The following is a 72,089-nucleotide window of genomic DNA, read 5'->3' on the forward strand; positions in this document are numbered from 1 at the left end:
TCATACTTCTTACCATCTGTCATGTGTCTGGATAAGCATCAGTAGATTAAAGTCTGCAAATATTTTATATCAACAGAAGCATCTTAGTTGATTTCAAATATGTCAAGGCCAATCCTAGAGAAGACAGCATAATAAATATCAAATCCATGATGTCTGGTGTTCCAGTGGATTTCTGCATGTAGTTTCTAGTCACTTGAAAGGCAATTAGATGCATTGATAATGCCTTTCCATTTGGGGTTTCATGAATTACTGATAATGTCTGTTGTCCCTCTCTTTGTAAATCCAGCCATTTGCCCATAGCTGCCTGAGGAAGGTGGAGAAAGAAATGCATGTGTGTTAGTGCAAGCTATGAGGACTAGCTTCCAATGGAGCTACTCCAGATTTTCCCAAACCAGTGGAAGTGTGGCCTGGGCATTATGTGGGACAGGAAGCCCTGGGCACCAGTTTCAGGCTTCATATCTAATCTCTGCTCTTCATACCAAACTTTAGAGCCGGCACAGGCCAATCGCCAGTCTCTATTCCCAGTGTCTTCTGCCATCTTTCTTCACCTTTGCCTCTTAGAAACTCGAGAATTAAAGCTTCATCCTGAAAACAGACACAGAGTCACAGCCGAAGTGCTCTTCCTTGGGCAAAATACTTGAGTCACTTTCACTTTGTTTTTGCTAGTTAATTGGAGATAAGAGTCTGAGATTTATGGATCCTTAGATCTCAGTCTTCTGAGTAGCAAGGATTGTAAGCATGAGTCCCGGCAGAGATGAACTGTATGCATACTAATTTACTGAACTTCTATTTTCAAACAGTATGACACTGTGAGAATCTTCTCATGTTTCTACCTATTTGTCAAAACAGAAACTCTTAAAAATATCATCAAAGGCCAGCCACTGGTGGCTCAGGGCTATAGTTCTAGCTACTCAGGAGGCTGAGATCTGAGGATCCAGCTTTGAAGCCAGCCAGGGCAGGAAAGTCTGTGAGATTCTTATATCCAATTAACTACTAGAAAACTGGAAGTGGTGTTATGACTCAGAGTGGTGGAGTGCTAGCCTTGAGTGAGAAAGCTCAGGGACAGAGCCCAGGTCCTGAGTTCAAGCCCATGACTGACCAGAAAAACAAGAACAAACAAACAAAAAATGTGTATACGTATATACATATATACATGTGCATATATATATATATAGAGAGAGAGAGAGAGAGAGAAAGTCTTAGGCTCTGCATAATACGATACAGACAGTAAATCCTTTAATGGTGGATTTTCAAACTTAGACAAGGGTATTATTTTTTTATTACAGGTTTACTTTACTTTTTTAATTAGCTTTTATTGACAAGGTGTTGTGCAAAAGGGGTACAGTTACATAATACAGAAGTGAGTACATTTCTTGTGAAATCTGTTACACCTTAGATCAGGTAGGCATATATACAATATCCAGTGTACCAAAATCATATACAGTAACCACATAGGGTACGCCAAAGGAAATTTACCTAGAACATTAAATGTAATGTCAACAATAGAATCCTCCTGTTTACTTCTCTTGGAGTTGTTTTTGCTTATCCTTGTCTTATATGATCATATGTATGTAGCTGTTGAGCTATTGTGATCCACTGATAGGTCTATCCTAGACCTTTTTATGTTTGTTTAGTAGTTGTTTGGTTTTAGATACATAATGTAAAGTTGCTGACCCAAATATGTGGAAATACCATTTGAAGTTTGTTATTTTGCAGACCTGGTCTCTACTGTCCCCTTCCCCCCCCCCAACAGTCATATATCAAGGAGACCATGCCCCTTTGTTCTCTGTGTTCTAGGCTTGCCTCGCTCAATATTATTTGTTCAAGCTCTGACCATTTCCCTGTGAATACCAATATTTTATCATTTCTAATCACTATGTAGTATTCCATTGTGTACAGGTACCACGTTTTTTGGATCCATTCATCTGTAGTGGGGCATCTGGGTTGTTTCCATATTTTGGCTATTGTAAATTGTGCAGCGATAAATATGGATGTGCAGATGTCTTTGTGGTATCCTGAGACCTGTTGTTCAGGATAGATGCCTAGGAGTGGTATGGCTGGGTCATAGGGTAGGTCTATGCTGAGCTTTTTGAGGAACCTCCATACTGTTCTCCAAAGTGGTTGTACTAATTTGCACTCCCACCAACAATGGAGAAGGGTTCCTCTTTCCCCGCACCCCCTCCAGCATTTGTTGTTGCCTAAGTTCAGAGTATAGGCCATTCTAACTGGAGTGAGGTGGTATCTCAGGGTTGTTTTTATTTGCATTTCCTTTACTTCCAGGGATGTTGAACATTTCCTCATATGTTTCTTTGCCATTTTTATTTCTTCTCCTGTGAAGTCTCTCTTTAGCTCCTTTGCCCATTTAATAATTGGTTTACTGGGCTTGGAGGAGGTTAGGCCTTTGTCTGTTGCTGTGCTGGTAAAGATCCTTTCCTATATGGTTGACTGTCTTTCTAGTTTAGTGGCTATGTCTTTAGCTGTGCAGAAACTTTTTATTTTGTAGTAGTCCCATTTGTCGAGTCTCTCCCCTAACTGTTGTGCCCCTGGGACTCTGTTCAGGAAGTTCCTACCTGTGCCTATACGTTCTAGTGTCTTTCCTACTCTGTCCTTCAGTAGTTTCAAGGTTTCAGGTCTGATGTTGAGGTCCTTGATCAGACAAGGGAATTATTAAATTGCTGTAACAAATACACTACATATATGATATGAACACAACATTTAGATGTTTATACCTAGTGAAAGGCAAAAAAAAAAGAATTTGAATTTGAAAGAATTTTGCTTTCTTTGTTCACATTGCTATTCTTTGGAAACAATCGTAAGTTCCTTCAAAGACTTTCTAGAATGTTTTCACATTTCATGAACCATTTGTGACTAAGTTGCTCACTTGATTTCTCTCTCCTTCCAGAATACTTTAGTGTTTATTTCCTACAAGCAAAGATAGTCTAATTCCTTAAACTATCTAGTTCAGGAAATGAACATTGATACATTATTACTATCAAATCTTCAGGCCCCATCTAGTTTCTCCAGCTGTTCCCAACTCTTTATATAAAGGAATTTAAAGCAGACTTACATTTACCCATTTGCCAACCGTTGTCCTGTCACTTCAGTCTCCATAAAATCTAGCACAGTCTAGAACAATTTACTTATCCTTGCTTTTTTACAAGTGTGTGTGTGTGTGTGTGTGTGTGTGTGTGTGTGTGTGTGTGTGTGAGATTGGGTGCTGGGTGCTAGTACTGGGGCTTGAACTCACAGTACCTAAGTGCTGTCTCCTAGCTATTTTTGCTCAGGACTGATAGGATACCATTTGACTCCTCTTCTGGCTTTTTTTTTCTGATTAATTGGAGACAAGAGTCTAGTGGCGTTTCCTACCTGGGCTGGCTTCAAATGTTGATTCTAAGATGTTAGCCTCGTGAATATCTTGGATTACAGGTATAAGCTACCAACGTCTGGCAATTTTTTACTCTTGACATCTATGAAGATTATAGGTTAGTTATTTTATGTTTCTCATGATTTCGCTTGTTTTCCATCTTGATGATATTCAGGCTATGTGTCTTTGTCAGGAATATCACAGACTTCATATTACAGCCTGACAGTCAGAACACTGCTAAGATATGACTAGTGGTTTTCACATCAAGCATTTGATTCAAGTGGCATCTGTCTGATTTCTTTACGTAAAAGTGACTCTTCTTGCCAGGCACTGGTGGCTCATGCTTATAATCGTAGCTACTCAGGCATCTGAAATCTGAGGATCCTGGTTCAAAGCCAGCCAGAGCAGGAAAGTCTGCCAGACTCTTTATCTTCAACTAACCATCAAAAGGCCAGAAGTGGAGCTGTGGCTCAAGTGGTAGAGTGCTACTTGAGTAAAAAAGCTCACGGACAGCGTGCACACACCCACGGATAGAGTTATTCTTGTTTTTCTCATGAATGAGGGGGAAGAATTTGAACCTGTGTTAGCCCACTTTGCTTCACAATGTCAGTTTATCCATTATTAATTTATATCAAGAGAAACTCAAATTCCTGCTTTATCCAGTGAGTTATCATCTACTATTATCATTGATTTGGGGTTACAAATCACTGTATATTTGGCTTATGGGAGTTCTGTTGTCCTGTTGTCCTCTCCCCTATATTCCTTACGTACTTTCTTACTTTCAGGAACAATGTTGTAGCTTCATCTTTCCTACTTCAGTCCTGAAATCAGCCATTTCTCCAGAGACTTGGCTTTCAAATGAAACTAGTTGTTATTGTAGCTTTCCTGGTATCTGTCACAGATCCTCTCCATAAATAGAACCAAGGGGAAAATATCTACCTGTCTTCAGACTACATAAACCATCAGAATCTACATATATATTTGTATCTTGTACATATGCATGTATATATATGTGTGTGTATATTGTGTATGATCTGTGATCATTCAAAACTTCATATTCTCTTTTCCTTTCCCCACAAACTGATTATTTCACGTTTTCTTCTCATCTTCTAGAGGGCTTATTTATTGTGTTTATTCCATCACTTGGAATTTCTCTTGGGGTATGTTATTGTCTGAAACTCTTACTGGTTTATTTTTTCAAGTAGTGTCCAATATAATTTATGAAATAATACACCTCCTTCCCAATCTTCAAATAAATTCTAATGCTAGGGAATTCTAACAAATTTCTAAATAGATCTTCAGAGCGGTTTATATGTCTGTTCCTTCTTGTGCCACTGCAGATTAGTTTTTATTATGGTAGTATTTTATTACGTTTGAGGCTCTGCCAGGAGAAATTTCTGATACCTCAAGTCTTACACGTCAGTGGATTAGTATTTTTCTGTTCACAGAGCACGTGAGAATACAGCCAAATTACTGAAGAGATTATTTGGTTGTCAAGGACTTTATGTCCTTGCAGAGACTTTGTTACATGTGTAACTTTTCTCTCCTTACCCTGGGTCCTTGATGGCGGAGGGCCACAGCACACTGGCAAGATCAGACACAGCAGTGGCTCTTATTCACTGGAACATCCTTGGGGATGATATAATTAACTAAAACGGCAAATTTTGTCCTTCCAAAAAAACCCCTCAGATATGTAGTTGTAATGTTACTCAATGTATGTGGGTGGAGCACTGGCGTTTGAATTCATGGCGTTGCACTTGCTAGGGGGTGTTCTGTCACTTGAACCACTCCTCCAGTCTTTTTATGCCCCAGCTATTTTGAGATAGTGTCTCACCTAATGGCCTGACAGTTCAGACCATGCGCCTCTTATTTGTGCTTCTCTCTGGGGGTGACAGGCAAATGCCACCATGCCAGCTTTTTCTGTTGAGATGAGGGTCTAGTAAATTTTTACCTGTATTAGTCTTGAACCATGATCCTCCCAATGTCTGCCTTCAGAGTAGCTAAGGTGGAAAATCTGTATGTACCATGAGCACCTGGTTCAACAACTTTTATTATTTATTTTGGCCAGTCCTTGGGCTGGGCGCTGTCCCTGAGCTTCTTTTGCTCAAGGCTAGCACTCTACCACTTGAGCCACAGTGCCATTTCTGGCTTTTTCCACTTATGTGGTGCTGAGGAATCGAACCCCAGTGCTTTATGTATGCTTGCAAAGCACTCTACTGCTAAGCCACATTCCCAGCCCAACAACTTTTTTTTAACCTTCATTATCTCCTAATCATCAGAGGTCATTTGGGTAGACTAATTTACACTTTGTAGGAAGTGAACCACCATGGATAGTAGAAAGGTGAAGATCTAAGTTAACTTTAGAGCTAAAACATAAAAACAAACACTTAAAACAGACCTTTGGCCAGGCAGACATGGGTGGCTCCTACTTGTAATCCTTGCTTCTCAGGAGGCTGGGTTCTGAAGATTGTGGTTCAAAGCCAACCTAGGCAGGAAAGTCTGTGAGACTCTTACCTCCAACTAGTCACCAAAAAGTTGGAAATAGAGCTGTGGCTCAAGTGGTAGAGCACTAGCCTGGGTCATAAAGCTGAGGGACAGTGCTCAGGGTTTAAGCTCCAGTATTGTAGTGGCAGTGAAAGAAAGAAGGAAAGAAGGAAGGAAGGAAGGAAGGAAGGAAGGAAGGAAGGAAGGAAGGAAGGAAGGAAGGAAGGAAGGAAGGAAAGAAGGAAGGGAGGGAGGGAGGGAGGGAGATCTTCAAATCTCTCTGGTGCAGCCAGGAAAAAGAATTTAATATGGACATGGTAGAAAGAGCATCCTCTTAGCTAGGTCAGTGAGAAGCAGGAGATATGACAATGTTCAGAATAGTAGGGTCCTACAACATGCATTTAAAATATTTTGTATCCTGAGAAATGCTAAAATGCTAAATATTATCAGTTAGTTGCCCTTTGGAAGCATCATGGAATAAAGCTATGCCTTTTGTCTTTGCAAGTGAAAAATAAAGTATTTGATTCTTCCCTTTGCTCAAGATTTGGAGAAAAAAGAAAGGAAGGAAGGAAAGAAAAAGAGAAAGAGGAAAGGAAGCAAGCAAGCAAGAGGTGTTATTTTTGCATAATAAAATCTAGGAGATTTATTTCATGTATCCTAGTCTGGCTACTACCCTGTTCTTTTAATTTTCCTTTTGCTTATTTGTGTTGGAAACAGCCAAAAAGCAATGCTGCACCTTGATTGTTATTGGTACTCTACCGGCAGGGTGGCCCAGCACACCCTTAATTTCTTGCTCCACTGATTTGCAAATGGTAACTGTATAGTTGGAAGTAACACAGCTATAGACTGGGGGTGGAGGGGAAGGCCCCAATCTTTTAAATAGCTGGCAGGCAAGCGTCCAGAATGCCTCCATACCTGAAACAACAGAGTGACAATGGAAACATTGGTGTTGGAAGAGAACAGCTCTCCAAGCCACATGAGAATGCTGGACGATTGGTGCTTCAGTGTTCCATATTGTTTTCAAAGGTGCAACTTTCCCTGTGCACTCCTGCAATGGTGCCATTGCATAGGAGATGCTAAGAGGAGATGCTAAGATACTACTGCACTAAGCATGACTGGACCGAAATGGCCCCAGAGTTCAGGTCATATATAAATTAGGATGAAATCTCCGTAAGTACTATCATAGCCATAATGCATTGTCTTTATTTTCTTTTGTCTCCATCTAAAGAGTAGCTGTGCTGGGTGCTGGTGGCTGATGTCTGTAATCTTTACTACTTAGGAGGCTGAGATCTGAAGGTCACAGTTCAAAGCCAGCCTGGACAGGAAAGTCCATGAGGCTCTTACCTCCAATTCACCACCAAAAAGCCGAAATGGAGCTGTGGTTCAAATGATAGAGTTCTAGACTTAAGCAAAAAAGGTAAAGGACAGTGCCCAGGCCCTGAATTTAAGCCTCAGAATTGGCACATTCACACACACACACACACACACACACACACACACACACACAAAGTAGCCACATGTGCATTGTACTTAGGGCTTACAAAGTATACATACATATCTATGTTTATATATGTATATGTTACACACATATTTACATATGTGCACATACATAATCTCAACATGTGGCAAGGCTTTTTTAACACCAACTTTTGGGAATAGAGCATGATCTCACTGAAGAGTGCCTTTCAGGTCAACTCTATTACTTAGATGAGAGGACAGAAAATGCACTTCCCACCTCGTCCTTCCATTCCAGCACTTGCGAAGCAAAGAGGCAGCCTTTCATCTTCTGGTGTTGATCCTGGGAAAGCTTTCCATAAACTTCAGTGGGCAGTGAGGGAGTTGCTTGATAAGATGGTTTTTTCCAATATTAGATTTCCTCTGCTGTCTGTTTCTATCTCCTAACCTGTTCCTGTAGATCTTCAAATCTCTCTGGTGCAGCCAGGAAAAAGAATTTAATATGGACATGGTAGAAAGAGCATCCTCTTAGCTAGGTCAGTGAGAAGCAGGAGATATGACAATGTTCAGAATAGTAGGGTCCTACAACATGCATTTAAAATATTTTGTATCCTGAGAAATGCTAAAATGCTAAATATTATCAGTTAGTTGCCCTTTGGAAGCATCATGGAATAAAGCTATGCCTTTTGTCTTTGCAAGTGAAAAATAAAGTATTTGATTCTTCCCTTTGCTCAAGATTTGGAGAAAAAGAGTCTGTTTTGTGACATGCAGTCACTACTAGAACCCTGGCCTGGATTTGAATCTTGACAATGGCTGACCTAAAGAAATTACCCTCCCTCAGTCTCCAATGCCTTAGTGCTTACATTACTATTAGTGATTCCTTTCATGGGTCAGAAAGATTGAGCCAGATAGATCAGACATAGAATTAACATCAAAGGATGTCAATTGTTGTTGTTTATTATTAAAAATGAGGATTGGTGGCCACTTTGCTTTGTTTTGCTTTTCAGTAGTGAGTTACGAACTCAGGGCCTTGTGCTTGCCAGTCACTCTACCACTTGAACCATGCCCCAACACAACTGTGGCCTTTGAATGATCCCTGGATCCCTAGGCTCCTGGTGCTGCTGCCTGTGTTGTGTTTGGGAACCAGCCATGACCTCTCCTTTCCCTCCACAGGGTGCTTCAAGACATGGATACAGACCAAAGATCATGCCTGAGCTGTAAGCTTGCTTGCTTTCTGCACACTCGTGTGGAATGTGGCTTTCCAGGACTCATGACAGACACTTGACCTCTCTCGCCATTATTCTTGATTCTTTCCTTTTGTTATATATAGAAGTTAAGTCAGCAGAAGTGTTAGCCCCTGGCTTGGCACGTGGGTTGCTTGATGGTCTGTGAGAGAGAGAGAGAGAGAGAGAGAGAGAGAGAGAGAGAGAGAGAGAGAGAGAGAGAGAGAGAGATCTCCCTGCTTCTCCTTTCATTCTTAGGGGAGCTCTTTGGATGTGTCTAGAAACTTAATACAACAGTATTCTTTTTTTATTATTGTTATTATGTAGGTGATATGCAGAGAGTTTATAGTTACATAAGTCAGGTAATAAGTACATTTCTTGTTTTTAACAATGTCACCCCTTTCCTAGCTTTCTCCCAGTTTTTTCTTCCATCCCCACCTACAAGTGAACAAGAGTATATTAACAAGAGAAAAGCTGAAATGTTTTATACATTTTTTCCCTATACACAGGGATCTTTTGTTTTTAAAAGTGTCTTTAGGAGGTATCATCTAATGAAGCAGAATAGGAATAAGCATCTTAATGAATATTATCCCCTTCAATATTCTCACCTCCTCTTCGACCCACACATTCCTTACTTTTCTTAATTTTGTGGTATATACAATGAATTCTTTTTTTTTTTTTTTTTTTTTTTTTTTTTTTGGCCAGTCCTGGGCCTTGGACTCAGGGCCTGAGCACTGTCCCTGGCTTCTTCCCGCTCAAGGCTAGCACTCTGCCACTTGAGCCACAGCGCCGCTTCTGGCCGTTTTCTGTATATGTGGTGCTGGGGAATCGAACCTAGGGCCTCGTGTATCCGAGGCAGGCACTCTTGCCACTAGGCTATATCCCCAGCCCCTACAATGAATTCTTGACTGCATTCTCTCCCTACTTCTTGCCTTCATTCCTACACTCTTCTTCCCTTGCTCCATGCCTTGGATGATCTTATTTCCAGGTGTTGATTTTGTTACGCTATGACCTCATTTTTCTAAAAAAAGTATACTATTTGAGCTCTCCATAGAGTCCATTATACTTTAGTTAATTCATTTGTAACCACTTGCCTACCACCCAATGGTTTTACTTATGGATTTAAAGGTACGATCTATCTACTACAAATGGCCTACTTCACCTAATACAAAAATTTCCAAGTCTCCATATCCTTACAAATAGTACATCATTCTTCCTAATGGTGAGTCAAATTCCATTGTGTACATACACCATAATTTCTTGATCCATTCATCCATTGAGAGGCATCTGGCCTGACTTGCTATCTTGGCTATGGTGAATGGTGTTGCAATTAACATAGTTGTGCTGGTGGCTTTAGTGTCACTTTGTGTTCTAGTGGATAAATTCTAGTGAATTGCTGGGTCATGCTTGAAAAGAGAACTTTGGACCTATCTCCCTGATGAACACAGATGCTAAACTTCTCAACAAAATATCGTCCAACCGAATCCAAGAACCAATCAAAGAAATCATACACTATAATCAAATGGGATCTTTTATTTTGTTTGAGACAAAATCTCAGTATGTAACTCAGATTGACCTTCAATTCACAATCCATCTGTCTTACTCTTCCAAGTGTTGGGTTGAAAGGCAAACTCCTCCTAGGGATCTTCACAAGAATTTAAAGTTTGAACAAATGACTGAAATATAGCACTTGTATGCTTTTTAAACAAAGAATAACACATTTGTGGATTGATGGGACATGTGCATCTCTGACTCATGGTAGTATTTTCTAGAAATACCTCAGTGAGGGAGGTATAAAAGCTACTGGAAAATAAGGGTTATCTACAATTAGTCTATTCAGGTTCATTGTATTTCCAATTAGCAGTCTCTGGCTGGCCATCAAGGCTATCTTGCAGCCTTGGCATATGAAGAATATCGCTCCCAAAGGAATCTTTTCGGCTCATGCATGTAGGAAAAGACAGCCCAAATGGTCCTTTCTGAAGTTCAAATTCCTCAAGTGATTTCCGTGTGAAACGATTGGTATACAAATTGGTCTTATTTTGAGAAGGCGCGTATCTTAACTCCATCTAGTTTAATGACTGTATCCTTACCCGCCACAATCTCTAAGCAAATGGTACACAAGCATCATGGGTGACTATTGATCTGTTCTGCATGGTATCTCATTGTTCCCCACGCCTGTTTCCCCATTCCCAATGACTCCTGTTCTACAACAAACAGCACCATCTGTCACTTGGAGTTTAAGAAACCTTCCTGTAAGAATATTTTGCCAACTACAAATTCCTGAGATTTTTGAGCCTTGTTTTCTTCTATTTCCAAGATGGAGATGATAAAACATCTATTGGATTGGATAGCAGAGAAAATAATATATTCAAAATGCTTTGGAAGGGTCTGACCCACAGTGAATTCTGAATGTGTGCTTGCTAAAAAGGAAATACAAAATGAGGGTCATCAAAGACAAATTTCTCCCTGACTTGCAATGTGTAGAAGATTGCCTCTCTGGAATTCGGTTTTCTTCAATTCCCTTTTAAATATAAAGATCTGAAATCACTCCCTCAGGACCCTCCTCTCTCTGCTTGAGATTAATAGCTAATTTGATAAACGACACTAATGGCTTGTGTCTGGTGGGAGGGGGGTGTTAATGTGGATACTGTCTCACAACGTTTTTCATCCTACCAGATTCTCAAGAGGGCCAAACAATGATTCTAAAATGAGACGTTTAAGCCCAGAGCAGGTAGGGTGGTGATGAGATGATTTGGGAATCCGTAAGGATTCACGCCCACTGTACTCCTTTCCCTTCATATCTCTCTGCATAGCTTTATAAAAGCCGGCATGAGATGCAGGAGTCCTTGCCTGATGTTCTGAGATTCTGAATGGGTTTAATTTTTTTTTTCCTCATTGTCAATGACAAGTACAGAGGGGTTCCAGTTTCATATGTAAGGCAGTGAGTACATTTCTTATTCAACTTGTTCCCTCCTCCCTCATTCCCCCCCTTCCTCCCCAGTTCCTTCTGCAGCTCGAGGTGAGGGCTCTACCACTTCAAGCCACAGCGCCACTTCTGGTTTTCTGGTGGTTCATTGGAGAGCAGAGTCAAATGAACTTTCCTGTCTGGGCTGGCTTTGAACCACGACCCTCAGATCTCAGCCTCCTGGTGGCTCACGCCTGTAATCCTAGCTATTCAGGAAGCAAAGATCTAAGGATTGTGTTTGGAAGTCAATCGGCAGTAAAGTCCCTGGGAGTCTCTTATCTCCAATAAACAACTCAAAAAAGCAGGAAGTCGTGCTCACTTCAGCAGCACTTATACTAAAATTGCAACGACACAGAGAAGATTAGCATCACCTTGCCCAAGGATGACATGCAAATTCGTAAAGTGTCCCATAGTTTTACAGCTAACACCTAAAATAAAAAAGCAGGTGTGTTGTTTTGTTCTTGTTTTTTTTTTTCCAGTCCTAGGGCTTGGACTCCGGGCCTGAACACTGTCCTTGGCTTCTTTTTAGTCAAGGCTAGCTACTCTACCATGTGAGCCACAGCACCACTTCTGTGGTACTCAGGAATTGAACCCAGGGCTTCATGTATGCAAGGCAAGCACTCTACCACTAGGCCATATTCCCAGGCCTATTATCTAAATTATATATTTATCTAAATTTCTTTTTGTAAGATTTTAGTGTTTTAAACACTTCCTTAAAGACATAGCTTCTATTTTAAGACAGTCTTTAGTTCAATGAAAGACCATTTTGTTCGATTTCCATCTTCAAATTAAATATTTTCTGGACATAAAAAGGTTGCAAAGTGGACTGAAAAATTGAATAAGTCTCTTCTCTTACTTCAGTTAAATTTCAAAAGGTAGCTTTTTCGATGGGAGAGGGAAATAATCAACCATCAATTTTCATAACAACCCATTGATTTAATAATCAATTTTTATCAGTTTCGGAAGGTAACAGTGTCGATCGTTTACATTTTACTATGGTTTTCTTTTAAGTACAAAGTATCATTTTTATGGAAAAACATGTAATAAAAAAGTGTGTCTTGGGGCTGGGGATATAGCCTAGTGGCAAGAGTGCCTGCCTCGGATACACGAGGCCCTAGGTTCGATTCCCCAGCACCACATATACAGAAAACGGCCAGAAGCGGCGCTGTGGCTCAAGTGGCAGAGTGCTAGCCTTGAGCAAAAAGAAGCCAGGGACAGTGCTCAGGCCCTGAGTCCAAGGCCCAGGACTGGCAAAAAAAAAAAAAAAAAAAAAAAAGTGTGTCTTACTAAAATTGACAATGTTGGCTTCTTTCATATCCAATAAACAAACACAATCCAAACTGAAACAAATATGTATCCCAAGGGAAAAGTCCTATTATTAAAGAGTGTCCAAATGTCAAAACCATGCAGAATTTGTCGTTTTGGGAAATGTGCTCCAAAACCCAAATGTCATAAAACCTTCAAGTGACCTTTGTGTTCCCAACAGTAACCAAAAGGCTAGATCTGGCTTTGTTGTCATGGAGACACACTGTGACGGAAAGGCGGCTGATGAGGTTGGGCACCGTGAATGATTGGGAGGCGTGTTGTGATAAATAAGAACGTGTGTTAGTGTAGCTCTCTCTGCAAGAGATTAAGCGAGTGTGCGTGATGTCGATAGCATTGTTAACACCATCTGATTGGGTTGGTGCCTAGAAGTGATAGACAGGCCAGAATTTTGTGCAATATTTTCTGTGGGGATCCTAATAGAAAAAAAAAAGCAGGACATCCATTTAAGGGTAAATGTTAATCACAAGCATAATTTATTTATTATAGTTTTCAACAAATAATTGGTGCTCTAAAGAAAAAAGTCTACCACACAAAGAAGTGATGAAAAATGATCATGGTATTGTCAGCACAAGTTCATCTGTTACTTTACGGATGAATTTTCTCTTACTGATAGGGACTTGCCACACATTCAGATTAATTCAATTTCAGTCAAACACATGTTTGTGTCTTCTCTATGGGAGGCATGGTAGATACAACAGGAATGCAAAGATAAGGAAGAGAGAATGTTTCGTTCTAATTTCTGCTACTACCTACTGGTAATAGAGATTGATTCGAATTCAAGGCCTTAGTGATTCACAGGTATAACATGTTTATATTTGAATATAATCAGAAGGGTAATTCTTCATGGAACAGAAATCTTTCATGATGGGCAAAGAAATCATAAAAAAAATAAATAGAAGGCAAGAGTGCCACTAGAATAGGCAAGGCTTGAAGGAAGAAAGGGTAAGTCATGCGTGTGTCTGTGTAATGACAATCCACCAAAATGGACAGTAGCAATACCTTCCTTCCAGCACAATAATAATCCTAACAAAAACATGGTGCTAATTAAAAAATACATAGTAACATGGGAAAACCAAAGGAGTCTAGTAAGGATGCTAAAGAATGTAAAGAATGAAATTGGTCTGGATCAGAGGCCTGAAGAAATGTAACTTGGGGAGACCACAGATAGGTGAACATGCCATCCAGTAGGAAGGATTTAGGGGGCTACAGCCTGATACAAAGAGTCTGAGGAATGACAGGCAAATGTAATGGCATTTATTTAGTTATTTATGCTGGTCCTGGGGCTTGAATTCAGGGCTTGGACACTGTCCTTGAGTTTTTTAATTCTATTTTTGTTTTTGCTCAAGATTAGGACTGTACCATTTGAGCCATAGCCCCACTTCTGTTTAGGTTTTGTTTGTTTTTTGGGGGGGGAATGGTGGTTAGTTGGAGATAAGAGTCTCTCAGACTGTCCTGCTTTGGCAGCTTTGAACTGTGATCCTCAGGTACCAGCCTCCTGAGTAGCTAGGATTACAGGTGTGAACAACTAGCAAATGGCTTGTTGAATCTTCAAGGCAGCTGAATCTTGAACAAGAACCTAAGACTCTTCCCTCTTCCCACTAAAACATGGATGACAGAGACATTTTCCTACAACCTTGTGCTTTAGGAGAGGGCTGAGCTTGAGGTACAGGGAAAGGTCTCAGAGAAGCTACAACTCTGGGAGAAGCAGCTAGAGTCTTGAGCTCAGAAAATGAGCTACAGCTGGAGGGAGGTAAAAATGGGCAGATGTTCTTGCCTTGCACCTGGAGATTTACTGCAACCTTAGAAAACAGGATACAGGTTAGAAAAATGCATTTGTTAGAAATGTAAAGGATCCAGGAAGAATGACTTCTCAGTAAAATGGGAAAAAAATAGAATAACTGTTGACCCATCAATCTAGCAATAGACAAACCCAAGAAACAACCAAGGACAGGAGGGATAAACTGGAAGAGAGCTAGGGAAAAGGTGACATCCAAAAAGAAATGTACTCGTTTCCTGACTTAAGAAACTATAACCACTCAGTACGCCTTTACAATAACAATTTAAAATCTTAATAATCAAAAAGAAAAAGGAACAACCAGAAGAGATGGACAAAGAAAACATGCAAATATGACATTGATAAGACTAAGCCAATCATTAATGGCAACAGTATTGATTAGGTTTCCTTAATAAAACACAGGCATGTGATTAGAATGTAGTTATTGATTGTTTTCAAAAGATGGACCTGCAGACATGACCAAAAAGATATAGTCGAAAAGGCTGGATAAAAAGCTGAGGGACAATGCCCAGGATGAGAGAGAGAGAGAGAGAGAGAGAGAGAGACAGAGACAGAGACAGAGACAGAGACAGAGACAGAGACAGAGAGACAGAGAGAGATTGTTCAAGATTGTGGACATACTCTTCCTTACTTCCAATTTTCTCTGGATAGTCAGGAAGGATTGGTCACTCAGGCAGCAAATAGCAGCTCCCTTGTTTGCCTGTTGACTCAGAAGCATGAAGATGCTAAAGTGGCAGGTGACAATCTGAACTTTCAGTTCAATAGAATCACTGCTGTGTCTTCTGATGGAAATGTTCTTTGCTCTCACTCAAGTGCCTCTAGTTGAGCAGAGTATAATGTGGGAGCAGGAAGCAAAGCTCTTCCAGTGTGTCATGATTGATCATTGAAACCGTGTCCCTTCCTTTCCACCTCTGCGTTCCTAGAACTGGAAATGAGAGTATGAAAGAAATGACATCATATTTGGGCACTCAGGCAGAAATGACACAGTCTTGTACCCTTGTCAATGATTGCTCCTTAGCTGGCATTGTTGCTGAGTGTTTAAAAGGCTATTCTACAGCTTTAGAAAAGCAGCTGTTGGGAGATGATGGGAAATAGAAAAAGCAGTGAATTCCATCACCTGTGCCTTTGCTTCACAAATTCCTTGTTGGGAGGGAGTTCTTCCAGCAGAAGCAGATGGATTGATCTTGCAAAGCAGCTGAAGGGAAGGAGTTAAACAATGCTTATAGAAAGGACAGATGTGGTCAGAGACAACTCCCACAGCAATGAGAATGGGTGACAACTGCTACGGTGAACATGGATGAACTTCCTAGACATAATGTGGAACAGAAAGGTCCAACATGAGTGGCTTCCTTCATGATTCCATTTTGTGAAGTTCAAAAGACAGGGAACTTTCACTGAGCCTCCTTTTCTGACTTCGACACTGAATGCAATGGGATGCAAAAGTCGCCCTAGCAAGAGGTGCAAGATGTATACTTTTGCACTCATTCATTCATTCAGCCAGTCATTTCCTCATTCGTCCATCTGTACTCTGTTCAACTAACACTTTGGGGAAAATTGTTCCTGGTGTTGGAACACTAATGATGGACATGAAATATCTCCTGTCCTTGAAGGGTTTACGGTTTAAGGAAGAAAGCAAGAGTAAATAATTGTAAGCTAAAGAGACAGTTGCTCCGTGAATGTTAGTAGTGAATCCAGTAGCAATAATAATAATAAATCAGTTGTATGTGTAGTTATTCTACTTCAATAGTATGCTAGCTTAGAATTCTTGGGAAGAAAGGCCTATGAAATAAGGTGATACTGTAAATCCATTATGTTATCAGAAATTTCCAGTAAGAACTCTTTGGTAATGGAGGCAAGAGTGTTTCAACTCTTGGGATGCAGTTTATTTTCATGCCATATCTACTCATTTCCCAAGGTCAAAAGCACAAAAGAATAAGACATCTAGAGAAGGAATGAAAATGGAGGAGGAGAAAGAGCACTCAGCATGAGGGTCAGCAAATTCATTATTAGAATTCAGCTGAGCTATGTTTCTGGCCTCTTGATGAAATTAAGGATAGCAAGCTTGAAAAAAATAGAGTGGATTCACCCTCTGAAACAGCTTCATTTAATCTTCCCTATTCAAAATGATACAAATGAACAAAGAAAGGCTCAAAATTTAGCTATAAAAATTAACTAACTGTATTTGAAGTGCACAAAATTATATCTTACAGCAAAACTCCAGAGAGCATGCAGTGATTGGTCTATTTTAATCAATTTTGACCACTATCCCTGGATCAAACAGCATGTCCTAATCAGACAGTTATGGAAATTAATCGTTTGACTAGAGAACTTGTCCCTTGTAAAACACTGTGATGAAAAGCATTCTTCTCTCAGAATGATTTGGAGACCTAGGATAGCGTAATGTATTGCTTATTGAAAAGACAGATTCAAAAGATAAGCCTTAGGGCTGGGGATGTAGCTCAGTTTTAGAGGCCTGAGCATGAGGCTCTGGGAGGTTCTCAGCACCAAAACAGACAAACAAACAACACCCATTTTAGATTATGTCATAGCAACAAAGGAGCATCAGTGCATTACCATAGCCTAATGTTTCATTTCCTATTCTTCTGGAATTAGGTAGGTTATAAGGTAGAGTTGGGACAACAATGAAGGCTTATGTGTTCTGCTAAAGTGTTCTCTCTGGACCCATTCCTTACCAGGATCTTACGCAGGGCCAGTGGCCAAAAGTTTTGATTCTTCACTAGGTTTAACATCAAATCCAGATCAGCTCCACCACTCTTGCGCATCTTATTATTAGTAACGGCTTTGGTTTATTAATGTTAATTAGAAGTGCCATTTCAAGTCTCTGAGATCAGAAATGCAATTTAAAGAAATTAACTCAGGGGAATGTGATCGCTTGGATCAAAATCCAGATTAATTTGACTCCTATATTCTTTCATTGATCTCATAGTCTGTCTCCTCCCTTTCAAAAAGAGAGAAGGTAAAACGATTAAATGAAAGATTTTTTGGAGGTTACTACAGGCACTTCAACACTGCACTCAATTTTTTCCAGTTTCCATTACCAACGATACAAACAACCAATAAAAGTAGCTTATAACACATCTCAATTCCAAAGGCATTATCTTCAAATTGAGAACATGAGTAACAATAATTATCCATAGTATATCTAATGATGTATTACTTGTTACATGAATGCTAATTCTATGAGGAGAGCTTCTGTGTGGGGTGATGGATTAATCAGCATATTTACTTATGGCTTCAGATGGGAAATAGCTTTTGGGTCCCTTACCTGGGACCCTAAAATGGCTCTCAAGCTTGCCCTATTGTCCCCTTTGATGTTGAAATTACATGTCAGTTAATAACATAATCTCATCGGTAGAGGTTAGTATGGTAGACAATTAAAATATCAGCCAAGACCATTTCATTTCACATTAGGTCATCCATGTAACAACCTGGCCAATTAACAGACCCCTCCCAGGAAATGGAGATCAATAATGATTGATTTTGAGGGAAGAACTCATATTCATTGAAGAACTTGAGAAACTTTGGTAGGATTCTGGATTGAAAGAAAGTTCTAGGCTTGAAGGTTGGAGCTAAATGATAGAACATTTGGTGAGTATGTTCTTCTAGGCCCTGGGTTTGTTCCCCAGCACCTAAAATAGGTAAGTAACTTACATTTAAAAATCAGTTTTGTGAGGGTCCGCTTTGCACAAAAGGACTGTCAATTGAACTGAATTGCTAAATTGTGAAATATGTAAGCAGGCAAATTAAAAATTCCCACCCAAATTCCTTTTCTGCACTGCTCCTGCCTAAGGTTATCATTGTATCTAAACTCCTCGCGCCCTCTAGCGTATCCTTTTAGAACTGCACCTGCCGCCCCCTGCTTATGTAAGCTTTCTTCTCAGAAGAGAATTTCAAGAGCAACTTTGTTTACAATCTGTTTATCCTGCACATGCAATCTTCAGTGATGTGTTTTACAGGACTCATACAAATCTTTTTTACTTCAAAATACTTATTTTTCATCTAGTCTCAAAAGTGCCTTACACAACTGTACCTTAATGAAAACAATAAAATTGTATTTGGAAAAAAAAAAAAAAGTCTTACAAAAATGCACAAAATACGACCGGATTGGATACATTAGTCTATGGTGAATAATAAAAGCAAAACAAGAGTGAGACAAAGTGATCAAGAAATTAAGCCAAAGTACATTAAATAGCCACCTTTCCGCTGATGAGCTGTATTTTAGTCGAGATAGATCGAGTTAGGCTACGAGGAAAAAAAGATTCCAAAATCTCAGAAGCTTATGACTAGAGTGCTTTAATTTCTCTTCAGAGCTTAAAGATTTCTCTCTGCTTCCTATGCTAATGGGGCTCAAGCCACCACTCAGGCTGCCTGTCATTGACTAAGAGACGGAGCTTTGAAGGGTCTTGCATTAGCAATTAAATTCTGGGGCGCTTGGATTCTCTACTCCTTCTCATTGGCCAGAACCATTCTCATGGCTCCACCCACAAGGCAAGTCCCCCCTATGAGAACAGAGGAGACAGACAATGGTGGGCAGACCGTGTCCAGGACTGCGTTTTCAGACAGGGTGGAAGGGAAAATGAAGCCAGCTCTGGTGCACAGTGTTCTCAGATTCAACACCTGAACGCTCAGGAAAATTACTAGTTTTGATTCTTGCTTCCAAGAGAGATGTCTCCGAGATTCCTCATGGAAAGGACATTGTATAACTTGACCGTTCTGGTTACAAAGCGTCCACAGGCTTCCTGTGGGTTCATGAGATCATAACAGTTCACAACTTGTTTGCACAAACTCCAGACGAATCTAATTACTGTGGTTAGGTATCTACTTCTTTGTCAAATGTTTGGGTCCTTCTAGAGATCGTTGCTTGTGACATAACAGTTAAACATCCCACTTTGCATGTGATGTTGAATCATCTGAAGCACAATGAGCATTAGATTCACTAGCAACCTTCTGGGGGGGGAAAAAAAAAACTTGTCCTTACCATGAGGTGAGCAATAACTTACTTCAATTAGCAACTATCAAACATGGGTGGTTAATATTCAGGTACTGCAAATGAAGAGCCAAAAATGGTTTTACCTAACCACAAGTCTGTTGTCCTGTTCTGTTAAGTTGGAGAAAAACCTAATAGCTGGGCTAAAAATGCTCCTTAGGTAGTTCTAAATTTTCCTCATTGTAAAGATCAATAATTCATTGAGGAATTTCCTGAAGTTGTGTTTTATTGCTAAGAGAAAAATAGTTTTAGCCTAAAATGTGTAAGAGAAATGTAAGGAGACCTAGACTTCTAGCTCCTCAGAGGGATGAGATCTAAAAAGTACAGTTCAGAGCCATCAAACTCAATCTCCAATTAACCAGACAAAAGCTGGAGTACATACATGAATGAAGGGATAGAGTACCAGCCAGGAGCAAAAAAAATTGAGCTAGGGTTCAAAGCCCCAGGTTCAAGCTGCAGTACTAACTTAAAAGAAAATATTGATAAATTAAACAACATATTTGATCAACAAAAGGTTAGGCCTAAAACAAAGGCCAAAGGTAAAAAGGAAATTATTTTACCTAAAAAGGAAGGAGGTAAGGGTAAAACATAAATTAACTTGGGCCCATGCTGTAACATTTTCATGCAAATACTTCATGTTCTCTGGGGGAATGAAGCAGGATTTTAATCAGACATCCCCTAAACTGAAAATTAAAAAAATAAAATTTTAAATGACACCTATCCTACTATTTCTACAATCTGCTTTTTCATTTTACTGCCTTCTTGGTGTGTTGCACTACTTTTAAGCATTGTTTGATGCTTTCTCCTTGGATCACGAAGGCTAAATTTCCTATCACTTCCACCCAAACGTTCACCCACTGACCACGTACTGTCAATGCTGTCATTATTTTCTGAATTACAGAATCTTCCTCTTGAGTCATCATTGACTCATTCTTTACATTTTCTGATTTTAGTCACCACTTAATTCTATATATTTATTTGGCAAAATAACTCTGGATTCCATCCGCCTATGATTTCTCATCCTCACCACCCTTGTCCTTGAGTAGCCCAGAGATGGATTATTTCCTGGATCCTTTGCACAATGTCCTCACTGAAAAGCAAGACCAATGGCAGCGCAGGCTTTTCTTTGCTTATTCCCTTACAAACTTTGCAGTGCAAAAGGAAAGGTCGGGCCAGGTACTGGCACCTCACACCTGCAATCCTAACTACTCAGAAGGCTGAGAACTGGAGATCGAGGCTAAAAGCCAGCGAAAAGCTGGAAGTGGAGCTGAGCAAAAAAGCTCAGGGACAGCTCTCAGGCCCTGAGTTCAGGCCTCAGGACTGGCAGAAAAACAAAAAACAAAAAATGAAAGGTTGGGAATCAGGCTGCATGAATTGAAATTGGTTCTGATGATTTCTAATAGTACCTCACTTCATCTGATATAAGAATAATGATACCTTTCAGGAAAATGTGGTACATATACACAATGGAATTTTATGCCTCTGTCAGAAAGAATGACATTGCCCCATTTATAAGGAAATGGAAGGACTTGGAAAACATTATACTAAGTGAAGTGAGCCAGACCCAAAGAAACATGGACTCTATGGTCTCCCTTATTGGGAATAATTAGCACAGGTTTAGGCAAGTCACAGCAGAGGATCACAAGAGCCCAATAGCTATACCCTTATGAACACATAAGATGATGCTAAGTGAAATGAACTCCATGTTATGGAAACAATTGTTATATCACAGTTGTAACTACTTTCAACGTCCCATGTGTATCTGTAGCTTCTACTATTGATGATGTTCTTGTATCATGTTCCTGTGGTTGTATCTACACTATCTCTGTAATCTTATCTGAGTATATTGGAAACCGTCTATACTGGTATTAGAACTAGGAAATTGAAAGGGAATACCAAAATTGAGAGACACAGGATGAAAAAAGACAAACAACTACAAAAGCAATACTTGCAAAACTGTTTGGTGTAAATGAACTGAACACCTCATGGGGGGAAAGGGAAAGGGGGAGGAGGGAGTGGGGAATGAGGGACGAGGTAACAAACAGTACAAGAAATGTATCCTAACGTATGAAACTGTAACCTCACTGTACATCAGTTTGATAATAAAAATTTGAAAAAAATAAAAAAGAATAATGATACCTTCATCACAAGATCATTACAAGAATAAATATCTTATGTAAAGCATTACATCAATGTCTGGTACATGAATGGTTATTATTTTTATTATGGTTAAAGGTCCTTATTAGTCGCTGTCACTATCAAATGACATAGGAATTGTTTTTGCCTATACTCATTCACTTAATTCAGCTTTCTAAACACTTGTTTTCTGGGACAAATAACAGGGGACAGACACACTAATCTATAGAGAATTTTGAAAAAACATAATCTAACAGACGAAATGTCAATCATCTTGTTTCAGTGATTTTCAACCTACGGAATATATGTCAAGAAAATAATGAGTATTACTGATCATTGAATTATTATTATCTAGGACTCTGTCCTATAGAACAGAGGCTGCTAAAAATTATTTCTTTCAAACATCCTCTCAGTTCAGTGACCAATGTGTCACAGAGCACTGTGCCAGCTCAACACCCTTTATGGAACTAAACTTGGGAAATCTGGGGAAAGCCATATGCATTTAAACACTCCTGTCTTGCTTTCGTGGATTCGTGCATCAGCCCCTTAGATAACCTTCCTGCACTGCAGTTGGATGCTTGGAGAAGTCTTTCAATCTTTCAGCTCCTTTGCTTAAGTCCCAGCTTGGCGATGACCTCTAAACCTCTCTGCCTGGCTCTCAAGGCCACAGTTTCGTTGTGGCTACCTCCTATTTCACTTAGAAAGAAACAGAGACTGTGTTACCGTATTACACACGTGCTGCATGCTAAAAGCATGCCAACAACATTGGTATGAATTCTATCAAATTGTTATGGAACATCATGACGGTCAACTTATCAGCTGTTGCTACTAACTCATTGAAGAACCATGGTTTATGAATTGCAATATTGAATCCACAGACAAGGACAAAGTGTCACTGGAAGTTTCTCTTTTTATTTCCCACAGGGATGCAAAATTCCATTCGACCTTCCTCTGTTCTCCATACAAAGCTTTATCTATGGACTGTCTCCAAAACTTAAATTTCCCCAGTGTTTCTGTTCGTCTATTATTCGGAAGGAAATGAGAAACACATTATCTCACCTTTAAAGAAGAAATGTGTGTCAAGGGAGAATACACCATGTATTCAGATCAAGTGCACATTAATTTTAACTTTGGATTCTAACTCAGTCCTGAGATGCATATTTTCCTGCACTCTAATTTGGATCATCTCTTTCTTTTTCAACCTCCCCTCTCCCCTTACATTTCTACTTTCCTTTTCCTTATGGTGCTCACATATTATCATTAACTTTTCCATTCTCCTAATTATGAGATCAATTTTATTGAAAGCCACTTTCTCCTTGCAAATATTATTTCTTATAGATTTCTGCGTATATTCTCTGGTACCTGTGGCTCTCTGGTCTTCTGATACTCATTATTGTGGGATTGTATTTGTTAATTTAGAAAAGTCATTTAGACCATTTTGCTAATGTAAGAAATGACCTAATTTCAGGAGGAGATAACGTTGTTAAAATAGTATCCTCTTTCATTTGTCTCAATACTGTGTTGCTCTCCAGAAAGGACTTTTTTCTTTCAAATGAATTCTAAGTGCACCTTGACTGTTATCTCAGCATTTTAATTTTTTCTTAATACGCCCATGTTAGTATCTTCTTCCTTGGTAGAAAAATGTTGTAATCGTAATCAGGGCTAGACATCCTTCATTCCTTGCAGTTGATTCTCTGGACTCAGAAACTTAGAGCCTATACTTAGTAAAACTTTCTTCAATTATTTCCTCTTATTTTAAAGTTTACTTGATTAAATTGTTTATTTATCTATGGTGCTAGCAATGGAACCTAGGACTTACACTTGCTGGGCAAGTGCTATACCACTGAGCTATAACCCAAGTGTTTTTTTTCTCTTCTTTTCTTTCTTTCTGGAATACATATTAGAGAGATGTTGGACATCTTTATCCTTTTCTCTCGTTGACATTATCCATCTTTTGTCTTATAGGATTATTTCCTTGACTTTATCTCCTTTTCTTTAGAAAACATATATTATTCTGATCTGAAATGTCAAATGGGATCTCCGAAGTTCTAAACCTTCTCTCTGTTTCCTCACTTGCACTTTCTTCTCTCACTCTCCGACTTCTTTAATAATGGTCTTTTTTCCCTTTGTGTTGAAAAGTCACGTCCAACATTTGCTGATAGGAAGGCGACGTGTGGGAAGCAGACTGGGCATCTGTGGCTATCACGGGAGCTGCGGCGTTCTGTGCGCTGTGATTTCACTGGGGTGACCTCCTGAGGGAAGGGGTGCAGAAGCCCTATTGGTCTGCAGACATGTGCTAGTCACAAAGACAGTATGGGGGTGTAAGCCCTCCTACTCACAGACTTTCCATTGTTGCCTGTTTCTGGCCATGCATTTCATCTTCTTCTGGCTGCTACTTGGGACGTTCCACGCGTGCGTGCCTTCGCCTCTTCAAGCAGGGTAAGGGTAAGTGCTTTGGCACAATTACTTTTCATGTCTCTCAGGAGGCAATGCCTGTGTTGTCATTTCTTCTGCCCTGCTACACCTGTTTTCCTGCGTCCATCCATTTTATCCTTCCGGAAGTATTTTCAATCTATAGTCCCCTGATGACCTCTTTCTTCCTCTTCTCATCCTGGTTGATTTGTTCATTTTAAATTTCTGGGCTTTCATCCCATTGATCTCGACAGGGAGAAGTACGCAATAGTGTTTCTTTACCCACCATTCTAGAATAGCTTTTCCTTGCTCCTGGGTGCATTGGGGAGCAATGAGTTCGACCCCTGGGTGTCAGAGCAGGTGTCTGTTTGCCCCTCTCTCTGGATGTGACTCACCGGGGCCTCCTCTCAGAATCGCAGGCATCCTCCACCATCCGCAGCTCAGTTCTTGCTGATGAGCAAGGACGGTATCAGAACAGACCTTGTTTATTGGCTAGGATTTCTGTATTCTCTTCTGGAACTTTCACTGAAGGTTTTCTTTTCCTTTTCATCTCTTTTTATTGTTGTTGTTTTCAAGTTAGGGGCTCACTACACAGCCCAGGTTGAACTCTGATGTTCTCTACAGCCCAGCTGGCCTAGAATTCCTGATCTTCTTACCTTAGCCTTCCTCGTGCTCAGATTCCAAGTGTGAACCACCGTGTCTGGCTCCTTTTTTTTTTTTAATTTATTTTATTTTTTATCCAAGATGCATCCTGGTATAGTTATTATTTAGAAAAATCAAGGCATGCTCCAATGATAGAATGTCAGCCATGAGCAAGCAATCAGAGTGAGAGCCAAATTTCTGATTTCAAGCCATAGTACTGAAAAATAGTAATAGAATCCACATAACGTAAAATTTATTATCTTATGGTTTTCAAATGTGTATTATAGTGTTAAGTATTCCTGGCATAAAAGGGTCATTAAAAATATGAGAAGCTATCAGTGTAATATCCATAAAATAAAGAATAAAAATCAATGATATAGAAAAAGGATTTGACAGAAGCCAACACTGTATCATGATAAAAACACTCTATGATGGAGATTAAATGAAACTTACTTTATCATAATAAAGGCTATGTATAAAACGCTCACATCTAACATTATACTCAACTCTGAAGCACTTGGTTAGGAACAGCACAAAAAGGGACATCTACTTTGCTATTTCTGTTTGACATACTTGAAGTCTTCATCAAAGCAATTGGATAAGAAAAAGAAACCAAAGCACTAACTTTGAACCTTGATCCTCTTGAGTAACTAGGATTACAGACATGAGCCCCTCACCTCCCAGCTATTTTTAGCTGAATATCATATATCGAGTTTATTAGTTAACATCTATTTATTTAGTAATCTTTCTTTCTACAGATAAGCTAGACAAGTGTTAGTGAGTAAAACAAAGCCCCTACAATCAGAGAGATAAGCCAAAAATAGCTTTTACCCCTTCATTTAGATACATCTTCTTTTCGTTATTTTGATTAAAATGCTACTTTTTTTTTTTTTTTTTGGCCAGTCCTGGGCCTTGGACTCAGGGCCTGAGCACTGTCCCTGGCTTCTTCCCGCTCAAGGCTAGCACTCTGCCACTTGAGCCACAGCGCCGCTTCTGGCCGTTTTCTGTATATGTGGTGCTGGGGAATCGAACCTAGGGCCTCGTGTATCCGAGGCAGGCATTCTTGCCACTAGGCTATGTCCCCAGCCCGCTACCATTTTTTTTTAATCTTGATTTGCTCCTTTAGTGTTTTTCATTGTGTTTCTACAGTGGTTTAAGAATATCTACCTTTTTTTGGAGTGATCTCCCTTGCAATTTCTGCCTTCAGAGTTACTACCAAAGCATGAATTTATTCAACAACTCTCAGTATGCTGTAACTCCAACCACAGCCGTATTACATTCAGGGCTGCTCTGTATTTCATCTCTATCTTGTTTTAATTATTCTTCACTCCACAGATAAGATTATGATGTTTGTTTTTTCTAGCTTTCCCCCTTGCAATATATCCTATTGAATTTCTTCTGTGGACACATGGTTTGAGTGCTCTGCATTTGTCTTAAAACATTTTCACTTCCACCTTGTTTTGGAAAGGCATTTTTATGGAGAACACAATTCTTGAATCAGTGTGTGTGTGTGTGTGTGTGTGTGTGTGTGTGTGTGTGTGTATGTGTGTTGCTTTGTTTTGCTTGGTCAGCACTTTGAGGTTATATTTTTCTCTACTGATGTTTGTTAGCCATTGCTATTTTGGAGCCCTTGGCTGTCAGTTCAGTTTTTGTGTCATTTTTGCTGTTGATGTTTTTACCCTCTGCCACCCTCCTGATCTTTTGTCAGATGTTCAGCAATTTAATTATAATAGTTCTTTCTGATGTGTGGATTGGTGTTTTCCCTCAGTTCAGGAACATTTATACAGATGACAGATGTTATTAGGTTCAACCTGTATCTTTAATGTTACCTAGATATTGCATTCTTTCTCCTCAATTTAACCTTCGTCACATTCCTGTGCGTTATAAACAAACTTTCAGTTTGCACATATTATCATTTCAAATGTCTTGCTTAAACATTCTATTTTAAAATTTAAATGTAGAATTGTTTTTTGCCAGACACTGAATTTTAATTTTAGCATAAGAAGGTTGTACTTTCCTCATGTTTTTAACTTTACCCTGGTCATGGGTTTTTCTGGTGGTTAATTGGCGATAAGAGACTCACAGATTTTCCTGCCTGGGCTGGCTTTGAGCCATGTTCCTCAAATTTCAGCCTCCTTGGTAGCTAGGATTATAGACATGAGCCACCAGTGCCCAGTTTATTGCTTTTTTTTTCTATGACAACAACAATATATGGTGTTGTGTGTATATATATGCATATATATACACACATACATACACATATATGTATGTGTGTATGTATATACATACATACATACATACATACATACATACATACATACATACGTACGTACATACGTACGTACATACATATCCAGTATGTTTCCTAGGAAGTACTGGGGATTGAACTCAGGGCCTCATACTTCCTACGTGAGTACCCTACCACTTGAGTTACATGTCCCAATTAGTCTATTTTTTCTTGTTCCAGCATCCATTGTTAGGGCCCCTCTGTCTCTACACTTGCTTGCATTCCTTCTTGGTTACCCACCATGAACTTCAAAGCAGTGTTCTCCAGGAGAAGTTAACAAAAGATAACGATGAAGTTGTTGGTACAAGAAGAAGGCGAAAACCCCCAAGATTGCTATGCCAGCCACACATTCTTCCCTTCTTATTTGGAAGCTGGCAGGGAAATAACTTAAGACTTCTCTCCTTCTTTATTGTTTTCTGTCATGTTCCATTTCTGAAGATAAAGTTCATGATGTTGAGCAGTGTATTTCTTTTATCCTCTAACAATATGCCTTCAATAATAAGTCTCTAAGTCAGTTGCTATTTTTCCTTTTAAGTGTTGTGATGGGTTTTTGTCATGAATTAGTTCCTCATAGGATGCTTTGCATGGAAAACTGGATGAAGTCTCTGCTACTATTTCACACTGATAGCCTGAATAGCCATATTTTCATATTTCCTATATCAACTTCCCCTTTGATTTTAAAGACCTTCATGTCCTTTATGTAGCCTAGACTATTTCTCTTTGGATTGCTAATTATCTGTATTTCATAAAATTTATTGACTAAATAAGAAAGAAAAACGACTCTGATTTCTACTTTCGTTTTCCTTGTAAGAGTCTGGTCATTTCACAGAAGTCCATAGGCTATATTCTAGAAGAATCATTTAATTGCTCAGATGTTGAACATAGAACAGCCGCATTCTTCACCCTGTGACTTCCTCAGTAATCATGTCCATTTTTCACTTGGACCTCTGGCTTCATAATTTTCTCTTTTTATTTTCAATCCTCTGGGGATGGAATCCAGAATCTTGTGCATGGTATACAAATATTCTACTATTGAGCTACATTCTAAGCCCTGGCTTTATAAAAACAATTGTAAAATTGCACATTTCCCAGGTGTTTAGTTTTAAAATGTAGTAACCTATAGAAAAAACATCCATATGTCCATAACACAGATTCATCAATGATTAATAATTTGCCATATGTGTGTATGTGTGTGTGTCTGATTTTGCTGGACCATTTTCAAAAGCACATAAGTTTACAAACATTTTACTCTCCAGAGTCATTCTTTGATTTAACCATAATAGTGTTACACTAAGATTATCTGATAAGATTATTTGATATAAGATTAGCTGATAAATATATATAGTCTATTGTTTCAAGATATATTTGTCCCTGTTTCACTCTAGGATCCAATCAAGATCAGCTCTTGCATTTAGTTATAATTTTCCTTATGTCTCCATTAATCTAAATCAGCGACTGCCCCCCCCGCAATACAAACACCAATGCAGCTGTAGATAGAGTTATATTTCAGCTTAATGTAACACATATACTTTTCTAAACTGTAAGATTAATACAATTATTTATCTTTGAGTGGATTATATTCCAATAAAAATTAATTGTACATTTATAAATCTATGAAGTATCTCAAAGGCTAATGTCATGTCTTACTTTATTAGATTAACATAAATTGCACAAATTATACTCATTATAAACATTTATTGCTTGCAAATTATTGTTTAAATTACAAGTGCTGTAATCCATAAGGTTCATTTCCCCCATCACTAAGATGTATAAATGTAATGTCTTTAACCACCAACCATTTCCTCTTTCTGTCCATGTTTGACATTCATTTAATTACTTCTCCTCACTGTTTCTTCTCTAATTGTATCACCTCTTTCTTCCTCATTTTCTGTAGAAGCAATGAACAATATATCCCTATAAACATCAAACAGTTATAGGAACTAAAACTGACTCTTGGCTTTACTAAATGTTGCCTGACTTTCAAGGCTAATAGAGGTGAGCTGCATCAAGGAATAAAATGAAGCACAAGCAACCTGAGAAAGGGAATGCCATATGAGGCACAGAGAAGTTACATTTCTTAACCAAGTTTCCGCAGTTGGTAAACAATGGAACTGGGAGCTCTCAATACTAATCACTCTTTTGTTGCCTTCCCAAGACCAAGCACCTAAGAGTATTGGGTTTGTGATCCCAACTTGTGTTCCTCAGGTGCCCTTGCAGAAATTTAACTTATCTCTTATTTGGTAAAGAGCTTCCCAATGGTTTTCTTTTTCCTTGGCACCTTTTGCTCTTCCCTCTTTCTTTCCTTCTTTCCTTCCTTTCTTCTTTCTCTCTATCTTCTCTCACTTTCCCCTATCCTCCTTCCTTCCATCTTTCTTACCCTTCCTTCCTTCCTTCCTTCCTTCCTTCCTTCCTTCCTTCCTTCCTTCTTTCCCTCCCTCCTTCCCTCCCTCCTTCCCTCCCTCCCTCCCTCCTTCCCTCCCTCCCTCCCTCCCTCCCTCCCTCCTTCCCTCCCTTCCTCCCTTCCTTCCTTTCCTTCTTCCTTCTTTTCTACCAGTATCATGGCTTTAATTGAGGGGAAAGAAACTCTCCCTTATCTTTTTCTCTCAAAACTGGTGCTCTACCACTGGAGCTACACTTCCACGTTCAGCTTTTCACTGATTGATTGGAGACAATAGTCTCATGAACTTTTCTATCCAGTCTGGCTTCAAACCCAGATCCTCAAATCTCAGCCTCCGGAGTAGTTAGGACTATAGGTATTAGCCATCAGCACACAACTTCTCTCCTTCTTCTGGATGGTATTTTGGCTCCTTGGAGTCTTTATCTGTCCCTTGGGACTTATCTCTCTTTCTCCTCTGCAGTAAGCAGAATATCATGGTGTGGATTGTAGTCGTTTTTTCCCCCATTTATTTCTGCACCTGCTTGTGACCATGGAAGTGCCTCTCATTCCTCAGGCTCAAGATGGTTAAGAAAATAGCCTCTCAATTGTGATTATTTGTAGCCAGCTCGTGCAGAAAAGTTTGATGAGAGCTTATTTCCACAATAACCAGTAAATAATCAATGCTTGGGTGTAGCTTTTATTTTTTGAGGAAAATGTTTCTTACTTCTAGCCTTAATTTTCTTATATATTTCTAGACATGCTAATTTTTCTCTTGGCGGTGATTTTTTTGCAATCTCATTTTACTTTGTTTCTAAATAATCATAAAACTATTTATAAAATGGAAATATTAATGATGTTAATGTTAAATAATTTAATTTTATTATTTTCTTTTTCTTTCCATGCTTTTGTGACTTATATACTAAAAGGTTAAAAGGCTATAAAATAAATTAAATTAAAAATTAAAAAAAAAGAAAAGAAAATAGCCTCTCAGTGTGTGAGAATATCCATCTTTTTGTTAAGGTAAATTTGTTTCTCTGCTTTGAGCTCCTTTTTCCAAAGTGTCCTTCTGTTATTTCTGAGTTAGTGCCCGTCAGAGCCCTCAATAGGATGAAGGCGGAATAGGGCACATGCACAATACATCGGGAAACACTTTTTTAGTTGAGTTTCTTTACTAGCCTAGGTCTGAAGCAACATATCCTCCAAATAAAGAAGCAAATGCCTCCAAGTAAATATCACATAAACTAAATCACACAGATCTCTGAGGAAAGAAAATTGTACAGAAATAAAAGTTTAGGAAGTGGCAGCTATTCTTTTTTTTGCCAGCCTGGAGCTTGAACTCAGGGCCTGAGCACTGTCCCTGGCTTCTTTTTGCTTAAGGCTAGCACTCTACCACTTGAGCCACAGAGCCACTTCTGACCTTTTCTGTATAAGTGGTGTTGAGGAATCAAACCCAGGGCTTTATGTATAGAAGGCAAGCACTCTACCACTAGGCTATCTTCCCAGCCCACAGTGGTAGCTATTCTTATTTATCGTGACAAAGAATCTTATGTAAACTGAAATAATTTTCTTTGAGATTGACAATATTTCTGCATGGTGATTAGTATTCCCAGGATCCTAAAATGCATGCATTTCACTGAAACTTGATATGTATCCAAGATTATCAGAAATAGTCCAGAATATATGAATATCATCATTTTGATGTACTTTGTTGGGTTTCTTTTTTGTTATGTCCCATTGAAAGGGATTGAAGCTAACTACAGGACACATCATCATGGTTTTATTTAAATACAATTGAAAAGTTTATTAGAAAAGAACATGAGACAAACACCAACATACTCTAAGGTACTGAATATATTTCTCATAATTTTGCAAGAAATTGATATCACAGATGTTGATTAGCTACATTTAAGTCTCTGATTTGGACTTAGAAGTTACTAGAAATACCATGCATGTGAACAGTTGAAAAGAACCAGAACCAAAACCAGGCACTGATGGCTCATACCTATAATCCTAGCTACTCAGGAGGCTGGGATCTGAGGATTGTGGTTCAAAGCCAGCCAGCCAGGGGAGTCTGTGAGACTCTTCTCTCCAATTAATCACCAAAAAGTTAGAAGTGGAGCCGTGGTTCAGTGGGACAGTGCCCAGACCATTTGTTCAAGTCCCAGAATGACGCAAAAACAGAACAGAAAAGAACACCAGAACCAGAGCTGACCTTAAACCAGGGCCCTCAACCTCAGCGTCACCAACATATAGGATTTTACGATTGCTTGTCCAGTGGAATTAGGAGGCCTGTCCTGTGCACTGTGGGTTGCTTAGCAGCATCTTGACCTCTATTTTCTAGATGCTTCTAGCACTCTCCCAAATGTGACAACCAAAAATGTCTCTGAACATTGCAAGTGTGAAGTCCAGGAAAGGGTGGGTACAGTAACACCCTGGTTGAAAAATCACCGCCCTCCCACACAGTGCTCAATCTACCTGAAGCACAAAGAATTGAGTCAACAATTCCTAGCAGTAAGAAAAAAACAGTTGGGGACAATCCATTCCTATTGATTTTGCATTCAGGATGTTCTGGTCAAGATATTTTCCCTCAAAGGGAAGAGAATCCACCCACCAAGCCCACAATTGTCGCTGCCTCCCTCCCTGTATGACAACTCTTTCTCAGGCAGAGCAAAGAGCTGCTGATGGCTGCAATTTATTTCAGAGTCCAATACACCAGTTTCCTCCTCACATCTCGAGCTATTGTTCCTCCAGCTTCATGTGACCACATTTACCTCCCACCACTTCACTGTGACTGTTTCTCCCAGCCTCTAGAATGTAAAGGACTCAGTATTATGCAATTAAATAGTCCTTTTAAAGACTTCGCAAAGCTGCATGGGATCACTTAGTGACTCATCACATTATCCTTCTCATCCCCATCTACTGATTTCCTGCCTAGTATACCTGAAGTTTAAAATCCAAGAAGTCTAGACTGGTAAAACAGAGATTTCATCTATCTTTAAACGCAAAAGGGTGAATTTCAGGGGTTGGAAAGACTTTAGAACTGGCAATAGGTCACTGATGAAGGCAAATTTGTGTATCAAGCAAATTCTTGACTTTACTTGAAGCCTAGAACCATGCATCAAATAATCTAAACATCAGAGAACCAGCTCCATTTGGAGAAAGTCCTTGGTTAGTTAATAAAGCAGAGTTTGGAGTCATAAGGAGTGGTAGGTGTGATCTTATAACATAAGGCTGTGGTATTGAGGTGGGTTGCTCAGATTTGTCTCTCTAACTTGGCCTTTGATGTCTCCTCACAGACCAGCCAGATGGAAAAATGAGAGAGCATAGAGGGAAAAACTGGAGCAACTTTGGTTCTCTGTTTATGCCTAACTCTAGCCTTCATCTAGATAGGAGGGAAGGAAGGTCAGTCTGACCATCTATACCTCTAGAAGGTTCATTGTGTAACATCTCAACTCTACATCCTGTTATCTTTCTAGCTCTGGCCCAATACCTACTTTTCAAGCAACTCCCATGTTCTATCCTTTAATCAACCAAAGTCCACAGCCCTTTATATAGGAGCCTCTGAGGGCTCTGCTTTCCTGCATTGTAGTCACACAAATGAACCTGAGATCTCTCATTAGACTGTGGGACTTCTCTGAGTAGGGTCTGTATGGATGTCTGACTGCAGGTATCCATCCCTGGGCTGAAGAATTTGTCCTCCCTGAACAAAAGAAGAAGAGACTTGTGCTTGAGGTCACTCAGCCTGGCGTCTGTTTCAGATTAACTTCTCCCTATCCTTAGCCATAAAATGAAACTTATTTATCACTGTTGTGATAAATGTGACTTCTTCATTCCCTTTATATACAGTGATGGCTTCTGCATGTGTTAGTTGAACAATTGTTATTATATTGGTCAGTCTAGGAAATCCAAATTAACTCTAGACCTCTCCATTTTCCTCTCTCCTTATCTTCCCTCCCTCCCTCCCTCCCTCCCTCCCTCCCTCCCTCCCTCCCTCCCTCCCTTCCTTCCTTGCTTCTTTACCATTGCCATCTGAAACTCAGTAGCAGGTCCACTTTATCTTGGACTGGAACCTTCAAGCCCAAGCATTTCATCACCATAATAGAAAGCTGACAAACAAGCTGACCCTCTCACCTGCTTGAGTGTTCAGAGTCCTGAGTGAGTTCTTTCCAAAGTCCCATTTGCTGCTTAGTCTAGAAACTTTTGTTTCTCATTGCTCGAGGGACCAGGGAACCAGAACACATCCTCTCACCCCAAAAAGCCACCTGGAAAAGCTCCCTTGATTTCACAACATGGTTTCTTTCCTCTTTATATGATTGCAGTAACCCTAAAAACTGTCCACCAATTCCAACCTTATCTGGACAAAGTTCCTGGCAATCTGATGAGTAAGCAAAACACATAGTTTTTCAAGTCATAAGGAAAGAATAGAACTGATCCAAATGTATGTGTGTGTGTGTGTATACATATATATATATATATATATATTCCTTATTGTTTTAAGGATAAATGTTCATGGGGTTGAAGATGTGGCTCAGTGATGACATTTTCATGCACCAGGTCCCTGGTCACATCCTTAGCATTACACAGAAAAAAAGAAGCAGAAAGAAAGGGAAAAAGGAGAATGAGAGGAGAGAAAATGAATGGAGGAGAGAATATGGTATTGTAGTTTGCTCTATATCCAAAATGAATGGAAAATGAATGGAGGAGAGAGGGAGAGGGAGCGGGAGAAAGTGAAAGACAAGAGAGTGAGTAAAGGAGACTGGGAGGCAGGGAGCAGAAGAAGAGAAAGAAAAGATGATCAGGACAACTAGGTATATCTTTTATTGAAAGAAGACATATTGGCACATGTCAGTTGAAAGACATGGAGGGTGTGTTTAAAAATAATTTCCTATGTAAATGATCACATGTGCCATGTCTTTCCTTTGGACTTTCCACTTGTGTTTCTGTGAGCAGACAAAACAATAGGCATTTTAAAACTAGTGTCTTGGAAACCTGTGTAAGAGTAAATTAGCCAAAAGTGGACAAAAGGCTTACATGGCAAGGTAAGACAGCAAGGGGGTTCCTGCAAAGACACATTTGGTTTTCTGGGTGAGAAACAAATCCTTCCAAAGAAGCAAGAATATTTTGGAGAAATATGTTTCCATGGGACTCCATTTTCCTTGTGGGTGACCGCTGTGTGATACAGCTTTGGTGAGGGAATGGTTTTTGGGGTCCCCTTAGGAACAAAATGTATTTGGCACACATAGGAGCCCCTTGGGTGAATCAAGGCTCGGAGCATGCTCGTGTTACTCCTTATATTGTCTTAATGTTTTCCAGGCTACTGGTGCTACCTCCTTTCTGGGAAAAGTATTTGGTCTCTGTTTGTTGTACATTGAGTTTTTATCTAAGTGTTTCCCAGGCCACCAGATCATGAGAAAGTTACTCCCGTGCCCAGGATTATGTCCCCTCATTTGAACCTGCTATTTGTTACTTGAACCTGCTGTTACAATGGTGCTCAACCCTTCTCTTCCCACCATAAGGATCTCAGCTGCTCAGAGTCATTTTGGTATCAGATTTGGAAACATCTGGCCACAGCCTCAACTGGGGAAACCCATTTAGATGCTTTATAGAGTTAGCATAAGCATGACAATATTTTAATTGAAATGATGTTACACAGTGCATGTAGGGGCTTTCTCCCCAGTGGAAGGTAAATGGAATATTTATGAGTGACAAAGCTTCCTCAGCTATCTAGGTTACCCCCTTTTGTCTTCTCAAAGATAGTTCAACTTTTTTTCTCTTTTCTCTTAAACCAGAAGCTCTTTTGTGGAACACTGGCCTATTTATTCTCTCACTACCCAAGTCCCTAGGACCAGGAACAGGGTTGTATACAACACCTTGTTCCATGGCAGTTGTATCCCTTATTACACTCAAATCACACATTCCTTTGGAAAAGCCAGCCTTGGTATTGTAGTCTGCTCTATATCCAAAAAAAACCTTTCACGAGTACAGACTTTTCCTGCTCCTGTCTGGTAGTGAGGGAGCTAAGATCTTGGGATCACAGTCTGAAGCCAGCCCAGGCAGGAAATTCCACAAGACTCATCTCCTATTAATGGCTCAGAAACCAGAAGTGGAGTTGGGGGTCAAAGTGGTAGGGTACTAGCCATGAGAAAAAGAGCTCAGGGACAGCACTCAGGCCCTGAGTTCAAGCCCCATGACCAACAAGATACCCCCCCCCCCAAAAAAGAAACAACCTCAAAGTAGAATTTTCATATGATCCAGCTGGCTGTTCTAGTGCTGACTATACATCCAAAGGAAATGAAGTCAGTATACTGAGAAGGTACCTGCATACCTATGTTTATTTTGTTGCTATTCACAATAGCCAAGTTATTGAATCAATCTAGGTGTCCACCAATAAAAAAATGGCTAAAGAAAATATTATGTATATATACATAATATAATATGTATGTGTGTAATAATATACATGTAATGGAATATCATTCAGCAATAGAGAAAAATGAATTCATGTCATTTACAGAAAAATGGATGGAACCAGAGGGTATCACATTAAATGAAATGAGCCAGACACAGAAGGCCATGTTTTCTCTCCATGTAGAAAAAAGATAACTAGAAAGTAGAAGAAATATGACTATGAGGGACTGGGAAGAGATAGAAATGGGGATAAAGGAAGGAAGGCAGACATGATCAAAGCATAATATATGAATATATAGAAATGATACAGTGAAAGTCATTAATTTGTCTAACATGTAGTTGTAATTATAGTAGTAGTACAAAACAAAGTAGCAGGAAAGACATGAAACTCAGGGGAGTCAATGTAGTGGTCTCTGAGGGCTGAGAACTGATTAGTAGAAATAATACTAATGCAACAGTCTTAATAGAACCTGCACCAGGGCAATAGCAAACAAATAAACGAACAACAACAAAAGCTCCACTGATGAATGATTCAGGAATCTATAGTTTTACCACGTGGCTTTTGCCTTGCCTGGGTATTATATTCATAGGTCTATCTCTGTTTGTACTTTCTTGTAGCACAATATAGTAGGCCTGAGATAAATTCATGAGTTTGGTCCATTGTAGTTCCATCTGGTCTTCAAATTTCTGGGAAGAGTTGTTACATTGCATCACTCCTAGGATATTACCCAAGCTTTTAAAGCATTTAGCATCTCTGCCAGGAAGTATTACAATAAATGGGCACAGCTATGCAGAGTTTGTTGTACTGTACAGATAGTAATGCAAGCATTCATGTGGTCCTTAAACAGGAAACCTTGAGATGATCAACAGTAGCTAAACTCATCTTCAGTCAGGAGAAGCAAATGCTGGGGTGGGAGAACATGGAATCGAGGAGTATTTGTTAGAAGGAGAGCATAAGGTACATTTAGGAGTAAACAAAAAGGCAGCAGGAAATATGAAAACTTTATAAATGACCAGAAGATTAATAGGCAATCATTCTTCCTAGGATAGGTCTTTATTACTTAAGGCTTTGTATATTGTAAAATATGAGGAATTGAAGGGAATAGAGAGCAATGAGAGAAAAACTCATGTGGATCATTAATCATTGATAAGGAAGAAAGACAATAAGGCTCAGATCAATAACTTTGAGGATTTCATAAAAACCTGGATAGATTGTAACTATGAGACAGAAAGAGAGCATGAAAGTACTGGGATGGGCTTGAGAAAAACGGAACGCTATACGGTTAACTGTAACTCCATTGTCTGTGAGCTTGAGAATCGGATTGAGGAAGAAAAATTCAATAACAGCATAGACATTTGTTCCTATAGCAAGTCTGGAATGAGCTGAGTAATTCAAGATGATCAGAATGCTGAGGGTTCAGCCAATCATGGTTATAGATACATAGGCTTTTCCTGTAACTTTTTTCCTTTGTGGTGAGAATATAACTTTTATATTATATAACTTGGAGTTAAAATGTTCTTCTTCCACATTAATTTGTGTGTGTGTGTGTGTGTGTGTGTGTGTGTGTGTGCCAGTCCTGAGACTTGAACTCACAGCCTGGGCACTGTCCCCGAGCTTTTTTGCTCAAGGTTAGCACACTACTACTTGAGCCACTGCTCTACTTCTGTCTTTTTAGTGGTTATTTGGAAATAAATATCTCAAGGTCTTTGTGGTCTGGGCTGGCTTCGATCCAGCCTCCTCAGAATTCAACCCCCCACCCCCTCCCCTCACCTCCTGTAGGTAGAAGTACGAGCGTGAGTTACCAGTACTTGGCTCACATCAATTTCTTTTTTTTATTGAGTTTAAGTTGATATATATATTTCATAGTACACAGTGTAACCTTCACAATGATGAAAATTATCATTCTACCCTACAAAGCTTAAGAACTTTATGAACTTTAACAATAAAATCATTTCCTCCATTTCGGGTGGTAAGTGCATTACTTTCCTTTTGTTTAGTAATATCTGTTCCTTCTTTCACTCCTTCCCTCCTTCCCATCCCATGTCTGATGTAGCTGATGGTCCCCTCTGCTGTATTATTATTATTTTTCACCCGCTTTCCACTCATTCTGTGCCTTCCTCCCAGCTTCCCTAGGGTGTTCTTGTGTATATCCCATACATGAGGGAGGGGATCACATCAAATATTTCTTAATAAAAATGGACTAGACTCAAGCAACCAATCTGGTAGTTGAGTCTTTCTTTATCATTTATAGTGTAGTGTTTTCCAGTCAGTGTCCTGTGAGTCAGGGCAGAAAACTGACTCAGGCCATAGGGGTTTTAGTGCTTTAGGCATACTTGTGTGTGTGTGTGTGTGTGTGTGTGTGTGTGTGTGAGAGAGAGAGAGAGAGAGAGAGAGAGAGAGAGAGACAGAAAGAGACAGAGACAGAGAGAGACAGGAAGGATTGACTTCAGATTGTAGAATCCAGAACTCCAGGATTGTTCCTTGCAACTGTTTTAATCTTTTCCAACTCAGGTTGACACTCCAGGGAGCTACAAGAAAAAGCCCAGTCAAGTGGGGTCCGAATCTCTGGGCCTAGGCTGCTGGCTAGCAACCAGTCTCACTTTTCCAAGGCCTATGTACATGTGAATATCCACAGCCAGTTGGCTACTTAGGAGCAGCTGCTAATCCCAGACTGCTTTAATTGTCTGTGCTCTCTGCCCATCAACATGCTTTTCTTTGTCCTGAGCTCTCCATGAATTTGGCATGCAAATTAGCACAATTTATTTATTATATCAGGGATCCTGTAATAGTGTTTGGTACATTTGAGTAACAAGGATCTCTGGTGGTAGCAGTGTCTTTGTTTTACCAGGAACTAGCCTCTAGGGAGCATTTCTCATTTCCTAGCAATACATTTAGTCTGATTTAAATGAATTTCAATATTTAAAGGAAGATTAAGCACCAAGTATCTGGATTGATAGTAGTTTCAGGTTTTTAAAAAAGGGTACATTTTAGGGGCTGGGAATATGGCCTAGTGGCAAGAGTGCTTGCCTCCTACACATGAAGCTCTTGGTTCGATTCCCCAGCACCACATATATGAAAAACGGCCAGAAGGGGTGCTGTGGCTCAGGTGGCAGAGTGCTGACCTTGAGCGGGAAGAAGCCAGGGACAGTGCTCAGGCCCTGAGTCCAAGGCCCAGGACTGGCCCAAAAAAAAAAAAAAGGTACATTTTAAACTTCACTATGGAGTCTCAGCATTATAGTAGGAGGTCGGGAGATTTCCAATGAGCCTTATCTCTGGACACTCAAGGTAGGGTGCTGAGGATTGGAGCCTTCCTGTACTTCTATCTGAAAGCAAGATGGTTTGATGGTTTCAGAGAGGGGAAGGTTCCTGAAGAAAGTGGAAGCAAAACATATTATGCCAATAGCACTTTTGTTCACTTTAATGGTTCCTATAATCATAATAAATATAGATATCTAGTAGGCAAATAGATAGAACTGGAGATCATCATGTTAAGTGAAATTAAGCAAACAGAAATGTTGTAATATATTCTCCATTAAATTATGGTGGGGTTGTTTGTTTTTGTTTGCTTGTGTTTTGTTTGTTTCCCCAGTTCTAGGCATAGTAGTGTATGCCTCTTATCACAGCAATGGAGAGGCTGAGGATCTCAAATCAAAACAAGCTTGAGCTACGTAGCAACAGTGTACCCCATCAATCAATAGATCACAAAGAAACCCAATGAAAGCTATTGATCAATAGTGGGGTGGATATGGGGAAAGATACTAATAGACTTGGTGTGTGGTAGGTTTCCAGTGAGACAGCATTGGGTAACAAGGATGAGGGAGGTTGAATACAGTTGAAATAGATTATTTGCGATATGAAACTAGAACAATGGATCTGTTGTAATTGTTTGGGAAGGGAGGGCAGAGGGAATGATAGAGGGGATAAGACTGGGAATACGTTGTCAGTGTATGGAAATGCAACACATCCCCCGCCCCTCATATAACTAAGGTAAGCTAATAAAAATGAGCCAAAGAACAATAATAATAATTAATAATGACAATTTTTCCCTGGGGAACTTTTTCCATCTGTGAATATGAAGATAGTAGAGAGACTCTTAAACTCCAATTAGATACTTAATATAGCATATATCACCATAATCAGAAACTATATAAATTGAAAATTACAGCCCAAAACAAGGCTGTCCTCTGAGGTAGAGGAATTCAGAGTGTTGAGCCATGGGGAAGCAAGGTTGTGTTTTGTTTTTGTTTTTGCTTGACCTCAGGGCTGGCTCTGAACCTCAGTCCTCAGATCCCAGCCTCCTGACGAGCTGGGATTACAGGCATGAGCCACCAACACCCTGGCCAGCTTCTTTCTTATTTTGTCATTCCTCAGCCATGTGATTAACAGTTAAGGAACTGTCCTCCTTTCCAGTCTTTAATACACTCAACCAATCTGAAAAAGTCCTTCCTCTCTAAAAGACTACGTCAAGGTCAAGGCACTTACATCTTGCTGTTTATTGTCTGGTGTCTGTCCTGTTGCTGGGGTGGTATAGCTAGTTTCTCATTACATAACGACTTTATCATGCTTAACTTCCTCTTCTTCATCCAGAGACTTCCCAAAGCTTCCAGACTCAGCCTGTAGGAATTTCATTATCTCCTCTTCATTCCTCCTAGGGCAACCCTTTGTTGCATACATAATTTCCTTTCGGGCACTAGACCATCTTTGGAAAGCCAGATTATATTTTAGTACTTCTATTTCCCCCAGGATGTAGGATGTTATTAGTCATGGCAGCCCTTCAGAATGTTTCTTAAGTCATTTTATATTTACAACATAAACAAAGTCCTGCAAAACACACAAAAAAGTCATCTCTCCCTTAAATTCCAGCCTCCTTATGTGCCCTTCAAACTAGCCATTTAAAAATCCCCTAATTTCTTTATTTTTGGGGGTAGGATACTGGAAAATACATACCCATTACAAATGTCTTCCCTAAGAGTTATTTGAATATACATTTATTAACTACCAGCATTTGCAATACATATGCTCTAATACTAACATGACTAGCATTTTAGCAAAACCAGGACTGTTATTTTAGACTAGTGAAATAGAGCGGCACATTTTGGTCATGGTTAATAATGTCCCTAAATTTATTCTTCAGCTGCTCATATGCCACAAGCTAGCACCAGTCAAGCATAACAGTGACAGATGCATGTGTTCTGCAATCTGAAATGAGGGCATAAACGATTTGCACAGGCCTTGTGGCTAGCTGAGTGGCCTGTCTGTGGGGTGGGTAGCCCCAAATTCATGGGTGACCATGCTCCTTTGGTGTGTCAACTGGGTAGTCAGAGCTGACCAGGGGCTGTAGGGGCCACTCCTTCCCTGAGATCATATTATAGGTTGTGTGTGTGTGTGTGTGTGTGTGTGTGTGTGTGTGTGCGTGCGTGCGTGCGTGCGTGCGTGTGTGTGTGTGTGTGTGTGTCCTGGGGCTTGAATTCAGAGCTTGGGTGGGTGCTACACTTGAAAACTCTCTCTCTCGGCTAGCACTCTACTACTTGAGCCACAGTCTCATTTCTAGCTTTTTAGTAGTTTATTGGAGATAAGAGTCTCATGGACTTTTTTGCCCAGGCTGACTTTGAACAGTGATCCTTGGAGCTCAGCCTCCTGAGTAGCTAGGAGCCAGAAGTGGGCAGCCTGAGGTCATATGATCTTTGGAAATTTCCAACTTATTGACTGAGTCTGTTTTAATCTTTGTACTCATTTATTCTGTTCCTCTAAGTGAAATAATAGCACTCTCTGATATTGATACACTAGCTGTTTCTTGGCAAGAAGAATTTTAATGGAAATGGAAGACAAATTTCATATCATAGGAACAGGTAATATTAAAAATTAGAGGAAACTAAAGCAAAATGATCTACATTTCACCTATTTTGCTAAGGAGATTCTTTACATAAGGATGAATGTTTCATTTGCATTTGATTTTGTACACATAAATGCATTCACACACATGCGCGCGCGCGCACACACACACACACACAGAACCTTCAGGTACATATTTTAATGAGATAAGCAAAGTGTATTGAAGGGGCTCCAAAGCAAATAGCCGTAAGATGATTTCTCCTGCATGGTGAATGGTATTATAATAAGAACTAGGAGTGGGGTGTTGAGTAATAGTCATTAATATGCTACTTTCTGAAAAAATTTCCAAGGCACTGTTTGATTTTAACTGTTCAATAAAATGAGAAGAAAAATCCTTGTATTTTTGTATGTGTCACTCTGCAAGTGAGAGTGGTTAAGTTTATGAAGACTCTTAGAAAATATTTTGCTCAAATGAAGATTGCATTCATGTTGTCTACTGTATCTATGAGATTGAGAATACTAGCTCTGCTCGTGGCGTTCACTTCATGTTTTACAGAAATTTGCCATTAAGCAAATTGTTGTTACCAGTACTGATGATTCTGTGGGTGAATGAGGCTGGCTCTGATGGCCAGAAATCTAAGAGCCTCTTTGTGGACTGTTTGCTCTTCCTACTTTGTATTTGATCACTTTTCTTGAGAGCACCAACAGAAATTGTTGGGACATTCTTGACAGTTAGGTGCACTCTTAGGAGAGTTGTCCAATAGATAAGATTTTAATGCCCTTAGAAACTACCAAATTTTTAGATGGCCGTGATGAAATTGAAGGTAGTAATACAAAGGGCACCCTTGGAGTGGCCTTTGGGAGAACTAGTGTGTCCCACTGAATATTTTGTTGGTAATCTGACAATTGGTGTGTGTGTGTGTGTGTGTGTGTGTGTGTGTGTGTTTCTGTGTCTGTGTGTATGAGAGACAAAAGCTTAAATACAAAAGAGTGTGGTGGTCAATTCCTAAAATTCCAGCATTCAAGAGAGAGACAAGAGGACTGAGAGTTCAAGGCCAAATTCATCTTTGAGATCCTGCCTCAAAAAATAACTTGGATAGGCACTTGGCAACTCACATCTATCATCCTAGCCACTCAGGAGGCTGAGACCTGGACGATCATGGCTAGAGTCTTTAAGACTCCATCTATGGAAAGACCTGGAAAAAATTATATTAGGTGAAGCAAGCCAGGCCCAAAGAAGTATAGGTTGCATGGTTTCCCTCGTTTGTAATAACTCAAATGTGTGTGTGATATTCTTCACAGGGGATCACAATAGCCCAGTCACTAAGTGCATAGCACCATATATAATGAAGCATATAAAAATGAACTCCAAGACTTGGAAACTTTGAGGTTCCTTTTATTTCCTGTAGGCAGTCATTTCTATATTTTTTCTTTCTGTTTTAGTTTCTGTGCTGTTTGTCTTGTATATACGCTTATCTAATCTGTGGAAGAGAAAGGGAATAATAGGAACAGCAAGACAAAAGATGAACTCATGCAACAATGATACTCACTAGACACTATGTGGGAAATGAACTTTACAATCTGGGAGGGAAGGGAGTAGGGAGTGGTAAGCTGGAGAACATGAAGGAGAGGGTAACTGTTTTAAAAGGAACGTACTAATTACCTTACTTATGTAACTGTAAATCCCTGCTCATCACCTTTACAATAGATTTAAAAAAGACCCCATCTCCAAGATAGCCAGCAAAAAGCAGGGCAGTAGACAGAGCTCAGGGAGAGCATCAGCTGAGCAAGTAAGCCAAGCAATCTCAGTCCAAATGCCAGAAGTCTTCCTTCCCCCCAAACAGAAAAAAAATCAAAAAGAGAAAAGAAAAAGGGAAAAGAACGTTTAAATACTTTTATTTGGTGACTACTATTATCATGGAATTTAATACATTTTTGCAGGGAAAGATTAAAGAAAAATGATTACCCCATACCCTCCAAACAACTAAAGAAATAAAACATTTCTAATACCTTTGAAATTCTGTGAGCTCTTTCTGTATCCTTTTTTTCCCCTCTTTTCATCAGAAAAATTTCTGAGTATTTAGTTCATAATTCTTTATTTCTCTACAGTTTTACCATATATGTACGCAAGCTGAAAAATACAGATTTATTTCGCTGCATTGAATTAAAATGTGTTGTTGCTTTTTGGCTCAGAAATTTTATGTTTTTGAATTTCATATTTGCCAGTCCATCATTCCTTTCTAAACTTGGGTAACATTTATGTGTTATTGTTTTCATTTATATTAAGTGGCATTTTATTTGTTTCTCCATTATCAGCCATTGCAAACAATCATTGTAATCATTACACATCCACAAGGTTCTCCTTGGTGCAAGTTAGATAATGCCAGATGGTTCTGCAAAACAGTTGTACTAATTTACTTTCCCACCAGCAGTATATTAACATTACTTGTTCTGCTCTCTGATCATTTCATTGTCTGATTTTTATTTATATCAATGGATATTTCATTCTTTTGTTAATCTTCTTTGTCCTAAATACCAATAAGGTTGAGAATACTTTTATTTGTTAATTACCTAGCCATATGTCCTCTTTTGGGAATTGTGTCTTATCTATTTTATTTATTTTTCTGCATATGAGTCTCTTACTGGACAGGTGTGGTTTTTACCTTCTCTCACTTTTAGCTTCTCTGTTTTTTTTCATTCTGTCATTTGATGAGAAGAAAATTTTTATCATCCTCATAATTTTCTTTTATAGTGTATGCTTTTTAAAATTCATATGAGAAATTATTTTCTACCCCAGTCGGTCTGCAAATGTGAGAATGAATGCTTATGTAAATAAATACTGATTTTTAAGTTGACAAATCATCATTTTGCTCTTTCCGTTTATGACTTTCCACATTGATCATGCATGAAATATTTGTATATACCTAGTGCTAATTGTGGATTGGTTTGTCTATTTATGGAACAAGACCACACAGTATGATTTACGAGAGACTAGTCGTGATGGCTTATGGTAAGACACGTCTTTAGGAAGTCTGAACTATTCTTAGCTTATTCCTTTCTCCCTTCCCTTCCCTCCCCTCCCCTCCCCTTCCCTCCTCTCCCCTCCCCTCCCCTCTCCTCTCTTTTCCTTTCCTTTTTCCTTCTTTGGGCAGGGTTTCACTGTCTACCTCCACTGACTTGTAAGTAGCTCAAGAAGGAAGGGGTGGGGGAGGGAAGACAAGAAGAAAAGAAGGAAGGGAGGAAAGGCCATCTTAATTTGTAGATTTACTGATTTCTGTGAGATGAATGTTCTCACCATGTTGATTTAAGCTACCAGGTGAGTTCAGTAAATAGGGAGTTGGGAAGGGATGTGTAATAAAATCTCACATAAAATTATGTGGAGTGGCTATAGTGCACCACCGAATGTAACGATAACAGCATTATATAGTGAGTTCCAGAAAAATCTCATGTTTTTATTTCTGTTCTAGAAATAATTGATTTGGAATTATACTGTCCTTAGATATTTGATAGGACTCATCTATGAAATGATCTGAATGTTGCTTTCTTTTCTTTTCTCTTCATTTCATGGTCATGGGCTTAAACTCAGGGCTTAGGTGCTGTCTCAGCCTCTGTGCTCAAGGATAGTGCTTTACCATTGAGCCAGAGAGCCACTGCCAGATTTTTCTGAGGAGTTTTTTGGTAATAAGTATTGGTATTGGACTTTCCTGCACGGGCTGGCTTCAAACCTCAATCCTCAGGTCTCAGCTTCCTGAATAGCTAGGATTACAGGTGTGAACCACCAGCAACTGGCTTGAATGTTGCTTTCTGAATTGGAAAAAAAAATATTCAGAGAGATACAACCCATGTTAAACTTTTCTTCATAATTTTCAAACTGACATTTCAGCAAAATATTATGTTTAGTGAATTTTAATAATGTAAGTATTGTCCACCTAAAGCATCAAGAAGTAATTAGTAAAATTGGGATCTAAAGGAAAATAGTGTACATTGCTATTATAAAACACTTGGGGCTTTTTTTGATAAATCTGAGTTCCCCAATTTCTCATGTTTTTCAAAGTAAGAGAAAGTAAGGGGAAATTTATACTAAGTCTATATTATCTCAAAACTTATTACTCTCATATATTTTGCATCACCATAATTTCTGTCATATGGTCTGATGGTATGTTAAAGCTCAGGCTGTCTCTTCATGTAGTCAAAAAAAAAACCCAAAACAAAACAAAAAACAAATTTTTTTTGTAGAGAGATGTATCTCTCTGTGTCTATTTGTAAATAGGGAGGCACATCATACAGAATAAATTAAGCAATTGATTTCAAGGGGAAAAAGGCTTGGGAATGATGTGACTGATTTTTTTTTTGTCTCTATGTTTTCTAAGATTTTCAAAGTTATTCAATGGTTGATCATTCCTATGTACAGAAATAATGTTCCTCAAGACCCAAAACTCTCTCTTGCTCTCTCTCTCTCTCATCTTCCTTCTTTGTATTTCCCACTATTCCCTCTTTGACATTGCAATCCACAAGTCCTAATTATTTTTAAGATCTCTAGTTCTGGGTGTCTTTTCACATTCTGTAAGCATTGTCTGAACTGAAAGGAAGTGGAATGGGCTCTGTGAACATGACCAAAGTTTGAATCTTGTTGGTCTTCATGCCAACATCTGCCCCCAAATTTGGATTTATTAAACATATCAGCAATCAAACAAATGGGAAATTCTTACATTATGTCAAATCCACTTGTGTGACTAGAAAGATGGTGTCCATTCTTGATTATTAATTTTTCTGTGTATTGATCTCCCAAGCCATTTATAATTGTGATCATTCTGTTTCCTGATTTTCTGCAATCTTAATAGGATTTTTTCTCATATTTTATTAGCATTTGATTCTATATGGGATAGTTTCTTGTTCTTTTAATCAACTCATTAAATAAACTTGACAGAAATCTGAAGGATGGGACTTAGAGTACTATGAATCACAAACTCTGGTTTCTCAGCACTTGCACACCTTGCAGAGGTAATGAAATTCCAAGATTCTTCCCCGGCAGGGTTTATTTCTTCTTCACTTCATCCCTAGATGAGTATCCTTCTAAAGTACAGTCTAGAAAGATCACTTGGGTATAGATCTTTCTGATAATTCTCAAAACGCCAGCTCCTGAATTGAAGAGTGATTTCAACTCATATATATATACACACACACACATATATATGAGATATATGTATATATATATATATATATTAGCTAAAAATAACTGTCAGCAGTGACATTGTGCAAGAGACTCCAGGCTTTTTCTTTTTCTTTTTTTGCCCTTGTGTTCGCTGAAGAGAAAATGATTACACTGTGACTTACCATTGATTAACTAAAATCACCCAAGTATAGAGAGAGCTGAAAGTGCAACCCAGAAACCATAGCAACCTCCCTGAAAATGATTTCTGTAATGACACTCTTTCAAAAGTCCAGGCTTCCAGGTGGGCAATTGCTTACCGTTTTTGCTTGCAGAACTGGATCACCCAGGGTGGAGCTGGCCGGGCTTCCTTGTGAGGGTCATTCTGATTACATAAGGGGAGCTCAGACCTGCAGCTGAGACGTAGCACTAGAAATAAATAACATTTGGTATACGATATGATCAAGGAGGGATTCTTGGGACCCCCTTTCCTGTGCTGGGAATCTATGTATGTTTATAATCACTAATTGATGTCTTAATTTTACTTGATAAATCAGAAATTAGCCTCATTTCAGACACTCAAGAATATTGAAATTTACCCATAGTGTTTCAACAATTTACTTTACAGTGGCATCTATACCAGTGCCAACTACAAGTTCAAGAGATAATATCTCAGCACTGGAAATTAAAACTTCAATAACCACCATACCAATTAAGAGGCTAGAAGAAGGCCAGATGTATTAAATTCGATGGAGTAATCTTCATTACATATGTTTAAAAAGTCTTATTTTTAAGTAGTTTTAAAAAGAGGTTATCATTTATGAGTACAACACACCTTGATTCATGTCAATTCCACATGTGTAGACATTAAATCAAAAGAAAACTTAGTTTTATGATGCTGTGACAAAGTGCCTGAGAAAATAAACCGCTAAGGAGGAAATCCATTTTGAATCATAGTTTCAAAGGTTCCAATCTTTAGCCTCTTGGCCTGGATTCGGGCTGTGGTTGGCAGGGAATGTGTATGTAATGGAGGAAACTGTTTGCATAATGGTGGCTGGGAAGCAAACAGACAGAGAAGAGCCCAGCGTCCCAGGATCTGGTTTAAGAGTCTATCTCCAATAACCTAAAGTCCTCACACTAGGTCAAAGCTCTGTCATCTCCCAATAGGCACCACCTTCTGAAGACAAAACCTTTAATGAATGAAACAGTTGAGACACTACCAAAGCTATCAAGCAATCTTCTATCATTGTCGCCCTAGCATTTCACAATTGGTTCATTTTTGTGGAGTCAACTTTTGAATATTAGACTAAGCTGTTTTAAAGGTAAGCATTTGCTTATTGCAATGTGCTATATTTTATGTATTTTATGTTCATTTGTCTTGTGTTTTAACAATTATAAAGAAGATGAATTCACTTATTTAATCACTTATTTTAATCAAGCAGGTATGGATTATTGAATGTCTGATATATGCTAAATACATTTGACAGGCCTGGGACAATTACCATAAAAATGGTTATCTTCCAAGGGAGCTATAGTTTAGACTCTTTCAGGCTCCTCCTGATTCAGAAATATGTAGAAATTTGAAGATTTAGAGTATTCCCAAGACAGGAATTTTTTTGCCAATGGAAATGGCTCCAGATCTCTTCGTTACTGTTACTGAAGCTGCTCTTCTTCTCCTCCGCCTTCCCTCCACCCTTCCTACCTCCTCCCCTCCCTCGCCTCCTCCTCCTTCTTCCTTCTTTTCTATAAATAGGCTAAAATTATTCTCAAATCAAAGGACCATGGTCATCTCCCATTTGGTCAAAAGGTCTCCTTTTGAGGCTACTCTAGGTAGCAGTTATATTGGAAAGAATTAGCCACACTGAGGGCTAGCAAATGAACCACAGAGTCTGTAGGGCATGTCATGGCATGGAGACACTATGAGATGTTTAATCTTATATATCTATTTTTTGTTTATTACTTTATACATGGGTCTTTTATCTTTACCCAAGGCTTTACTACTCAGGCAGACACTGTGTATGGATCTTTTATATAAGTATAGCATATAAGGGTCATTAATAAATCCCAACTGACATGACTAAATTGCAATCTTATCATTTATATAACAATATAAGTGCATAAAAGCAAACCAAGGACAATGTATGACTGTAGAGACCAATTTTCAGAGTGTTTGTATTGGTTTCAAACCAGAAGTTGAATTTTAGTCATCATTTTTAATCCACTTTAGGGTTATGTAAGGCTATTTCTTGAAGCCAAATATAATGAATACGTACGTTTGCATTTCACATTCTCCTTTTAAAGAACTCATTTAGCTTATCTCTCAGAAACAGATTTGATTAATTTAAAATATGCCCTTGGATATTGACTTTTCAGAATGAAATCTGCAATAGACTTGGGTGTGTATAGAAACTGTGTATGGATCAAGGAAAATAAAGCCAAATTGTAGAGTCAGCAGAAACTTTGACTTGTAATGTTACAAAGTTAGTGTCTCTTTACTATTACTATGTATTGCTTTTAACAAAGTTGGCAAAAAGATTTCCAGTTGTTTAGCAGGGGCTGAGCTTAGTTTTGTGATGTTTTTCCAAAGGAAAACACCTTATATATTTCAAATTAATTGTTTGTATGGTCAGAAGTATGGAGAAATGGATTAGAGGAGAAATGGACGAGAGTGAGCTTAGTCTGTTGGTTTGCTTAGCTAAGAGGTATTGGTTTCACTTCAATGGTTTTAAAATATCTGAGTTTCCATTGATCTGGCAGTCTAGAAAAGTTAATGAAAAAGTTATGACAAAAACCTATTATGAGGCAAAAATTCACATAGCAAGTTCTGTAGTTCGTTATTTCCTTTGAGACACAAGATTTGTGGGTCATCGAAGGAGGAAATATTCTGTTAATACTTACTGGCTGGCAAGATGATTATATTTGAAGTTATAATAGAAATGGTTTTGCTTATGTAAGTAAAATTTGTGTAATCTGTACCAGTGAAGGCAAAAAATTGCAATGAATGTTAATTTATGCTGAAATTCAGCTAGATGTAGAAAAAGAATGTTGAAGAGATGATGAATCATAGATTATTTAAGAAATCCCTTTGAGGCATCCACTTTCATGCTAATAAAGATAAACATTCTTTTTTCTGATGGTACCACCCATGCTCACAAGTTATCTACTAGTTCCTAGTACTTTCACTTTTAGGTTTTGTTTTTCAGATAGGGTCTGGAATTTTTGCCCAGGCTGGCCTTGGACTCTGGTCTTTCTATCTCTTCCTTCCAAGTAGATAGGACTGTAGGTATTCACAGCTTAGCAAGCTTTTTTTGAGATAGTCCTGCTAATATTCGTTTTAGCTGAACTCAAACAACAGTACTCTCATCCCTGTTTCCCAAGTAGCTGAAATTACAGGTGTGTGCCATCATACCAAGACAAAATTCATTGCTTTTTCCTACCATTCATAATGTACAAAAAGAGCCAAATTAGTAGTTTTCTCTTTCCTGGACCTTGTGGTTGTTGCAGAAGTTGTATAATAGCAAATATGAAAGTTTTAGTTCCCTCTTCATGGGATAATGTTGACATGGTTAGAGATTTTATTCATGAAGCATTCACTTGAGAAAATTAAATGTAGAATCTGTTAAAAGTCTAAAGGAAGATTCTAGGCATTCTTGTTTAAAGCATTGATAAACATTAGCTTAATTTAATTTGTAATCCTGGACCTTCTAACTACTTACTTTGTGTCATTGCATAAGTTATTTAACTTTTATAAAGTCCAGAATAAGCACTAGAATGATGATCTGAACATCTGATATCTGAATATCTATGTATGAATAATTTTTGATCCAAAGGGAATGGACACATGCCCTGGTATGGTTGTGCAGTATTCCCATGGCTGTAGCTATACTATCGGGACAATATACTGAACACGTTATCTGACAATAAGGCAGAGAAACCTGTTTGCTGCTATTTCCTGACTTGGATGCATCCTGTGATGAGCCACACAGCTCCTTGTGTACATCTCCATTGGAAGTCACTTCTCTGAAGCCAGGGGAGGGGGTCCTGTCAGGGCTCAGGCACGACCAGGCACAGATTTAGAAGGAGACACAGCTGACTCAACTCCAGCTCGTGACTCTCAGGGGTCTAATCAGAATCTCTTGTGAGCGACTGTGGCTAAGCTGTCTTGGAGGCAATTGTGGCTTATGTACAAAATGAATCTCATCCTAGGAGATTTCTTCCTAGGAAATAAGTCAGAGAGAATGCAAAGAAAGTTCTAGAATGAGCCAAAACATTGCCTTCCTTCAAAAATAAAATCTAGTTCCATAGACACATCTAGCTTCTCTAGCATAGCAAAAGGCACAAAAAGGGTATATATAGCTAGTCATATAATTTTAACTCCTACCAAGAATTGATTACTAATCTGTTTTTTAAGAGAAAACTGAGGTCTTAGAAGTTAAAGAGGTTACATAAAGTTTTCCCCACTAACAATAACAGAACCAAGTTTGATTCCCTCATTTCCATCCCTGACTCTATATTGTTTGTGCACTGTACAACTCCAGGTGACAGTATTTGCATAAACTAAGGAGTATGTTGTTAACTTCTACCATGGTTGTTGGATTATCTGATGCCAGTGGGTGGACATTTATTTCTTGAATGTTTTTCTCTTAATTAAACTCTTAGCAAAATATATTTGCTTTCCTGAGACTCAAGACTAAATCCATAAGAGACTGAATGGAAAGATGGGTCATTGACTGGTAGAAAAGTCACTTAGTCCTTTGACCTGTAAGTCTTTTTTTTTTACTAGTCTTATGGAGAGACCTTAATTCATTCTCATTTAGGATAAATTGGGTTTTGCAAAATTTGTGTTACTTTCTGCAAAGAAATCATCAAGGCGTGCAAGTAGGCTCTGCCCTGAAGGTGATGCCTGTCTCTTGATTGCAAATGTGGCTCGGGCTTCATCTGAGAACCCTCTCTGCCACACAGGATATGCCATTGAGTCTTAGAAGGATAGTCTATTCAAGGGACTCTCATGACTCAGGGAGAGAAAACAGAATAAAACGTTAGCAGATGTGATTTCTTAACCACATGACCCAGGTGCTGGGAAAACCATCTCATTTCCCCAGACGTCAATAGCTCAGCTTTGAATCAATGAAATTGGCTTCAGTCTTCATGGTTCCCTTCCTATGGTAAATTCTGTATGACTGAAGTATCTCTCATGTCCTGTTTTATCTCATTTTCTAGAGACATTATAGCTCTGGAAATCCTCCCCATTCTGAGCTCAGACTCCATCATGGTAGCTCTATGTGCAGAAAGTCTGTGCAATCTGATCTGATGCCGGAGTAGCAAAGGAAACATAGCTTTGGACAGTGACTTGCCTCTGGTGACAGAGTTCCTTGTGACTTTGCTTTAGTGACTTGAGAGATACAGACACTGCAATATCCTCACTCCGTTCTGGGAGAGATGGGGGATTTGAGAGTATTCCAGTCATTCAGAATGTCCTTGGGAATGACAAGATGTAGGTGTGTGGAATAGGACTTATTTAACTAGTAGACCCCAATTCTGATGCAAGAAAGGGTCCTTATCCTGCCACAAGCAGAGCCACTCCCTTGCCAGAATGGGAGGTCCTCCTGAGAAAACGCTGATCCCCCAGCTCACCAACACTGATGACTCCTGCAGAATTAGAAGGGCTTTCAGATGCCACTCCACCAGCAGGTGTGCCCCCAATTACCTCCTTCTGTAGAACAAGTTCCCCTTCCATCTGTGCACGATTCATGTACAGATTTCAGGTTCGCTTGGCAATGGGGCACGCAGGTTCTCTTCCTTACCACATGCCAAGGCACCCTTTGCCCGTTTGTGTGTCAGTTTGAGAGCCTCGTGCGGCATTATCTATTTAATCCCTGTCTGTTCCACTGTTCTAACTCAATCAGAAATCCTCCAGGGGCTTATTGACATAGAATGCTATATCCTCTTCATTTTTATTGTCTTTATAATAAGAGAGCTTTCTTCCTACATTTCCAAATCGTGCTCGTATAGCTACTTCCAACAAATTAAATGGAGGATGAAGAACATGAACTAATACAGCTATATGAGAGGAAAAATACCAAACCTTTCCAGACTAAAATGTCAATGCATTATGCCTGTACACAATTTTGTCCTATCAGCCATCTAAAGACAAGTAAGAGGCAACATGAAAGCTTTGTAATTGTGCAAAAAGGCTGCTTGCTCTATAATGTGTCAAATCTAGGGAAGCAAAAGGAACGTATATACTCAAAGCCACCCACCTTTCACTGCAATTTCCTCTCTATTACTCATACAGCTGAAGATGAGTGTAGAAGCCAGGCTTTTCTTTCTAAAACCACCTCTTGAATTTGGAAAATCCCAGCAACTACCAATTACTTTCTGACATTGTTGTGTTCCCTTCTGATTGATCAGCCTCATGGTGATGACAGGAAAGGCAAAAAAAAAAAAAAATACACAAAATAAGCATGTGAGTCAGGCTTTGCTCTCCAGAGAGGACAGATTTTGCATTGAACTGGCAATCTTTGTAGAGCCCCTTTGTAAGGAAGAATGTGATTGAGGAGTAGGGGTTGAGGCAGCGGTATTAATTCACTCCAAATGGTAGGAAATGAGGACAAATGTTGAGATGTCTTCACCACAGCGTGCACTTGACTTAAAATCCAAGTAAGAAATAATCTCAATGAGAATTTTTTTCCAGCGAAAAACGTTAGTTTGAGAGTTAGGAATGATTTGCATAGACAGCATTGCTTTGTTATTTTTACTTCACCAAATAAGAGTTAAAAGATTGCTGCAAGCTGAGTGCTGGTGTCTCACGCCTGTAATCCTAGCTATTCAGAAGGATGAGATCTGAGGATCTTGGTTTAAAGTCAGCCTGGGAAGGAATGTTCCTTGAGACTTGTATCTCCCATTAATTACTTAAAAAACAAAAAGGATGAAGTAGAGCTGTGGCCTCAGTAGTAGAGTGCTGCCCTTTAGGGGAAAAAAAAGCTCAGGGACAATATCTAGGTCTTGAGTTCAAGCCTCAGCACTCTCAAAAGGTAAAAAATAAAAATGCTGCATAAAGAACGCTCCTTTGTCCTCAAAATCAGGCAACCAACAAGCACTGGGCTATTGTGGGATTTCTTAAAGAACTATGGAGCTAATAGTCAAGGATAATTTGGTTTAGTTTTTCTTAATTTCTATTTAAGTAAAGGAATCTTAGGAACAGAATTCGATGGCTACGAGCTAATACTCACCCTTCATTCTTTCCTGCCAGGCTTAGAAAACAAGCAGGTACTACACTGAGAAGCCTAAATTAATCACAGGACAAGATGCGCATCCTATACGGAGAACTGGGAAGGCCTTTGGTATCAGAAGCCCAGGCAGGTATTTCACATATTCACTTAACATCCGTGTCCTGAGTGGGCACTGCGTACCTCAAGTCTTAGCTGACAACTGGGTCATATTGATGGACACGCGAAGATCCTTATGGAGAAACGCACATATTCCAGTAGCAGAAGACTGGTAATTAGCAATGAACTGAAAATGTGATTCTATAGTGATGTGGAAATTGAGCAGTTCTAGGGGAAAGAAAAGGCAAGGGCAATTGGGATCAGAATGTAATGGGTGTTTGTGGGGTGTACGGCACATGTACTTGTAAATATATACTTATTTAAATATATATACAAATATATAGTTATGTACATACAAATATATACAATATATGTATGTGAATAAATATATAGTACTAAACATATAAATATACACAAATAAACATGAAGAATCAATACAAATAAATACATACAAATATGTATTTGTATATACTACATATATTTATTTTAATGTTTATATTTTTGTGATTGTGGGCTTTAACTGAGGGACTGGGTGCTGTCCCTGAGCAGCTTTATGCTCAAGGCTAGAGCGCAACCATTTTAAATCATGGCTCCACTTCTGGTTTTCTGGTGGTTAATTGGAGATAAGAGTCTCATGAGCTTTCCTGCCCAGGCTGCCTTTGAACTATGGTCCTCAGATCTCAGACTCCTGAGTAGCTAGGATTATAGGCATAAGGCACCAGCACTAGCTCAAACACACACACACACACACACACACACACACACACACACACACTATAATCATATATATGATTAGATATTAATATATGCTTATTTACAAGTTCTGAGTATGTGGCTAGATGAATGCTACTTACAAAGCTATCACTCAAGGAATGGACTGGAAGGACATGAGTGTGTTATGCAGTTGAGAATCTGGGGCAGAGCATTGTAGGAGAGGGGATGAGTGATATAAAGCCGGGAAGGCAGGAGCCACCTGCCCAGTTGAGGAGTGTGAGCAAATAGCCAAGTGTAGCAGAATGTGCAAGACAGAAAGTAGTAGACCATCATAGATGTAAGGAGGAGAGATCATAGGTCTCCCGGGCCATTGTTAGAATCCTGCATTTAACTGAGGGAGATGGTACCATTGGGGGAATTTGGTTGTTTTCTATTTGGACTAATTTTCCATTCTTCAGTTGGCAGAGGACTATTTCAGGTGATTGTTACGCAGGCTAACCCTTCAGTGTAAGCCATGTTGTTATCTCTATAGAATGCTTGTGAAATGTTTGTTAGATTATCTTGTGATTTTCATTATTTCCATAAAAATTAAGTACTGGTCCTAATACAATTGACACAAGGTTGGGAATCATTGGGTTTGTGGTTCTCAACCCTGGTAATAGATCAGAGTCCTCAGGGAGACTTTTGCAGCCAGCTGAGGCCTACATCCACACCTATTGGCCTAAGATTTGAGAAATTTTCACAAAGCCTTGTTAGATATAATATTTTCTAGGAACCCTCTTCTTTCAATATGCTAGATTTGGGCAATTCCTTCTATTTTCTTTTACTTAGAGGAGTTTGTAAGTGGTTTTTAATAGTTGGGGCTTGGGAAGGAGTCTCTCACAAAGAACTTCTCCTTGAAGGTGACCAAGACTGCATACATGGTAGACTTCTTATTACCCATTGCTCAGAGTAGACTGCTCACTACCCAGTGCTCTGGACTGTGATGGCTTCCCACTTCAGCAAGTCTTCAACCATGGAGGCACATCAGAATAAGAACGCAGAAGCTCTCTGTGGGCACATTGCTTAGGCAAGGCTAAGTAAAAGGTAGATAACGATGAAGAAAAGGAGAACCAGTCAAATTTCTTTTTCCATTTTTATTTCATTTTATTTGACAGATAGGAAGTGTACTCGTTTGTGGGATATGGTATGGCTTTTCTATAGTTGTACACAATGTACAATGACCAAACCAGGGTAATTATTAACACATCTATCATCTCAAATATCTAACTTGTCTTTGTGCTGGGAACATTCATGCAAAGTCTAGTCACCCTAGTGTGCTGTTGAACACTAGGATTTCTTCATTCTGTCTAACTGTACTTCATTGCTATGTGGCTCTTGGCCTTTCTCTCCTGGAGGCAAGGGAGCAAGACCAGTCTTTTATGTCTAAAGACATTGTATCATCTACATAAAATCACATTTGCTTAGTGCAAAGTGGAATTGGCAATTTTAAGTCATCGTTGTTATCACTATTGCCAACACAGCTTCGTAGCCACTATTTATGTCATTGGCACAGCAATCCTAAATAGCAGACCTATTTCACCCCTCATCCATTTTCCATAAGAGGACATTCAATTATGTGCCCATATGCACAGCTTAGAGAATACATGACATTTATATTACATACTATATATAACATAATATGTAATATGATATACATATTACCTATGTAATATAATAACATACATAATTACATACCTAATACAATATATTACATATATACATCTATAAAATACACACATATACAATATATAATGAACATGTAACATAATATATAATACAAATGCAATATGTTCTATAATGCATATATAACATATCACGTTGTGTATAATGTATTACACTAGAAAGCACATCATGAATCAAAGATAAAAATCAAACAGGGGCTGGGGTATAATCCAATGGTACAGTGCTTGCCTAGCATGGATGAAGACATGCGTTTAACTACTTCCCTTCCTACATACATGAAATCAAATGCAAACACATGTCTAAGGTTTATCTCTTTCCTTGGAAACTTTCCCTTCCTACTCACTTTGACTGGAATTGATCATGGCTCTCCAAATGTCATAGTCACAAATCATACAAATATTTAGAATGGAGAAAATTCCATTCTCAAAAAGACAAGTTATCCAATGGAACCGAGAAATCTGTCACCAGCCTCCAAATATCAACAGTGGGTAATTAGCAGCTGCTAAAATAATCAAAGTCAATTGAATGAAAATATGATATGCACCGCACTCACATAATAAATACCTTCTGTTTCCAAACACTGCTTTTCACAGTGGCTTGCAAAACCTTCACGGGGGCATTTTAACATGTGTCCTCGGGCATAAGAGATTGACAGAGTTTTTGCAGAACTTGTAAAAAGAGCCATTATTGCATCTCCCAGACAGTCGCCAACGTGACTACTTCACGTCTCTGTGATGAAGCAATGCATTTGTCGGAAGCAACCTTCAAGTAAGTTGCCATTACCAAAAGCATCAGCAGCCCGTCTCCCTGGGAGACAGAGAAACCCCGCATTTATCTAAATTATCTCAGTAATATGACAGAGTGATTGCTCACTAATGGTCAGTAACAGTTTTCTTTGTCATTTTCCTACTCATTACCTCCTCAGAATGAACTCCAGAATAAACTGCTTGTAGTCCGTGACCAGAATGTTAAGCTCCTCTCTGCATTCTTGGCTTGTTCTGCCAAACATCTGAGTAGCGAGCATACAAGCTGACATTTCCATTTCATGCAAAAGACCAGCCTCCACCTTAGAAAGGCTGGCGGACACAGGAATTCTCCACATGCGTACAATCCCAGCTCTTTGCGCCTGGCTGTCTGGTGTCTGCCATGCAAGTATGCCTGCATTCCTGCCAGGGCTCGGTGTAATCTGTGCAGGTGATGCTCTGCTTCTGTGGCTTTATCAAGCTATGCCTCAGGTGTTCATTGTGCAAACCCTTCTCCTTGGAAAACATCAACCACATAGTGAAACCAAGCATCTTTGATCAACAAAAATTTTGCCCCAGCCAGTCAGTGTGTGTGTGTGTGTGTGTGTGTGTGTGTGTGTGTGTGTCCCAACTGTTTGTTGTATATGTTTTTCTACTCAATAAAAGCTGGATCTGACTTTGAGACAGAGAGACAGAGAGAGAGAGAGAAGGAACGGAGGGAGGGAGGGAGGGAGTATGAGAGGGAGGGAGGGAGGAGGACAGGAAGGAATGAAGATCGGGAGAGAGAGGTAGAGGAAGGGAAGGCAAAGGAAAGGAAAGAGAAGCTGAAGCCAAAGGGAGACAGGAGAGAAGAAAGCAGAGCCAAGGAAGTTTGACAAGAGAAGACTTTATAATGCAAGGGAATTGACAGGTTATGCTAGAGAATAGTAACCTACTGCGGTTTGAGGTCACTGTGTGGGACAGTCCAAGCAACAGAAGCTGGGGCAGTGCGCAGAGCACAGCTCTGGCTGCCGCCGCAGGCAGAGCAAGTGCCTGGGCGCGTGACCTAGTGTGCAGAGCTGTCACCTTAGGGAAGACCGAAGGCAGTGAATGCAGGCCACAGGGAAACGCGTGTGTGGATGTATTACTGCCCATGCCTCTGTGTGCAGAGGGCTGAGCAGTTCAGAAGTCTACCCCTGGTAACCTCAACCACATTACTGCAGCCTCCTGACTATTTGTTTGCTCACTTCGAAAAGCAACCATAGGACCAATATTTTCCAGACTTGACTTGTTTGTCACATTCTACATAAAAGACCTATATCCTTATCAGCATAAGTATTCTGAATACAAGCTTGGAAAACATATGGTCTTTAAACTTAACATATACCACACTTAAACATAAACCATACTGTATTCACACACAGTGTCACTCTGACTTCATATAGTTATCTTTCTCTAAGCTACCTGGTCCATTGGTGTTACTACCTTGCTTCCAACATCCATATTTCCCCCTGTCCATTAAATTGACCTGTATATGGCCCATGGTCATCTCAGAGATTTCTTAACCAGAATATTGAACTCAATCTGTTCCTTCTCAGACTATAGTTTCAACCAGTAATTACCCTCAAATCCATTTTCTCCTTCACTCCCAAGTCAAACCTAGCCAATTTTCCTTCTTGACTCTGTGGAGTATATTTCTATCTGTGTGCACCTGAGCCCAGGGAACAGCCGCCCCCCCTCTCTAGCTCTTGCACTCTTTCTTGAACTAGTCTATCAATTCATAATTGGTCTCCATGTTTCCAAGTGTCTTCAATTCCAGGCCATTTCCCGCATTTCTTTCACTTTAAAATAAAAATTAGAAAACCAAAAATTACCTTAATAACTGGGCAAGGTGCTGTATGTCCATAATCCCAGCTGCTTGGGAGACAGAGCAGGGAGGACTGTGAGTTTGAGATCAGCCTGGGTATACTTAGAAAATCCCTGTTTCAAAAATAAGATACAAATAAAAGGGCTGGGAGCCCAGCTCACATGGTAACAGGTTCAGTTCTCAGCATCATCAATCAACCAGCCAAACAAACAAATATTGCCTGTCATTCTTCTAACTTAAGATAGATCACAACTCTTCCCATGTCCCAATATTCCTACTGCAACATTTGACTTAACCTCAATAAAATCTTTATGCCTCTCACATTTGCAGTGTATATGTTCCAATGTGATTTGATCGCGTAACTTGAGATAACATTATCCTTCCTTCTCATCTGAATATTTTCACATTTTTAATTTTTATTAGGATTATTATTGCTATTGCTATTAAGTGCTAGGGATTAAACCCAGGGCCTTGCACATGCTAGACAAGCCACTGACCACTGAGCTACAACTTTAGCTTTTAACTCTCACTTTAAATCTCATCTTTTAAGTAAGTTAATCAAACTTACACTTTGCTGTCTATGTTTTTCTACTCAATAAAAACTGGATCTGATTTTTTTGGGGGGGAAGGGGATGGAAATAAAGAAGGAGTGAAAAAAGAGAAGGAGAGAGAGTAGAGAGGGAAAGATGGAGGAAAGGAAGGCAAGGGAAAGGAAAGGAGAGCCCAAGCCAAATGGACACAGAAGAGAAGAAAGCAGAGGCAAGGAAGCTTTAAGAGGGAAGGTTTAAAGAACACTTTCTCCATTTGAGGTTTTTTCTTCTTTATATTTGCCATCTCGATTTCCATGTTTCATATAGCACCTCACACATTGAACCATAGCTGTTGGTTTGTGTGTTTGTTTCTCCTCTTTTTTTCTTGTAATACTTAAGTGTAGCAATTACTCCTGACATAGAGCAGACCTGTCATGAACCCATGTTGAATTGAATGGCTGTGGATGGTCCTACTTGGCGTTCTAACTTCTGTCCTTCTATTTTTTTAAACATTGGCTAATCTTGAGTGCTGGTGGTTCATGTTTAGAATCCTCAGTGCTTGGAGGCTGAGGTCTGAGGATTGAAGTTCAACTCAGCCCAGGCAAAAATGTCTGTGAGATTCTTATCTTCAATTAAACCACTAAAAATCCAGAAATAGAGGTGCAGCTCAAGTGGTAGCGTACCAGCCTTGAATAGCAAAGCTAAGGGACAGTGCCAAGCTCTGAGTTCAAGTTGCAGTAATAGCACAAAACAAAATAAAAATGGAACCTCAATTATTTTTTAACTAAGATTTCTCACACAATACTTAAATCCTTACATATTCTCTGTATTGATTATATTAACCTGTCTTTTTTCCTGGCAATTAGATTCCAACTAGGTTAGTCACTGAGCAAAGTCACGGATGAGGGAAAGAAAGGAATCTGTTTGCTGGGCTGATGCAACAAAGCAGTAGAGTGCAGGGGTCTAAAGTAAATAGATGCAAAAAAAAATCAAGATTTAAGTCTGTAGGCTCCATTCTACCTCTATGTTTCCCTTTCAAAACATTTTCTTTACCTAATGGCTTCCCATGAATCTGACTCTGTCTCAACATGAGTGTGATATAAAACTGGAGGTGATTTGCTGCGAGTTCTCCTGTGCATCCCTCTTCCAACTGAGGAGTGTCTTCAGCCGGGTCGACACCCATAATCCTTGTCCTGGAAAGAGGCACTTCCCTTTGCCTTTCTCACAGGAAGAGGCTGGAACATTGAACACTGAATTAGCCAACTTAAGATCATGAATAGAAAACCCAAAGCTAAACTTTGGCTAGCATAAGCCACAATTATGACATATTTTTTTAAAGTTCTATCTATCCCGTGAGCCTCGGCAACATGATATGTGATAGTGCCACAAGCAGACACCTGTGCGTGGTGTTAACAATGAGTCAGCGGTGAGAGATCGATGTTGCTTATTTCGTGCTTAAGAAGCCAGATGGGTACAGAATAGGTTTCAGGAGAAATTCTCCCCAGATAGTTAACTTCAAGAATGTGCTTAAAGACATAAACTTTGATCGCCTGAAATTTTATTTTTTATGATTAGCTGTTTCCTTACCCATGCAAAACCAACCCATGTATTGATCATACCAATTGACTACTAGCTCCAAGCCAATAATGGATCTGAAATTCGTTTTTCGATGTACATGGTTTGGGAGAGCATTTTGTATCCTTGTGAGAGAAAAACAGCAGGCATGGGTCATTATCTACACTGAGAATCAACTTCATTGTGTCTAAAATGTGGCCAAAGATATGCAGAATCTTAGTTTGGATATAATAAGGTGTTCGTAATCAATTTGAGTCAATACCAATGTAACTGTGCTGAATCTCTAAATGTCTTGAAATAGCATCAACACAGGAAAAATGTTCTCCTTTTGCTAGGGTAGACTTGGCTAGAAGATAAATCCAAATTCAGTAACATTTGAGAATCCCTCATACAAAAGGGAGCACAAATAAATAAGAGAAAAAAAAAGAAAGACACATTTTCAGACCTTTTGTGATTCTTCTAATTAGTGAGAGATAATTCTAGATGACATTTTAAGGTCTTTTCCAACTCCAGATTCCATAATTCTAGATCCGGATATTTATTTTACTCAGAAATGAGTAAATGACCGGCAGATACAATGACTCAGCTCTACATTGGCAATGTTTTTGTTGTTGTCAGAGCTATTCAACCTCCAGCTTCTTTGAAAAACAAACAAACAAACACAGTAGAATCACAGTCAGTAAATATCCTTGAGTGTCCTTGAATCAAACTAGAGCTGTTTTCTGTGCTATAAACAGACATAAATCTGTTATTTTCCTACAAAAGTCACTGCAAAATGGATGTTGGTCCTCTCCGGCACACAAGCTTCATTCAGACCCCAAAGGCTCAGTCTGGAGCTTGCCAACAGGCCAGCTTCTCATCCCCTTCTGTGCCGAGTGTCTGGGCCTTGAAATTCCACTGCACTGTTACTGAGCAAATAGCTGGGTTTAAATGTCTGTTTGCTGTGCGCAGTGATGTTCAGCAGGATTTTAGCTGACAGTGGCTTAGACAATGAGAATATGAATGATGAGTTACTCCACTGAGAAGAAATCACGGCTTGGAGATACGAAAGGTATTCCATTTGATATGAGCTAAGAGCCTCTCTTGTGAGATAACCCTTTCATCCCAGGAATATATAAGTGTTGGGCAGTAATAACACATTTCCATAAGCAGCTCTGGAACTTACCATGAGGGTGATGTGACATGCGTGGGATCTGCTCTTAAAGTTCTTGTTCACGGTCCATTCACCTCTGCATAAACATCAGCATTGTTTAAGGATCTGAAGGTTGGAAACCATTCGATGGTAAAGTAGATCTGTGTATCCAGACACTCATAACTTATCTATTTATTATTATTCAGAGCAGGAGATAGACCAAGATCTCCTATTGTGGGAGGATCATGGTTTGAGATTGGCTAGGCAAACTCTTGATACACCATCTGGAAAACCAAGAAGTAGAAGGACTGGGAGAATGGCTCAAGGGCTCTGCCTATTCAGAGTCAGGTGCTCAGTTCAATCTCCAATCCTGCAGCTAAAAAAAATGAGTAGAAAAATATTGAATAACTATAGACTGTGTTATGAATATTTATAGTACGATATATACATAAATTCACAAAATGAAATGATAGTCATACATTCGTGTTCATTTTTATTATCTTTAGGTGTACAAGGGAGTTGCCATTTAACAAAGCAGTTAATAAGTACAATATATCTTCATCAATGTCATACATTTTGAAATATAAGTTTAATAAATGTAAATTGTCAATTTTAGTGTTATGAAAATGTGGTGAATTTAAATAAAAACAGAGGCTAATACTCTTAACAAGTGGTAGAAGGGGATGGGAATCTCAGGCACACGGAATAGTTGGGTATATTACAGGACAGACACGTATGCATGATTCTCATATGCTTCTCGTTGGCTGCCCATGAGCTGTCTGCCTGGACTAATAATTTTGTATGGCTCTCAAATGACCCAAATAGCCCTTGGCAGAAAAAAGTTCCCTTACTCCGGAAAGCAAGGGGATGAAAAAAGTAAGCTATAAAAATGGAAACAACCTAAGGAAACATGTCTAGAAGTAGTTATATCCAGCAAAACAAAACTGAAGCCAAGATGTATTAAGGACAAAGAGGGATGTAACATAAATATAAAGGAACATCCACTAAGAAGATACAAGGATTATGGAGTTGATTCACTCAACCACTTAGCTTTCAAATAGATGCTATAGCTATAGCTATAATGCAAGATATTAACGAATACATCTAGCAAAAGCCAAGAGACAAAACACAAACACTTTTAAAAGGCTTTGAAAAAGTTTGGACCATCACAAGCACCAAGCCTCCCTGATCTCTTCTCTCAAGAAATGATAGAGCAAAGCCAGTCACAGAAATACACACCTTTAATCCCAGTGCTCATGGAGGTTGAGGCAAGAAGATCTTGAGTATAAGGCCAGACTGTATTACTTAATAAATTCAAGGCCAGCCTAGGCTATATAGAGAGACCTTGTCTCGTACAGATAAGAGTGCTACTGCTCTGTACCTTTTCTTTTCTTTCTTTCTTTCTCTCTCTCTCTCTTTCTTTCTTTCTTTCTTTCTTTCTTTCTTTCTTTCTTTCTTTCTTTCTTTCTTTCTTTCTTTCTTTCTTTCTTTCTTTCTTTCTTTCTTTCTTTCTTTCTTTCTTTCTTTCTTTCCTTTCTTTCTTGGCCTGTCATGGGGCTTAAACTCAGGACCTGGGTGCTCTTTTGCTCAAGGCTAGTGCTCTACCACTTGAACTACAGCTCCACTTCTGGCTTTTTTTTTGGTGGTTTGTTGGAGATAAGAGTCTCACAAACTTCCTGCCCCAGCTGGCTTCAAACCCCAGTCCTCAGATTTCAGCCTCCTGACTAGCTAGGATTACAGACGTGAGCCACAGGAGCGTGGGTGCATGGGTGCATTGTACCTTTTAAATAGAGGATATTGATAGATTTTGAATGCAAAAGGAATGTTTACAAAACATAAGGAATGTATATATTGCAGTTTCAAGAAATTTCAGAGAATTGGTGTTACATAAACATATGCTCTGAACACAATATTAGATACATTTTAAAATGTAAGTTTAGAAGCTCCAACAATATCCTTTTAAATAATTCCCATGTAAAGAAGGAAACAGCATATTTAGAAGTGAACCATTGCAAAAACATTTCATCTAATAATGTGTTTTGTGCCTGAAATGGAATGATTGGTAATGTGTATTTATTATAGAAAGTACAAGCTAATTTATAATTAACTCCGTGGCCAACGTAAAATCGAGAAGAAGATTGTGGTAAGTAGAAGTAAATTAGAACAAAGAAAACGATCAGAAAAAAGCAGAAATCCATTGATGAAAATGGAAGAAGCAACAAGAACTAACCCTATCTGCCATGCCTTGTTCTAAATTAAACTTGACACACTTTGGGAGGAAAGAAAGAAGTTTCCTCAGTCTATTTGGCAGGTACATTTTAATGCAGTTGACCAAAGTGTGATAGGTGGGGGGAAGGGGCACATTTTCGGCAACCAGGCAATTGCTTTTTAAACAGAGTTTTTAATGAGCAGTTGAGCTTTTCCGATGATGAGAACATGCGGAAAGATCTAATGCAATCCAGACATTGGCCTCTCAAGTCCCTGTCTATCAGGCCTTGCACAGGCCAGACTCTTGCTTTGCTGATCATAATAGCCTCAACCTAGCTCAGCACTAATCCTGGGGCATGCCTTCTTATTGCCTGTGCAGGTGGAGGGTGCATTCATAGCAACCTCGAGGGGGTGTGTGACTTGTCCTGACCACTGAGGGGAATGGGCCCTGTCACCATTGAGGCTTGTGGGCTCACATCTCTGCACAGCCTGCTTTGACTTCTGAAAGCATTTGTAGCACTAAGCAAAATTTCCACCAGCTGGAACTCTCTTTTCATTTAGCAGATGTTTTGGCGAAGTGTATTTCTGCTGATAATCTGAGGAAAAGTGGCTCTAGTGGTACGTGACTTCCTGACACATTGACATCTCTGTGGTTGAAACAAATCAGATGCAATTAAAGATGTGTGTGTGTGTGTGTGTGTGTGTGTGTGTGTGTGTGTGTGCCCGTGCCAATCCTGGAGCTGGAACTCAAGGCCTGAAGCACTGTCCCTAGGTTAGTTTTGCTCAAGGCTAGTGCTCTACCACTTGAGCCACAGCTCTACTTCTGGCTTTCTTTGGTAGTTTATTGGAGCTGAGTTTCATGAACTCTCCTGCCCAGTCTGGCTTGGTACAGTGATCTTCAGATCTCAGCTTCTGGAGTAGCTAGGACTACAGATGTGAGCCAACCAGTGCCCAGCAAAGAATTATTTTCTAAGAGTGGGGTTGGTTTGGTCTGTGATTCTATAGAGTAGAATCACAGTTCAAGTATACAGTGTCACATGGCCATTTCTATCTTAGGAACAATCTATAGGCCATACAGACCTCTAATATATGAACGCCGTGACAATTAACTACATTGCATGTTCTCCTGATAAATGTGATGATTCCTGTTTTCTTTTGGCCCAGATACATAAGACACATGATGAGCTTTTCATTTGCGAAGGTAACCCTTTATCATCAGCAATGATAGCTTTCTTTTCTTTTCTTATTTATTTGTTCCTGACCTGGGGCTTGAACTCAGGACCTGGGTTCTGTCCCTGAGCTTTTGTGTTCAAAGCTAGCACTCTATCACTTGAGCAACAGCTCTACTTCGGACTCTTCGGGTGGTTAATTGGAAATGAGTCTCACCTGGCTTTTTTGCCTTGGGATGGCTTTGAACTGCAATCCTCACATCTCAGCCTCCTGAGTACCTAGGATTAGAGATTTAAGCCACTGGCATGGGGCACAATGACAGCTTTGAAAAAATCTGAATTTGTATATTTTGTTATGCAGTTATTAGGACCAAATCCAAAAAATTATCACGTATAGCGTATACTTAAATTAAAGCCTGAGAAAAACCAAGATTCTTTCACTACTGTTGTGCATTTAATAAGAAGCTTGCATTCAAGGGACTGAAGAGCTAATTAATAGCTAGTAAACAATAGACATTGATATACACAATATAAGCCTGTGGTTCAGAATAAAGATTTTCAGTATTAATCCATACAACTAACACATTTTTATATGTTCACATCCAATAGAAATCAGCAATTATAACTAACAATAATAATGTTATTTTATTTGTTTATAGATACCATGAGATGTCCAGAAACCCAGTTTTCGTTTTCTTTTCAAAAATAGAGGGTTTATGTTTTCTGGGCCTTTATTAACTCTCTTGGGGGAGAAAATATTTTTTCACGGCATCTTAGAATTGCCTGAGATGTTACCGGTTTATGAAGTGTAACGGTTGCTTTTGTAGCTATGTTTTTTTTTTAAATTAAACAACTTAATCACAACTTATTTAAATCTTGCAATGGGAGTTTCTTCTTATTTTCTCTAGAGGAAAACATTTTTTGGCTCACCCAGTTTTCTCTATGTAGAAAAATGAAACACAAATGCCACATAGCAGGTTTTCGCCAAAAGAACTCACAAAGACACTTCCTGTAACCATATATGTAGCTAGCTGATGCTTCCATTTCAGACGTACGTGTGCTGCTACTAAAGCATCTATTTTGTGGCCACTAGCAGATCCATGAGACAACTTGTGTCTTGCTCCACTTCGACAAAAGACAAATTTATTGCCATTGTATTTACCTGGGGTTTCACCTTTCCCATATATTACTGACTCCTTAGGCAAATAAGAGTGTCATTGCATTAATGAAAGCAGACCAGTATAGTTTATCTTTCTCTCTGTCCTGGTGCCCAGTGATCGCTTTGCCTTGCCTTCTCTCTCCATTGCTTTTCCTCTGCTTCATACACCCATGGGCACACTACACAAAGCCCACTTGATTTGCAATTTTGGCCAACTGTAGTCTAAATAAATAACACACAGAAATATTCAGGACAAAAAATTTAAATTTCGATGTGCATATTACACAGCTGAGCTCCTGCAGAAAAAACTCAAAGTCAGTCTAGATTGTCATTAGTTACGTTAAAATCATGTGATCCATGTGAGCGCTTGTTTTCCCATCCTTATTTTGGTAAAAACCTCACCAAATGCAAATTGGAAGTTATGGTAATTCTTCCAAGCCCAAAAGGAATGTAATGTGCTTATGTGATAAAGTGAACTTTTAGATTTGTTGAAAGGAAACATGCCTGTAGCCAAAGGTAGGTGGCATAATGGTAAAAAAGGAATCAAAGATCTTCAATATAGTTCTATACTGCATTCTGAGCATGCGCAGGCCTTCCCAAATGACGGTCTCCTTGGAGCCACAGACCCACTGACACAGAAAATGTATGCTTTGTGCGTAGTCAAAACAACAACATACAATACAAAACAAGAAAAACATTTATGGCAACCTCTATACTGCTCCAACTTTTGTTTGCTGACTTAAATAGTATACAAGTGCTTTTAGATCTGCTTCATGCTTTTTTAAGTTGTTTAATTCCATGGTTCAATCATACCATAACTTTCCTAATTTTCTTCCTAAAGGACATTTCAGTTTGTAGTTCTGAACCAGAAAGGATTTTGTGCCCAGTGAATATATGGCAATGTCTAGAGACATTTTAATTCTCATGACTCAAGCAAAGTGAGTATCTTGATTAGTTTTGCTTTTTAAAAAAAATGAATAATTTATCCTAATTTGTGTTTTTTTTTACATAGTAAAGCACCTCACATATTAATTGTTAACATGCTAAAGTTGACTAGTTTTCAGTTTTTAGGTAATCAACAGTGTCATTGTCCTAATGTGATACTTTCAGTACTCTTTGTGATTGTTATGCCTTTCTTTCCTCCTTTTGTAATTACACTAAAATAATGACAAACAGTGGTAATAATGCAAGTAAAAAATTTCTTTGTATTGTTCCTGATTCTAAGGAAAAGGTTTTCCATATTAAATATGATCCTGGAATTTTTTGTGCATGAATGCTTGTGTCTGAGTGTGTGTGCAAAGTTCTATCAATGATGGGTAGAAATATGATAGCTAGAAAGATGAAAGATCTCAATTTCTGTTGAGTATTTACTGTTAATGGATGTTGAATCATATTGAAAAACTTTCAAAAAATATAAAAATGATTGTGTTGGTCGATTGATACGTGGGATGTTAGTGTACCAGATTTTATATGTAAAAATCTTTAAATTTACAATCTTTCCAGTTCACTTCTTCATCCATTCACTCATTCATTCAATTACCATTTTGTGTGTGTGTGCGTGTGTGTGTGTGTGTGTGTGTGTGTGTTGAGGATGGTAGATACAAATAAAAGGAACAGAGGAGAATTTTCATCTAAATCAATTTCCTATGCATCTCTAGCTGTATAAGGAACCTTAATTCTTTAATTGACCTCTCTGGAAAACACAATATGTCTATCATCAAAACAGAACTTTGGGATGAAATTGATCAGTATGCCTTGTATTCATAAACTGCTTTGTTGACTGGCAATTCCTTTGTACAACTACTTAAAGATAATTTATTTTAAAGCAGAAGCTTTTACAAGATCAACATTCAGCCTTTTATTAAATATCAAAAGCAAGGATTGTCTTGTGTCTGTCCCAACACCAACATTCAGGACAGTGTCACCATGGACATAAGTAGATCCTCAATAAATATGTGTTAAAAGCAAAAGGAACATACATGTAATATATGTCTATGTATAGATATGTAATATATACATATATGGGTCAAATATTAAACAATGTTTTATCATGCTGCAGATCAAATATGTAACCCAGTGCGGAATAACTATGTCAGGGGCATTGCTATGATAAATCATAGTTGTATTAGCACGAAGGCTAAGGGAAGTGATTACTCATCCATGTAGGTGCCAGGGTGACATTATCCATTTATTACCAAATTAGCCTATTTATCATGTTCAAGGAAGCCAAATGTTTTCTCACTCTCCCAGAAATGGCGCATTCCTTCCAGAAATGCTTTGAATCTATTAAGCTACTCAAAGTGCCAAAATTCTCTGGAATCTAATTCAACGGCCTGTCAGCACGGGGAGAGGACACGGTCACTTTCCCTGATGCTCTAGGTGACAATTCGAGCCAGCACTGGCTATGCTAAAGTTTCCATCACTATAACGAAATGTCCGAGATGATCAACATATAAAGAGAGAAGTTTTATCTGGGCTCATATGTTTCAAGGTTTCAGGCCATGGTTGGTTGATTCCACTGCTTCGGGCATGTGATAAGGTATCATGTAGCAGGACTATGAGGAAATGCAAATGACTCGCTCTGTAATTAGGGTACAAAAGCGTAACTGTAAATATCTAGACTCCCACAAGTGCCCTGTCCCAATGACCAAAAGCCCCCCACTTAAGCCCCACCTCTTAGAGGTCCGCTATCTTCTTATAGCCTCATCCATAAAACCAGCCCTTTGACTCACAGGTCTTTGAGGAAGACTTAAGGTCTACCCTATAGCATGTGCCCATCCCTGGTTCTAAGGGGTTAAATGTCCATGGTATAGAATATGAGGGGGTTGGGAAGTGTTAGAGATGGCCACATGTGTTGTTTCTGCCCACTACTGCCGTACTGCCTACGACTATGTTTTAAGATTTTAGAAGGTTGAAAATGGACTATACAACTCGTGGGTGGGGATGAGAGAGAGAGAGAGAGAGAGCAAGGGGAGGGATGACAAAGAAGTGTACTCTTTACCTGACTTATGTAATTGTAACCCCCCTGTATATCACCTTTGTAATAGAAATTTAAAAAATTAAAGGAAATGCCCTTCTTAGGCAATTGCCTGTGTCACAGAGAATGAAAACTGTATATTGAGGGCTGGGAATATGGCCTAGTGACAGAGTGCTTGCCTCGTATACATGAAGCCCTAGGTTCGATTCCTCAGCACCACATATATAGAAAAGGCCAGAAGTGGCGCTGTGGCTCAAGTGGCAGAGTGCTAGTCTTGAGCAGAGAGAAGCCAGGGACAGTGCTCAGGACCTGAATTCAAACCTCAGGACTGGCAAAAAAGAAAAAAGAAAGAAAAAGAAAACTGTATATTGCTCTTCCCTTTTATTCCAGCATTGATTTTTTTCATTTTTGGTAAATGTTTTTGAGGGTCTACTATGAACTACATGGTATATTGTGAAGAAAAGTTCTAAATTTCTAGTAGAGGATAGCATTTCCATTCTGAGATATTGTCACCTTTTAAAATGCCAAAGGAAAAGAACCAAAGGAAATAATTACATCAAAAATTCCTTCCTCCAGCTTAAGTATGTTTACTTGTGATTAGACCTGATCTAAATTGTAGAAGGAAGACTTGTCATCTATCAGGCCTTGAGCCCAGACTGATTCGTTGCAGAACTTCACATACAAATTTAAGCAAGGCAGTTAAATATACATTCTCAGTTTGCTTGCCTCAAAATTTGGAGAAATGATATATATTAAACACACTGCACTAAGGGCTTTCACAAAATGATAAGAAGTTACATGTCCTATATTTGTACTGATGTGAGATTTGCTTGTACTACAAGTTACTTCTCAGAAGAAGAAACTGAAGTAAATTAATTTGACCATGAGAGACAATCTAAGTATGCCATGGCCCATCTCCCTACATTAGGTTGCTTTGATAATATAGTTGGAACTCAGTGTTTTCCATTTTTTCAATCATTTTCATTTTAATGCATCTCATGTCTAACATAATACATCTAACATAAATACATATACTAATAATACTAGTAATATACTATACATATAAATACATATACTGATAATACTAACTTGTGAATTTTAAATCCTTAAAGAAGAAAAAAGTATAATGTTGTCCTAGATGGATATAAAATTAACTTAATTTTTCTATTTTTCCCTAAGCGGATACATTAATATTAGCAAAATTGCCCAGGACAGAACCTTACAATAACCTTGAATGTCTGTCTGGCACCTTTTAAAAGCACAGAAGCACACAGCTCTTGTGTGTAAGTGAAGTCACCATCGTTTTTAAGCCCAGACAAAAGAAAACTGATTTTTTATGACATTCAAATGAGAATCAAGGGAACTTACGTATCTGTAATGGTAGAATTCCTTGGAAACCTTAAGTTGAAGAACAGAGGACAGCTTCCAAGAATTAGTCTGACTCTTGATTTCAATCATCTGACAAATCAGTATGTTGCATTTTCTGTCTCCCTGTTCCTGTTCTGTCTGTCTAGAATGTTCTCGTTCAACCTCTTTTCCTCATCACTCTTATTCTTGATTGTCCTGGGACGGACATCCTTCAGGGTCCAGCCAAACCTCCTCCTTCCCTGAGCCCTCTCACAGAATCTTTCATCAAATTAACACTGCAATGATTCTTTGGCACTATGAGCCAATCGTGGAGCTGGCCTCCTGGGGGTTCAAGATCTTGTCTTCTGCCACTGCTGCATCTTCAAACCAGGTATCATCACCTGCACTGCCCTGGCACAACATTACTGTGGGCAAACTCCTCAGAGCTCATCATCGTCATCACGTTTTTCTTCTACTTTCCCCTCCTCCTCTTCCTCCTTGTCTTCCTCCTCCTGCTCCTTCTCTCTCCCTCTCTTCCTCCTTCTTCTTCCTCTTCCCTCCACTTCCTTCCTCTCTCTGTGTGTCTCTATCTCCTTTGGTCTTTTCTTTTTTGGTACTGGGGATGGAACCCAGGACGTTGCACTTGCTAGGCAAGCACTTTGACCCTGAGCTACATCCCAGTCTCTCTCTCTATCTCTCCGTCTCTTTCTGTCCTTTTGCTGTACTAGAGGTTTGAACTCTGGGGCTTGGGCAAGCAGTCCACTAATTGAGACAC

At 39.1% G+C, this 72,089-nt stretch overlaps 1 non-coding gene across 1 annotated transcript; it reads left to right on the forward strand.

Annotated features, from left to right (window-relative positions):
* Positions 1 to 11,802: 11,802 nt before the first annotated feature.
* LOC125367363 lies at positions 11,803 to 11,908 on the forward strand. Its single transcript, XR_007214061.1, has one exon. It is a non-coding gene; the product is annotated as a U6 spliceosomal RNA (small nuclear RNA).
* The last annotated feature ends 60,181 nt before the right edge of the window (positions 11,909 to 72,089 follow it).

This window comes from Perognathus longimembris, chromosome 18, assembly GCF_023159225.1.
Source record: "Perognathus longimembris pacificus isolate PPM17 chromosome 18, ASM2315922v1, whole genome shotgun sequence".
Lineage (NCBI taxonomy): Eukaryota > Metazoa > Chordata > Mammalia > Rodentia > Heteromyidae > Perognathus > Perognathus longimembris.